The sequence below is a fragment of the Salvelinus namaycush genome, chromosome 16 (genome assembly GCF_016432855.1).
Source record: "Salvelinus namaycush isolate Seneca chromosome 16, SaNama_1.0, whole genome shotgun sequence".
In the NCBI taxonomy this organism is placed as follows: Eukaryota; Metazoa; Chordata; class Actinopteri; order Salmoniformes; family Salmonidae; genus Salvelinus; species Salvelinus namaycush.
The window spans coordinates 26,516,817-26,588,905 of record NC_052322.1 but is presented as its reverse complement, the minus strand read 5'-3'; the positions used below and the strand labels follow the sequence as shown (position 1 = coordinate 26,588,905).

The window sequence follows — 72,089 nt, the reverse complement described above, 5'->3', positions numbered from 1 at the left end:
TACATAGCCATAATATGACTTTTGAAATGTCTATATTCCTTTGGAACTTTTGTGAGGGTAATGTTAACTTTTCTTTTTGTATTGTTTGTTTCACTTTTGTTTATTATCTATTTCACTTGCTTTGGCAATGTAAGCATATGTTCCCCATGTCAATAAATCCCATTGAATTGAAGTGAATTGGGAGGGACAGAGAAAGAGAGAGATCGAGGAGTGAGTTCCCTCGCTCTGGTCATAGTACACTTCTCTCCATTGCTCTCTGAGAGAGAAAAGAGATAGAGAGGGGGAAAGGCAGAGGAGAGAAAAAAGAAATAGAGAAAGAAAGAGAAACAGGCAGGGAAAGAGAGCGAAAGAGCGAGGGGTGTAGCCCACATCTGTCCTCTGCCCTCTGCCACTCAGCGTAACCACATCCAGGTCAATCAGATGGATCGATGCCACACACACACACACACACACACACACACACACATACACACTTGCTGCCTGGGGGACACAAGCTAGACTTATTACTGACAGATACATTTTTCATTACTGCATGGTCCAATACTCAACAGGTCACTTGATGTGGACAAAGTAGAGAGTACAGTATCTTTTCGTGGTCACAGAGGTAGAAACAACTTAGCCCAGGCACGGTGTAGAAAGCAGAAAAGAAAGTACCTCGCTGTCACGCCCTGACCTTAGAGATCCTTTTTATGTCTCTATTTTGGTTTGGTCAGGGGGTGAGTTGGGGTGGGCATTCTATGTTTTGTGTTCTATGTTTTCTATTTCTGTGTGCTTGGCCGGGTGTGTTTCTCAATCAGAGGCAGTTGTCTATCGTTGTCTCTGATTGAGAACCATACTTAGGTAGCCTTTTCCCACCTGTGTTTTGTGGGTAGTTGTTTTCTGTTTTGTGTTGCTGCACCTGACAGGACTGTTTCGTTTTCGTTCATTCCCTTTTGTTATTTTGTTTAGTGTTCTGTTTGAATAAAAATAACATGAACACTTACCACGCTGCGCTTTGATCCACACCTAATTCAACAGACGATCGTGACAGAACTGCCCACCACCAAAAGAGGACCAAGCAGCGTGGTTACCGGGAGAGTTGGACATGGGAGGAAATCCTGGACGGCAAGGGACCTTGGGTACAGATGGGAGAATATCGCCATCCTAAAGAGGAGCTGGAGGCAGCTAAGGCGGAGCGGCGACGCTACGAGAAGTTGGCTCGAGGAGGCGTGCACGAGAGGCAGCCCCAGAATTTTTTTGGGGGGGGGGGGCACACGGGAGATTGGCGGAGTCAGGTCATAGACCTGAGCCAACTCCTCGTGTTTGCCGTGGGGAGAGAGTGACCGGGCAGGCACCGTCTTATGCGGTGACGCGCACGGTGTCCCCAGTGCGCACTCATAGCCCGTGCGCTACATTGCAGCTCCTCGCATCGGCCGGGCTAGAGTGGGCATCGAGCCAGGAGGGATGATGTCGACTCAGCGCATCTGGCCTCCAGTGCGTCTCCTCGGCCCGGGTTATCCTGCGCCAGCCCTACGCACGGTGTCCCCGGTTCGCCAGCACAGCCCAGTGCGGCCTGTTCCAGCTCCCCGCACTTGCCGGGCTACAGGGGGTATCCAGCCAGGACGAGTTGTGCTAGCTCTGCGCTCGAGACCGCCAGTGCGCCTCCACGGCCCAGTGTATCCGGTGCCTCGGCTAAGGAAGAGGCCTCCTGCATGTCTCCCCAGCCTGGTGAGTCCTGTGCCTGTGCTAAGCCCTAACCCTCCTGCATGTCTCCCCAGCCTGGTGAGTCCTGTGCCTGCTCCCAGAGCCAGGCCTCCTGTGTGTCTGCACTCCAGGGATGATCCATGGCACGAAGCCTTCAGTGGTGATCCATGGCACGAAGCCTCCAGTGATGATCCATGGCACAAAGCCTCCAGTGATGATCCATGGCACAAAGCCTCCAGTGATGATCCATGGTAAGAAGCCTCCAGTGATGATCCATGGCACGAAGCCTCCAGTGATGATCCATGGCACGAAGCCTCCAGTGATGATCCATGGCACGAAGCCTCCAGTGATGATCCATGGCAAGAAGCCTCCAGTGATGATCCATGGCAAGAAACCTCCAGGGGTGAGACATGGCACGAAGCCTCCAGTGATGATCCATGGCAAGAAACCTCCAGGGGTGAGACATGGCACGAAGCCTCCAGGGTCTCCCTCCTGTCCGGAGCTGCCAGAGTCTCCCTCCTGTCCGGAGCTGCCAGAGTCTCCCTCCTGTCCGGAGCTGCCAGAGTCTCCCTCCTGTCCGGAGCTGCCAGAGTCGCCCTCCTGTCCGGGGCCCGCTGTGAGGGTCCCCAGTCCGGGGTTGGCGGCGAGGGTCCCCGCTCTAGAGGCGCCACCTAAGTGGGCCAAGCCTGAGGTGGAGCGGGGTCCACGTCCCGCACCAGAGCCGCCACCGCGGATAGATGCCCACCCAGACCTTCTCCTATAGGTTTAGGTTTTGCGGCCGGAGTCCGCACCTTTGGGGGGGGGGGGGGGTACTGTCACGCCCTGACCTTAGAGATCCTTTTTATGTCTCTATTTTGGTTTGGTCAGGGCGTGAGTTGGGGTGGGCATTCTATGTTTTGTGTTCTATGTTTTCTATTTCTGTGTGCTTGGCCGGGTGTGGTTCTCAATCAGAGGCAGCTGTCTATCGTTGTCTCTGATTGAGAACCATACTTAGGTAGCCTTTTCCCACCTGTGTTTTGTGGGTAGTTGTTTTCTGTTTTGTGTTGCTGCACCTGACAGGACTGTTTCGTTTTCGTTCATTCTCTTTTGTTATTTTGTTTAGTGTTTTGTTTGAATAAAAATAACACGAACACTTACCACGCTGCGCTTTGGTCCACACCTAATTCAACAGACGATCGTGACACTCGCCTCATCTGGCGAAGTCTGTTCCACTGAAGAGAATTTTGCCAGCGCTGCCACTGACTCAATCCTGCCTCTGCCTAGTTAGTTAGTAACCAGTGAGCTTTAACTAAAACGAGTGGGCTGCCTTTAATAAAAATCCTGCAGACAGGGAATTTGAATAACTTCAATTAAAAAGATCTCAGAAGGGTGCTTTGACTGTTGCTAGGTGGACCACCTGGAGAATAGGAGGTAGAAGGTTTGGTGTTCACCGGACTGATAAACCATGTGGGGGCTCCAATGTTGGAAGGAGTGGGAAGAAAAATGAATTCAGACTTAAATTGTACTTGTTTTTGGCACTAGGGAGAGAGTCGGTTGGCTTGCTTTCAAAGGCAACCAGATCACACCAGATCAACTTTATTATTCAACATTTGTCCAGGTCCCCAGGACGTCAGGTGATGCCTTCAATACCATCTACTAAGGGCAACGTGAGCAGCTATTACCATCTAGTAGGCTCACGGCTTGCTAGGGCATTGTGAATGGGAATAGAGGAAGGGCTTGAACTCCGGCTCCAAGGATCCCGGGTTCAATACAACTTGGGTGTATGCCTTATGATTAACGAGACGTGGTAACAACATACAGGAACTCAAGTCATTCTGTTCACCTGATCTAGAATTCCTCACAATCAAATGTCGACCGCATTATCTACCAAGGGAATTCTCTTCGATTATAATCACAGCCGTATATATTCCCCCCCAAGCAGACACATCGATGGCCCTGAACGAACTTTATCTGACTCTTTGTAAACTGGAAACCACACACCCTGAGGCTGCATTCATCGTAGCTGGGGATTTTAACAAGGCTAATCTGAAAACAAAACTCCCTAAATTCTATCAGCATATCGATTGTGCTACCAGGGCTGGTAAAACCTTGGATCATTGTTATACTAACTTCCGCGACGCATATAAGGCCCTCCCCCGCCCTCCTTTCGGAAAAGCTGACCACGACTCCATTTTGTTGCTTCCAGCCTACAAACAGAAACTAAAACAACAAGCTCCCTCGCTCAGGTCTGTTCAACGCTGGTCCGACCAATCTGATTCCACGCTTCAAGACTGCTTCGATCACGTGGATTGGGATATGTTCCGCATTGCGTCCAACAACAATATTGACGAATACGCTGATTCGGTGAGCGAGTTCATTAGAAAGTGCATTGACGATGTCGTACCCACAGCAACGATTAAAACATTCCCAAACCAGAAACCGTGGATTGATGGCAGCATTCGCGTGAAACTGAAAGCACGAACCACTGCTTTTAACCAGGGCAAGGTGACCGGAAACATGACCGAATACAAACAGTGTAGCTATTCTCTCCGCAAGGCAATCAAACAAGCTAAGTCCCAGTATAGAGACAAAGTAGAGTCGCAATTCAACAGCTCGGACACAAGAGGTATGTGGCAGGGTCTACAGTCAATCACGGATTACAAAAAGAAAACCAGCCCCTTCGCGGACCAGGATGTCTTGCTCCCAGACAGGCTAAATAACTTTTTTGCTCGCTTTGAGGACAATACAGTGCCACTGACACGGCCCGCTACCAAAACCTGCGGGCTCTCCTTCACTGCAGCCGAGGTGAGTAAAACATTTAAACGTGTTAACCCTCGAAAGGCTGCAGGCCCAGACGGCATTCCCAGCCGCGTCCTCAGAGCATGCGCAGACCAGCTGGCTGGTGTGTTTAAGGACATATTCAATCAATCCTTATCCCAGTCTGCTGTTCCCACATGCTTCAAGAGGGCCACCATTGTTCCTGTTCCCAAGAAAGCTAAGGTAACTGAGCTAAACGACTACCGCCCCGTAGCACTCACTTCCGTCATCATGAAGTGCTTTGAGAGACTAGTCAAGGACCATATCACCTCCACCCTACCTGACACCCTAGACCCACTCCAATTTGCTTACCGACCCAATAGGTCCACAGACGACGCAATCGCAACCACACTGCACACTGCCCTAACCCATCTGGACAAGAGGAATACCTATGTGAGAATGCTGTTCATCGACTACAGCTCAGCATTTAACACCATAGTACCCTCCAAACTCGTCATCAAGCTCGAGACCCTGGGTCTCGACCCCGCCCTGTGCAACTGGGTCCTGGACTTCCTGACGGGCCGCCCCCAGGTGGTGAGGGTAGGTAACAACATCTCCACCCCGCTGATCCTCAACACTGGGGCCCCACAAGGGTGCGTTCTGAGCCCTCTCCTGTACTCCCTGTTCACCCACGACTGCGTGGCCATGCACGCCTCCAACTCAATCATCAAGTTTGCGGACGACACTACAGTGGTAGGCTTGATTACCAACAACGACGAGACGGCCTACAGGGAGGAGGTGAGGGCCCTCGGAGTGTGGTGTCAGGAAAATAACCTCACACTCAACATCAACAAAACAAAGGAGATGATTGTGGACTTCAGGAAACAGCAGAGGGAGCTCCCCCCTATCCACATCAACGGGACAGTAGTGGAGAAGGTGGAAAGTTTTAAGTTCCTCGGTGTACACATCACGGACAAACTGAATTGGTCCACCCACACAGACAGCGTTGTGAAGAAGGCGCAGCAGCGCCTCTTCAACCTCAGGAGGCTGAAGATATTTGGCTTGTCACCAAAAGCACTCACAAACTTCTACAGATGCACAATCGAGAGCATCCTGTCGGGCTGTATCACCGCCTGGTACGGCAACTGCTCCGCCCACAACCGTAAGGCTCTCCAGAGGGTAGTGAGGTCTGCACAACGCATCACCGGGGGCAAACTACCTGCCCTCCAGGACACCTACACCACCCGATGTCACAGGAAGACCATAAAGATCATCAAGGACAACAACCACCCAAGCCACTGCCTGTTCACCCCGCTATCATCCAGAAGGCGAGGTCAGTACAGGTGCATCAAAGCAGGGACCGAGAGACTGAAAAACAGCTTCTATCTCAAGGCCATCAGACTGTTAAACAGCCACCACTAACATTTAGTGGCCGCTGCCAACATACTGACTCAACTCCAGCCACTTTAATAATGGGAATTGATGGAAATTATGTAAAAATGTACCACTAGCCACTTTAAACAATGCCACTTAATATAATGTTTACATACCCTACATTACTCATCTCATATGTATATGTATATACTGTACTCTATATCATCTACTGCATCTTGTCATCTTTATGTAATACATGTATCACTAGCCACTTTAAACTATGCCACTTTATGTTTACATACCCTACATTACTCATCTCATATGTATATACTGTACTCTATACCATCTACTGCATCTTGCCTATGCCGTTCTGTACCATCACTCATTCATATATCTTTATGTACATATTCTTTATCCCTTTACACTTGTGTGTATAAGGTAGTAGTTGTGGAATTTTTAGGTTAGATTACTTGTTGGTTATTACTGCATTGTCGGAACTAGAAGCACAAGCATTTCGCTACACTCGCATTAACATCTGCTAACCATGTGTATGTGACAAATAAAATTAGATTAGATTTGATTTGATTTTTTTATGTTTTAACCCTATCCCAAACCTTAACCCTTACCTTAACCAGATGAAATTAATACCTAAACTTCAGTCGAAAATGTACGTTTATGCCCCCTGGATAGACGCTCCCACAGTTGATTTCTTCAAACCAAGCTGCTTACCTATTGCAGATTCAGTCTTCCCAGCCTGGTGCAGGTCTACAATTTTGTTTCTGGTGTCCTTCGACAGCTCTTTGGTCTTGGCCATAGTGGAGTTTGGAGTGTGACTGTTTGAGGTTGTGGACAGGTGTCTTTTATACTGATAACAAGTTCAAACAGGTGCCATTAATACAGGTAACGAGTGGAGGACAGAGGAGCCTCTTAAAGAAGAAGTTACAGGTCTGTGAGAGCCAGAAATCTTGCTTGTTTGAAGGTGACCAAATACTTATTTCCACCATAATTTGCAAAGAAATTCATTAAAAAACCTACAATGTGATTTTCTGGATTTTTTTTCTAATTTTGTCTGTCATAGTTGAAGTGTACCTATGATGATAATTACAGGCCTCTCTCATCTTTTTAAGTGGGAGAACTTGCACAATTGGTGGCTGACTAAATAGTTTTTTGCCCCACTGTATTTGGGTGATGTTTTTTTATTGCCTGAGTAGCCTCGTTTCACTGCCAAAAATACAATTAAACCATCTAGTTGTCACGACTTCTGCCGAAGTCGTTGCCTCTCCTTGTTCGGGCGGTGTTCGGCGGTCGACGTCACCGGTCTTCTAGCCATCATCGATCCATTTTTCATTTTCCATTGGTTTTGTCTTGTCTTCCCACACACCTGTTTTCAATCCCATCCATTACCTCTTGTGTATTTAACCCTCTGTTTCCCCTCATGTCTTTGTCAGAGATTGTTTTATGTCAAGTGTTGTTTCTGGGTGTATAGGTGCGCGACGGGTCCTCGTACCCATGTTTATTTTATGTATGTACATTTTTGTGTTTGGAGCATGTTAAGTGGACATTTATTAAAAGTCTCCATTTACACTCAGTTTAACTCTCCTGCGCCTGACTTCCCTGCCACCTATACACACGACTCTGACACTAGTGTTCAGCAAAATAACAACACAATGTCAAATACAGGTAGCCTAGTCAAATTATTAACATCCAATCACATTAACCGTTACTCTCTTGCGGGAAACATTCACTCTTGGGCAGACATTTAGAAAGGACATGACAATTTGAAAAATAAGCCACAGGAGTTTTTTGAGCGAGAATTAAGATGACTTTCGAGTAGTAAGACATGTATAAAAGCAACAGATACCATTAATAAGGGGCTAGAAGCGTCTTATGTGGTGAGCTACCGAGTGGCTAGGACAGGCAAGCCCCATACTAGTGTTGAGGACTTAATTCTTCTTGCAGCCGCAGATGTGGCTGGGACAATGCTGGGGAAAAGGGCCAAAAATACTATACAGACAATGCCTTCGTCAAACAACACTGTTTCACAAAGCATTAGTGATATGGCAGGAGATGTTTAGAAACAATTACTGCTTTGCATACAAGCCAGTGAATTCTATGAGTTACAGCTGGATGAGTCAACAGACGTCGTGGGCCTGGCACGGCTCCTGGTATATGTTCGTTACGTTTATGGGGGTCAATTAAGGAAGACCTCTTCTGGAAACCAGGACAACAGGAGAGGATATTTTTTAAAGTGCTGGACAGCTTTGTGACATCAAATGGACTTTGGTGGTCAAGATGTGTTGGTATCTGTAGTGATGGCGCAAAAGCCATGACAGGGAGACATAGTTGAGTGGTTATGCGCGTGCAAGCAGTTGCTCCCGATGCCACTTGGGTACACTGCAGCATCCACCGAGAGGCTCTTGCTGCCACGGGAATGCCCGACAGTTTGAAATACATTTTGGATACTACAGTGAAAATGGTTAACTTTGTAAAATATAAGGCCCCTGAACTATTGTGTATTTTCTGTATTATGCAATGATATGGGCAGCGACCATGTAACACTTTTACAACATACAGAAGTGCGCTGGTCATCAAGGGGCAAAGTATGACACGTTTTTTAAAATTGAGAGACGAGCTTAGAGTTTTCTTTATTGACCATCATTTTCACTTGCCTGATCGCCTATCTGGGTGATGTTTTTTCTCGCCTGAATGACCTGAGTCTAGGATTACAGGGACTCTCCGCAACTATATTCAATGTGCGGAACAAAATTGAGGCTATGATTAAGAAGTTGGAGCTCTTCTGTGTCTGCATTAACAAGGACAACACACAGGTCTTTCCATCATTGTATGATTTTTTGTGTGCAAATAAACTCAAGCTTACGGACAATGTCAAATATTATATAGCGAAGCACCTGAGTGAGCTGGGTGCACAATTCCGCAGGTACTTTCCCGAAATGGACGACACAAACAACTGGATTCGTTATCCCGTTCATGCCCTTCCTCCAGTCCACTTACCGATATCTGAACAAGAGAGCCTCCTCGAAATTGCAACAAGCGGTTCTGTGAAAGTTTTATTTAATCAGAAGCCACTGCCAGATTTCTGGATTGGGCTGCGCTCAGAGTGGGAAATGATTTATGTGCATCCTTTCAAGCACACCCTTCTCATTAACCTGTGGTGAGTAATTCATTTGATGAACAAATAAGGTTTTATATGTAAGATGGCTAAATAAAGAGCAAAATTATTGATTATTATTATATTATTATTTGTGCCCTGGTCCTATAAGAGCTCTTTGTCACTTCCCACGAGTCGGGTTGTGCAACTCACACAAAAACTTACACTCATTCTTATGTTTAATAAATGTATTGTATAGTGTGCAGTGTATAGTGTGTATTGTATAGTGTGACCCTGGTGCTAGAGAGGGTATGCAGCTGGAGGTTGAATGTTTGAAGGGGTACGGCACTATAAAAGGTTTGGGAACCACTGCTCTAGAACAATGTTGGATGAGGCTTATGGCAGAGAATTGAACATTCAATTCTCTGGCAAGAGCTCTGGTGGACATTCCTGTAGTCAGAATGCCAATTGCATGCTCCTTCAAAACTTGAGACATCTATGACATTGTGTTGTGACAACTGCACATTTTCGAGTGGCCTTTTATTGTCCCCCCAGCACAAGGTGCACCTGTGTAATGATCATGCTGTTTAATCAGCTTCTTGATATGCCTCACATGTCAGGTGGATGGATTATCCCAAGTGGCGAAGCAGTCTAAGGCACTGTGTGTCAGTGCTAGAGGTGTCACTACAGACACCATGGTTCAAATCCAGGCTGTATCACAACCAGCTGTGATTGGGAGTCCCATAGGGCGGCGCACAATTGGCCCAGTGTTGTCTGGGTTTGGCTGGTGTAGGCTGTCTTTGTAAATAAGAATTTGTTTAACTGACTCGCCTAGTTAAATAAAAAAATCTTGCAAAGGAGAAATGCTCACTATCAGGGATGTAAAAACATTTGTCCACAACATTTTTGAGAAATAAGGATTTTGTGAGTATGGAACATTTCTGGGATCTTTTATTTCAGCTCATGAAACATGGGACCAACACTTTACATGTCGAGCCCTCATGCTCCAGGGTTAAGCCATGTGAGAGACCAAGATGGTTCTCTGCAATAAAATATTTGACATCATGCCAATTGTTTTTACAATTAGAATATCTTTCTCAAATACAATGATCAAGAATAAGGAGTTGGCTTACCTTGTGAAAGTGAGGACAGTGAGAAGATGTTTTCTGGCGCTTCAGGGCACATTTTGGTGGGGGCTTGGTTGGACCTTAACATCCAGCCTATTTCTACACACATTTGTTATTTAAGTAAGCATTTCACTGTAAGGTCTACACTTGTTGTATTCGGCACATGTGACAAATAGTATTTGATTTGTTGAAGTTTTACTGAAGTGGAAGAAGACTTAAAAAGTCAACCTAAACACATTGCCAAAGTAGTTGACGTGGGATTTGGTCTGTCAAACGGTATTTCACGCCTCGTGATTTATAAGAAGGACATAGCAGGAGGTAATACAATTAGGTAATACAATTATATAACTCTGGGGTCGCCATGATCTGGCTACTTTGATCTGTACGGAGGGCGGGGGGGTCTTTGCTGAGTTTCGGCAATCAAGGCTGAGAGGATGTATCCATTTGAAAGGGCTGTCCTGCTCTTTGACAAGACCAAATGGTCGGACTTAATGTTTGTAACATCAGAAACACAATAGGTTGGTTGTCAGGTCATGGTGCCTAAATGTCTGTGATGAACTGAGGTGTTGGTAAGATTTACTTTCTCCTATTCCAAAATATTTTATTAATTGTAGAGATGTGGATTTAAAATGATCCCAATCATGGTTAATGTATTTATAACCAGAGAATTGGGGTGATTTAAACACCACCAAACATGATTATTTTTTAAGGTAAGGGCCTGACATGAATGGAGCATTTCACATGAGAGACAATAAATCAAATCAAAGTTTATTTGTCACGTGCGCCGAATACAACGGGTGAACAGTGAAATACTTACTTACATGCTCTAACCAATACTGCAAAAAAGGAATTAGGTGAACAATAGGTAGGTAAAGAAATAAAACAACAGTAAAAAGACAGGCTATATACAGTAGCGAGGCTATAAAAGTAGCGAGGCTACATACAGACACCGGTTACTCAGGCTGATTGAGGTAGTATGTACATGTAGATATGGTTCAAGTGACTATGCATATATGATGAACAGAGAGTAGCAGTAGCGTAAAAGAGGGGTTGGCAGGTGGTGGGTGGGACACAATGCAGATAGCCCGGTTAGCCAATGTGCAGGAGCACTGGTTGGTCGGCCCAATTGAGGTAGTATGTACATGAATGTATAGTTAAAGTGACTATGCATGCACATATGATAAACAGAGAGTAGCAGCAGCATAAAAAGAGGGGTTGGGGCCTTGGGGGGGGGAGGCACACAATGCAAATAGTCCGGGTAGCCATTTGATTACCTGTTCAGGAGTCTTATGGCTTGGGGGTGAAAACTGTTGAGAAGCCTTTTTGTCCTAGACTTGGCACTCCGGTACCGCTTGCCATGCGGTAGTAGAGAGAACAGTCTATGACTGGGGTGGCTGGGGTCTTTGACAATTTTTAGGGCCTTCCTCTGACACCGCCTCGTGTAGAGGTCCTGGATGGCAGGAAGCTTGGTCCAGTGATATACTGGGCCGTACGTATTACCCTCTGTAGCGTCTTATGGTCGGATGAAGAGCAGATGCCATACCAGGCAGTGATGCAACCGGTCAGGAGGCTCTCGATGTTGCAGCTGTATAACCTTTTGAGGATTTCAGGACCCATACCAAATCTTTTTAGTTTCCTGAGGGGGAATAGGCTTTGTCGTGCCCTCTTCACGACTGTCTTGGTGTGTTTGGACCATTCTAGTTTGTTGTTGATGTGGACACCAAGGAACTTGAAGCTCTCAACCTGCTCCACTACAGCCCTGTCGATGAGAATGGGGATGTACTCGGTCCTCCTTTTCCTGTAGTCCACAACCATCTCCTTGGTTAAGTTGAGGGATAGGTTGTTATTCTGGCACCACCCGGCCAGATCTCTGACCTCCTCCCTATAGGCTGTCTCGTCGTTGTCGGTGATCAGGCCTACCACTGTTGTGTCGTCTGCAAACTTAATGATGGTGTTGGAGTCGTGCCTGGCCATGCAGTCGTGGGTGAACAAGGAGTACAGGAGGGCACGCACCCCTGGGGAGCTCCAGTGTTGAGGATCAGCGTGGCAGATGTGTTGCTACCTACCCTCACCACCTGGGGGCAGCCCATCTGGAAGTCCAGAATCCAGTTGCAGAGGGAGGTGTTTAGTCCCAGGATCCTTAGCTTAGTGATAAGCTTTAAGGGTACTATGGTGTTGAACGCTGAGCTGTTGTCAATGAATAGCATTCTCACATAAGTGTTCCTTTTGTCCAGGTGGGAAAGGGAAGTGTGGAGTGCAATAGAGATTGCATCATCTGTGGATCTGTTTGGGCGGTATGCAAATTGGAGTGGGTCTAGGGTTTCTGGGATAATGGTGTTGATGTGAGTCATTACCAATCTTTCAAAGCATTTCATGGCTACGGGCGTGAGTGCTACGGGTCTGTAGTCATTTAGGCAGGTTGCCTTTGTGTTCTTGGGCACAGGGACTATGGTGGTCTGCTTGAAACATGTTAGTATTACAGACTCAATCAGGGACATGTTGAAAATGTCAGTAAAGACACCTGCCAGTTGGCCAGCACATGCCCGGAGCACATGTCCTGGTAATCTGTTTGGCCTCGCAGCCTTGTGTATGTTGACCTGTTTAAAGGTCTTACTCACGTCGGCTACGGAAAGCGTGATCACACAGTCGTCATGAAACAGCTAATATTCTCATGCATGCCTCAGTGTTGCTTGCCTCGAAGCAAGCATAGAAGTGATTTAGCTCGTCTGGTAGGCTCGTGTCACTGGGCAGCTCGCGGCTGTGCTTCCCTTTGTAGTCTGTAATAGTTTGCAAGCCCTGCCACATAAGACGTGTGTCGGAGCCGGTGTAGTATGATTCAATCTTAGCCCTGTATTAACGCTTTGCCTGTTTGATGGTTCGTCGCAGGGCATAGCAGGATTTCTTGTAAGCTTCCGGGTTAGAGTCCCGCACCTTGAAAGCGGCAGCTCTACCCTTTAGCTCAGTGCGAATGTTGCCTGTAATCCATAGCTTCTGGTTGTGGTATGTACGTACAGTCACTGTGGGGACGACGTCCTCGATGCACTTATTGATAAAGCCAGTGACTGATGTGGTGTACTCCTCAATGCCATCGGAAGAATCCCGGAACATGTTCCAGTCTGTGATAGCAAAACAGTCCTGTAGTTAAGCATCTGCTTCATCTGACCACTTTTTTTATAGACCTGCCTGTAAGCAGGAATCAGGAGGATAGAGTTGTGGTCGGATTTACCAAATGGAGTGCGAGGGAGAGATTTGTATGCGTCTCTGTTTGTGGAGTACAGGTGATCTAGAATTTTTTTACCTCTGGTTGCACATTTAACATGTTGATGGAAATTTGGTAGAATTGATTTAAGTTTCCCTGCATTAAAGTCTCCGGCCACTAGGACTGCCGCCTCTGGGTGAGTGGTTTCCTGTTTGCTTATTTCCTTATACAGCTGACTGAGTGCCGTCTTAGTGCTCGCATCTGTCTGTGGTGGTAAATAAACAGCCATGAAAAGTATAGCTGAAAACTCTCTAGGCAAGTAGTGTGGCCTGAAATTTATCACAATATACTCTACTTCAGGCGAGCAAAATCTAGAGACTTCCTTAGATTTCGAGCACCAGCTGTTGTTTACAAATATGCACAGACCGCCCCCCCCCCCCGTCTTACCGGAGTGTGCTGTTCTATCTTGCAGGTGCAGCGTATATCCCGCTAGCTGAATATCCATGTCGTCATTCAGCCACGATTCCGTGAAACATAGGATATTACAGTTTTTGATGTCCCGTTGGTAGGATATTCGTGATCGTACCTCGTCTAGTTTATTGTCCAATGATTGCACGTTGGCGAGTAGTATTGATGGTAACGGCAGCTTTCCCACTCGCCTTTTCCGGGTCCTGACCAGGCATCTGGCTCTTTGTCCTCTGTACCTGTGTCGCTTCTTCTTGCAAATAACGGGAATGTTGGCCCTGTCGGGTGTTTGGAGAATGTCCTGTGCGTCTTGCTTGTTGAAGAAAAAATCTTTGTCTAATCCAAGGTGAGTGATCGCTGTCCTGATATCCAGAAGCTCTTTTTTGCCGTAAGATATGGTTGCAGAAACAGTATGTACCAAATAAGTTACAAATAACGCAAAAAAAAAACACATAATAGCACAATTGGTTGGGCACCCGTAAAACTGCTGCCATTTCTTCCGGCGCCATTTTGTCAATACCTTCTGCAAGAAGGAATTAGTTGATGCTGGCTTACTTGACACATTTTTAATGAACAACCCCATTTCTTGTGATGGTTGTTTTGTATAAAACATATATAATAATATATACAGTGCATTCGGAAAGTATTCAGACCCCTTGACTCTTTCCACATTTTGTTTCCCATAATTACAAAGTGAAACAGGTTTTTAGAAATGTTTGCACATTTATAAAAAATAAAAAAGAGCAATACCTTATTTACATAAGTACTCAAACCCTTTGCTATGAGACTCGAAATTGTCCTCAGGTGCATCTTGTTTCTATTGCTCAATCTTGAGATGTTTCTACAATTTGATTGGTGTCCACCTGTGGTAAATTCAATTAATTGGACATGATTTGGAAAGGCACACACCTGTCTATATAAGGTCCCACAGTTGACAGCTACTGTAAATTGGACAGTACAGTTAGATTAACAAGAATGTAAGCTTTTTGCCCATATATGACATGTATATGTCCTGGGAAATGTTCTTGTTACTTACTATGTTATATTAAGGACTATTCACATGTGGAAAATGTATGCAATACAACACATCACCATATGGGGTGGCAGGTAGCCTAATGGTTAGAGCGTTGGGCCAGTAACCAAAAGGTTGCTGGATTGAATCCCTGAGCTACCTACCTAAAAATCTGTTGTTCTGAGCTAGGCAGTTAACCCATTGTTCCCCGGGCGCCGAAGACATGGATGTCGATTAAGGCAGCGCCCCGCACCTTTCTGATTCAGAGGGGTTGCGTTAAATGTGAAAGACACATTTCAGTTGAAGGCATTCAGTTGTACAACTGACTAGGTATCCCCCTTCTCCATAGTATCTAAGGCTGCATATACTGACACAGTATAATATTATATGAGAATTATAAGTACATGTAATGAGTTTACATGTTTTTTTATACAAGTCTCTGGTGAATATTGAGAATTGGTTCATATATCTGTCTCCCAATTTAATCTGTTAATCTGATGGTTAAAAAGCACTTGTGAGTTGTAGACATGTTTTACATTTTATCCAGAGCGACTTACAGTACATACATTTTTTTATACTTTCTCGAACTGGTCCACCATGGGAATCAATCTCACAACTCTAGCATTGCAAGTACCATGCTCTACTAACTGAGCCACACTGGACCCAAATGTATTGAAGTGTTATCTGAATTGTTGGTGCCCCCCCCCCCCCCCCCCCCCCCCCCCCCCCCCCCCCCCATGGGACGGTTGAGCTAACGTGCGCTTATGTGATTAACCCTTTACACTCGTGGGAATTGGCCTATATGGATAGGGCTAAATTGAAATGCTTCTTACTGAATAAATATGAAAAGCATATGCATGGTAGCAATTGAAAGAGAACCGTTTGGAGATTATGGGAAAATTATTAGGCCAAAGTTAAGGACACAACAGTTCACCAGACACAAGACTGAATCCAAACATTACACTGTTGATTTTACATGCATTTTACATGTACTGTACTTTTTGCCAAATTTGTTGATAACAAGATCTGAAAATACCATCAGTAATATGATAGCAATATTCCTGGAAAACTTGGGTTGATGCAACATAAAACAAAAAATGACACGGTTTTGAGTGAGAGGACTAACTGGTGTGTCCAAGTGGCTACACACCTCTTCAGTTCCTAAGTCCTTTCAATGCACTTTGACTCAAAGGTTATAAAATATGATCTTAAAGTGGAAATTCAGAGAAACAGATTGTCATTTTGGTGTGGATAGAAAGGACTGCATTCAGGTGTGTGTTCTGTGGTAAATTGTCTTCACAATAGACAAACATAGGCTCAGAACAACTCAAGGTATGGCGCCATGTCATCTTGTAAATGTGCATCAAACAATGATAGAAAATATTGACACTGTAAATGACATGAGGTTTTGATATGGAAATGTGAAGTGCACATTTGGACTCACGGGTCTTTGGCTTGCTTGTATGACATCAAAGCGATATTTATTATAGTCGAGTTGTGAAAATGCTCCACAGACTTGTAAAAACTGCACCAAACCTGCAACTCCCAAGGCTATGTGAAGTCCAGACAATTGCTTGTTGATTCCCCACTGGGCAAGGTGTGAATGATCTGGAAGGACTAAAGGAGTCCACGTGCTTCCCAGACGAAACATTTCGGAACAGTTTGTGCATATATTATGATGACATTGTGACTTCGGCACAAGCAAGCCGAAGTCGGTAGCCGAAGTCTATGCCCCCTCGTTAGCGATTGGTCAACAGTAGGGATTCTTTGATGAAGTGTCTGTCCTCATTCACATTCTTTCACTTGAGAAATACTGCACCAAACACCCTAGTCTGATGCCCTAAGATCTCCATAGCAAAAACTTCTAAATTAATGACAGATTTCTTGAGTTATTTTAGATTAATTCAGACTGTTTTGAGGCTACGGCAATCCCACTTGTAGGCGATGTCATGGCGACGTTGGCTAGCTAAGCTTGTGCGCAGAAACACATCATTGGGTCTAATGGTCGTCTCATTCCGAACTGCTCATGTACATGTAACGGATGTGAAATGGCTAGTTAGTTACCGTCAAATCAAAGGCCCTCCTTCGATATAAAGTTGTTGGTAGGCCTGATCACCGACAATGATGAGGCAGCCTATAGGGAGGAGGTCAGAGACCTGGCAGTGTGGTGCCAGGACAACAACCTCTCCCTCAATGTGAGCAAGACAAACAAGCTGATCGGGAACTTGAGGAAAAGGAGAGCCGAACATGCCCCATTCACATCGATGGGGCTGTAGTGGAGCGGGTCGAGAGCTTCAAGTTCCTTGGTGTCCACATCACCAACAAACTATCATGGTCCAAACACACCAAGACAGTCGTGAAGAGGGCATGACAATACCTATTCCCCTCAGGAGACTGAAAAGATTTGGCATGGGTCGCCAGATCCTCAAAAACCTCTACAGCTGCACCATCGAGATCCTCCTGACCGGTTGCATCACTGCCTGGTATGGCAACTGCTCTTCATCCGACCATAAGATGCTACAGAGGGTAGTACGTACGGCCCAGTACATCACTGGACCAAGCTTCCTGCCATCCAGGACCTCTGACACCGACTATACTAGGCGGTGTCAGAGGAAGGCCCAAAATAACTCCAGCCACCCTAGTCATAGACTGTTCTCTCTGCTACCGCATGGCAAGCGCTACCGGAGCGCCAAGTCTGGGTCCAAAAGGCTCCTTAACAGCTTCTACCCCCAAGACTGCTGAACAATTAATCAAATTGCTACCTGGACTATTTGCATTGTGTGACCACCCCCCGCTACTCACTGTTTATTATCTATGCATGGTCACTTTACCCCTACCTACATGTACATATTACCTCAATTACCTTGACTAACCTGTACCCCCGCACATTGACTCGGTACTGGTACTCCCTGTATATAGCCTCGTTATTGTTATTTTGTTGTGTTCTTTTTTTTTACTTTAGTAAATAATTTCTTAACTCTTATTTTCTTAAAACTGCATTGTTGTTTAAGGGCTTGTAAGTAAGCAGTTCACGGTAAGGTCTACACCTGTTGTATTTGGCGCATTTGACAAATACAATTTGATTTGATTTACTTGTTCACTTCTCTCATTGACTTCTCAAATCCCTGCCTGGTCTGCTTGGTCTGTTTCGCAAGTGATTATTGATGTCTCACAATGCTGTGCCTCTGGGTTTAGAAACTCTGTGGCAACACTCTATTTTAACTCCTCCTTCACATTTACTGGATTGGTTGAACAGTGCAGAAGAGAACATCCCCCTAACAGAATGTGGGGAATCTAGTTTCAGGGTTTATTTTATGCCTGGGGCATGTTCAGCAGGAAGCAACATTTTGGAAAGTTCAGATAGGCATGTTTGTTCAATATAGAATATTTCTATCTGACATAAGGAATAATGTAGGCTATCTTGATGTAATTTCTATCTGAAAAACCAAGAACGTTTTTCAAATGAATGTGTCCCTGGCTACGTTGGTGAAGTTGTTTACATGCGAATCTGCCCTCTCATTGGCTAGAATATTCCCGCCTGTTCCCGCCTCCTTTGCGGATATTTGTTCTCTTTGTTAGAACATTGAGACTCGTCTCAGTATATAGATAGCCTAGTCTTTGTTGATGATATACTGTCTTCCTTGTGCATCTGACTCATTTGCTACTGTATCAACTGTAGCCTACATTTAGGTTTGAATTAGATAACGTTCTGGAGATACTCTGATAAATGCCAGGTAGTAATGTCCTGTCAAAAAATAAGAAAGTTTAGCCATGCGTTATTGCAGAAAAGTAAGGCAGCTTCGCTTTGCAGGGTTTTAAAAACATCTGTTGCGTCTTATGGTAACGTGGCATCTAGAGGTCCGACCAACCAGATAGGAAAATGCTGCGAAAATGGTCAAAGTTGTGGATCAAATTCAGGTATCCAGGCTACAGGATCCCCAGCCATCCCAACTTCTCCATCACCCGCAAATCACAGACAAGTCGCGGGCAAGAAATTTAAGGAGGTGTCGCCGACGTTTTCTGAAAGGGCATTCACTACGGCACCCAAGATTGACTCCAAGATGTACCTTTGGTCAAGGTATAATGAGATGAAACGACTTGTGCACGGTAAGATGTTTTATGTAATGTTAAAGCTTGCCTAATATATCGAATATTAGCCAGCAGATCTGACCTGCTTGCTTACAGCTGCACTAGGGTTAGACAGCATTACTGTTTATAGCCTATTAAAACACCACAGAGCTGGTGTAAGATAAGGCTCAGAAAATGAGCTTCATTCCAGAGATAAGAAATGTGTTGTACTCCGAATTGTCCCGTTATCCCATTATCCCAACTGTTACACTTCGAAGATTGAACAACTTCTGTTTTGTTCTGAAACCTGTCCTTTTTGTCATAATGCTAGGTAGCAGAAGGCACAGCAGCCATTTTGAAATGGCAGTGTTAGCCCGAACAGCCTGTCAGGGTTGCCAGGTCTAGCAAAAATGTGTAGCCCAATGACTACTCAAAACCCAACCACAAGGCTTGAAAACTAGCCTAAATGTTTTTTTACTGCAGCAAGAGGGGAGTTGCTATATTTAGCCAATAAACACTTTCTCCATAGCGCTATTGAGCGAATTGAGAAGGAATCTCGACTTAACTTCTAAAGACCATAAGAAGCAAAATAAGGTTTTCCATCAAAATAATTAATATTTGGAGCTAATGTGACTAATAAAATAATTTAAATATATTGCAAGAGAAAAGATAATTCACCCTTTTTAAACTTAAAAAAACAAATGTTAGGCTATTTTCTGGCAGTTGTGTCGTTATTATGTGCCAGATGTTAATTAAGACTACAATCCATTATAAATGGCCTATTTGGGAGATTGACTTGTCTTTTCATTAGGCATAGGCTAGGCCTACTGACTAAAACCTGGGTTTATGATTGTAATTCAATTTTGCTATGGTTTGGTTAGCTAGATGCAGGTAGCCTATAGCTCCCGATAGGCTTAATTCTCATTTCAAATAGCCTACACAGTAGCCTAGGCAAGATATAAGATTCATGATTTAACAGCTTGCTTAGTTCAAATTGACAGACTAATTCATTCAACATGAATAGCGAGGAGATTTAGTGGTAAGAAGTGCTTCCATTGCCCAATAGCCTGCTGGAATAGGCTACTGAAGATGGGTTCGTAATTTCAATCACTTAATAAAATATTCATAATATGGATATTAACTGATCTGACTGGCTGTTACCTTCAATCTAATGCATTCTAAAAACAGCTGAACGGCAATTGTGATAGAACTGTGACCATGATCACAATTGATAACTTCCAATTTCATTAACTAAACTGCCCATTAACAATTGCATAATAACACAAGGCTATAACAGCAACAAACTGAAGTTATAGGCAATTTATTAAATGTGTTTGCCAACTCCAGGTAGGCAACACAAGTGGCACAAATTGATTTGCAATGGCTCCAGTGATATCGTCATTTCAGTATATTTATTTTATAAAATGGTAGGCTACAGTAGCCTACATAGGCATAGAAATTGATAGCCAACAGATGCAAATGTATCATTATCCACATTTTATGTCAGTTTCGTTGTGGACTTTTCCCCATAACAGAAGCACGCAAGGGACTTCCATAACTGCCATTTCAAATTTCCACTCGCGCAGTGCTCGAAACCCAAGAACTGAGCATGCATGAAACCCTTTGCTTAATATGGTTTTCCATTAGCAAAGTCAACATTAGAATGCAGTTTAAACCACCTCCAAGCAAATTTATCTAATGCGCTCTAGAGCGTCTAAAGGCATTTCCTGTGCTTTGTCACTGTTATTTATTGATGCGCAATCAGTTATAGTGCGTTAATATGTTTTATGGAAAAAGGGTTGGAAATAGGTGTCACCGTAATGATAATCTAAATAGCCTACCTACAACTGGTAAAACGTTTCAGGATGTGCGCATGTGCTCTTCTATCTCCTCTCACTCACTTGACTCAGCTGTCTGCTGCAGCGCTCAGTCTCAATACATACACACCCCTCAGGCCCTCCCCACTCACTCACTCACTCACTCTTCACTCACTCACTCACTCACTCACTCACTCACTCACTCACTCACTCACTCACTCACTCACTCACTCACTCACTCACTCACTCACTCACTCACTCACTCACTCACTCACTCACTCAGAAACAGACTGCCTGATAGTCTGCAGGAGCAGGTCACAGTGAAATATATATATATTTTTAAATTGCCATGCAATTTAGAGGTAGCCCAAAAACCCGCGACCAATACATTTTCACCCGCGACAAGTAGCCCAATTTTCAGGAAAACCGCAGACATGGCAACCCTGGCTCTTGTTGTTCAACAAGATGTGCCATTCCATAATGGTTGCTGTTGCTACTGCTAGTTAGCATGAGGACAAAAACAGTAGTTTACTTAAACGAGCAGTTGTTCATTCTTTTTGGTCTAACAGTTGGTATAATGGGACAATTCGGAGCACAAGACATTTCTCATCCCTGGATTGAGGTAAATTTTCCCGAGTCATACCTCGCGCCGGCTTTGCGGTGTCTTAATATACAGAGGAATGCTGTCGGACCCTATTGCAGCTGTAAGCAAGAGGGTCGGATCTGGTGGCTAATAAATACATAAAATCAGTGTTGATTGGAACATAATTTGTTCAAAAGACATCACTGTATCTTTGTACTTCCCGAAGAAGGCCATGCTGCCAAACGTGTCATTTAAAAAAAAACATTTGTTACATTGAAAATGTCATACAAATATGAAGTGTCTTGATCCTTCTTGCTTTTTAAAATCCAATTATACCCTTTTACCAAAGATGACCTTCTATTTACAAAGACCTATTGTGTAACCGAGCAGCACTTTCCTTCCTTCTCTTTTCTAGGCTACTTGCCTAAAACATGTATGTTTTTTTGCCAACTGAATGTGTATTGGTGGGTGGGTTGTTTAGCAACAAAACTGATGCGTGTGCAACCTTAGAGCAGAACAGGCGGGGTTTGCGTAGAATCAAAGGATTGTTGCCAACATGTAAACTAGACTGAACAAAAATATAAACACAACATGTAAATCAAAATCAAATCAAATCAAATTTTATTTGTCACATACACATGGTTAGCAGATGTTAATGCGAGTGTAGCGAAATGCTTGTGCTTCTAGTTCCAACAATGCAGTAATAACCAACAAGTAATCTAACCTAACAATTCCACAACTACTACCTTATACACACAAGTGTAAAGGGATAAAGAATATGTACATAAAGATATATGAATGAGTGATGGTACAGAACGGCATAGGCAAGATGCAGTAGATGGTATAGAGTACAGTATATACATATGAGATGAGTAATGTAGGGTATGTAAAGTGTTGATTCCGTGTTTCATGAGCTAAAATAAAAGATCCCAGAAATGTTCCATATGCACAAAAACCTTATTTCTCAAATTTTGTGCACAAATTAGTTTACATCCCTGTTAGTGAGCATTTTTCCTTTGCCAAGATAATTAATCTGCTTGACAGGTGTGGCATATCAAGAAGCCGATTAAACAGCATGATCATTACACAGGTGCATCTTGTGCTGGGGACAATAAACAACCACTCTAAAATGTGTAGTTTTGTCACAACACAATGCCACAGATGTCTCAAGTTTTGAGGGAGTGTGAAATTGGCATGCTGACTGCAGGAATGTCCACCAGAGCTGTTGCCAGAGAATTGAATGTTCATTTCTCTACCATAACCACCTCCAATTGTTTTAGATAATTTGGCATTACTCATTTGTCATTTTGACTAGAAATTAGGGCTGCGTGATAAACATAAAGAAATATATAGCCTAGGCTATGCATTGACGGACCAGTTCAAATTTTTACTTTACCTTCTATAACATTATTTTGTTTGATTTGTTACATTAAAGCTGCAATATGAAAGTTTTTGGGCAACCCGACCAAATGTACATAGAAATTTGAGTTATAGATCTGTCATCCTCATATAACCTTTTTCGGCAAGACAGATCTTCCAAAGTTGGTGGACTGGCAATCTTTACCAAGGAACACCTTCAGTACTCGGTTGTCTCCACCAAGTCTGTCCCCAAACAATTTGATGTGCTGGTTTTGCGCATTAAACTTTCAAATAACTCTTTGTTGACTGTTGCTGGGTGTTATCGGCCACCATCAGCACTGGCCTGTACCTGGCCCCTTACGCTAAGTCTGAATTTGTCCTGCTAGGTGACCTAAACTGGGACATGCTTAAACCACCTGACCAAGTCCTAAAGCAATGGGACTCCCTAAATCTTTCTCAGATTATTAGCAATCCCACAAGGTATGACTTCAAACACCCAGAAAAGGCTACTCTCCTTGATGTTATCCTTACAAATAATCCTGATAGGTATCAGTCTGGTGTTTTCTGTAATGACCTTAGTGATCACTATTTTACAGCCTGTGTTCGTAATGGCTGCTCTGTGAAACGACCTGTCCTGACTTGTCATAGACATGCTCATTAATAAACTCGAATGAGCAATCCTTCCTTCATGATCTGGCCTCTCTCAATTGGTATAGAATCATCTTGATCCCTTCTGTCGAAGACGCTTGGACCTTCTTTTTTATATTTTCAGTGGTATCGTTAACAACTACACGCCCATAAAGAAAATGAGAATTAAAAACAGGTTCTGCCCCTGTGTGTTGTAATGTTGTTATGTCTCTTATTGTGATGCGTGTTTTGTCCTATATTTTAAATGTATTATTAATCCCAGCCCCCGTCCCAGCAGGAGGCCTTTTGCCTTCTGGTAGGCCGTCATTGTAAATAATAATTTGTTCTTAACTGATTTGCCTAGTTAAATAAAGGGTAAAAAAACTATTGAAAGTAAGTCTAAAAAGCTGTAGATCTGTTCTATGTTTGCTATTTCTATGCTTCCCGTTCTTAAGTTTCGTTTTTGCATCTTTAACCTTTGGTTTTGAACACCACCTTCAAACAGCTGAAATACTGTACAATATTTTTGGTTGTTGCAAATATATTTCACAGCGGTTTACATGCTACAATGATTTTCTACACTCTTAAGTGCTTGTTTTCACAAACTGAAATTAGGCTAACTATTAGAATTTCAGCAACCAGGGAATGGCAGAGCGATTTTTCCATATTGCACCTTTTAAATTATTCATAATTCAGGAATGACCAAATCTAGATTTAACCTAACATGCTGACCATACCACTCGTGTCGCGTGCTTTGCAAAATAATTGTAGACATACATGTTATTCAATCATTGCACCCACACTGCTCGCGCGTGCCAACGAGTGTCTGCGTTGCCAAGTGCTAAAATATAAGTCAGTTCTATTTGTGACGCTGAACGCAGTGCAAGTCCTGCCTCTCCCATTGGTGTATAGAAGCAGATACCCACATGCCATCTCCTCATTGGTTATAACCACATGGGTGATTGCAATTTTTTTTAACCTTTATTTAACCAGGCAAGTCAGTTAAGAACAAATTCTTATTTTCAATGACAGCCTAGGAACAGTGGGTTAGGTTAACTGCCTTGTTCAGGGGCAGAACGACAGCTTTTTACCTTGTCAGCTCGGGATTTAATCTTGCAACCTTTCGGTTACTAGTCCAACTCTCTAACCACTAGACTACCTGCCATAACAAGCTAGCTTGCTACCTAACAAGACTACCGAGCTAACTAGCTAGCTCACAAGACTAGCTCACAAGACTAGCCAAACTAGCTGTTTTGTTCCTTGCATGCGATTGGCTATCAAGACCGGCACGCAGCCTGGGAGACAGACCTCAGAAAATAAATTGTACACCTCCACAAGTCTGGTTCATCCTTGGGAGCAATTTCCAAACGCCTGAAGGTACCACGTTCACCTGTACAAGCAATAGTACGCAAATATAAACACCATGGGACAACGCAGCCGTCATACCGCTCAGGAAGGAGACGCGTTCTGTCTCCTAGAGATGAACGTACTTTGGTGCGAAAAGTGCAAATCAATCCCAGAACAACAGCAAAGGACCTTGTGAAGATGCTGGAGGAAACAGGTACAAAAGTATCTATATCCACAGTAAAACGAGTCCTATATCGACATAACCTGAAAGGACACTCAGCAAGGAAGAAGCCACTGCTCCAAAACCGCCATAAAAAAGCCGTCTGGCTTTTATGTTCGTAGTTTTTGGAGAAATGTCCTCTGGTCTGATGAATCAAAAATAGAACTGTTTGGCCACAATGACCATTGTTATGTTTGGAGGAAAAAGGGTGAGGCTTGCAAGCCGAAGAACACCATCCCAACCTTGAAGCACGGGGGTGGCAGCATCATGTTGTGGGGGTGCTTTGCTGCAGGAGGGACTGGTGCACTTTACAAAATAGATGGCATCATGTGGAATGAAAATTAGGTGTATATATTGAAGCAACATCTCAAGACATCAGTCAGGAAGTTAAAGCTTGGTCACAAATGGGTCTTCCAAATGGACAATGACCCCAAGCATACTTCCAAAGTTGTGGGAAAATGGCTTAAGGACAACAAAGTCAAGGTATTGGAGTGGCCATAACAAAGCCCTGACCTCAATCCTATAGAAAATTTGTGGGCAGAACTGAAAAAGTGTGTGTGAGCAAGGAGGCCTACAAACCTGACTCAGTTACACCAGCTCTGTCTAGAGGAATGGGCCAAAATGTACCCAACTTATTGTGGGAAGCTTGTGGAAGACTACCTAAAACGTTTGACTCAAATTAAACAATTTAAAGGCAATGCTACCAAATACTAATTGAGTGTGTGTAAACTTCTGACCCACTGGGAATGTGATGAAAGAAATAAAAGCTGAAATAAGTCATTCTCGCTACTATTATTCTGACATTTCACATTCTTAAAATAAAGTGGTGATCCTAACTGTCCTAATATAGGGAATCTTTACTAGGATTAAATGTCAGGAATTGTGAAAAACTGAGTTTAAATGTATTTGGCTAAGGTGTGTGTAAACTTCCAACTTCAACTGTACATCTTTGGTCATTTTGAACAATAGACCACTTACTGCCCAAAATTGTAAGCCCAGGCTCTTTAGATTATCCACACAATGCATTGAAGAAAAATCATGAAGCTGGATCATGTTAGATTTTTTATTTTTGTGTAATGTCTCCCCTTCCTTTTCTGCAGATTTGATTCCTCCAGGTGTATGTAACTTACTGAACCCCTCCACCATCTATGCCAACAATGAGGTTGACTTGGACAAAGTGGAAATCTATGGCTTTGATTATGACTACACGCTCGCTTTGTACTCCAACACTCTTGATACAATGATCTACAATACAGCTCGAGACTTCCTTGTCAAACACTACAAGGTTAGTTTGATGGAAATGTGATGCTGTTTGCCTCATATCCTCATACAAATGGTCATTGTGCACGTTGTTTATTGTTTGATTGAATTTAAATTGTTACTTTTAATTCCCCTAACAGTATCCAGAGGGCATTAGCAAGTATGACTATATTCCCAACTTCGCTGCTCGTGGTCTCCACTATGACATTCAGAAGGTAAGTGTTTTTATGGGTGTATAAAAGCTTATAAACATTCAAAGTTTGAGAGTGAAATTAGAGGAAATGGTAGTTCAGGCAATAAAATTATAATTTTTCATGCAGGGACTGTTGATGAAAATTGATGCCTTCCATTACATTCAGCTGGGGACTGTATACAGGTGAGACACTTGCTGGGGGAATATATGGGAAACTAAAGGCCTAAACTCACCAAATCAAATTTTATTAGTTACATGCGCCAACTACAACAGGTGTAGTAGACCTTACCGTGAAATGCTTACTTATGAGCCCTTAACCAACAATGCAGAGTTTTTAAAAAGTAAGTAAGAAAAAATTGCTGAATAAACTTAAGGAAAAATAGTAACACAATGAAATAAGAATAACTTTAGGCGTGCGTGCAATTTATTTTAGAATGCTTTGTTTTGAATGATAATGACCCAACTGATGCCGGGCGGGCAGTGAACGCTCTGTCCTCTTTGACACTCCGCTCAATTACAACGTGTCTATTTTTGCTTTTTTGGCTGGTGCTGTAGTCACACAAAACATTTTGTCCTTATTAAAACATTTTCGAGCTCATTTGAATATGAAGAGTTAGCTAAGGGTTGAGGCTTTACCATACATGCTAAATTAGACCAATTTATCCACTTCTGGAAACATCGTTATTAGCAAAGATGATTGGAGGTATGGACCATCCTGATAGCATACAGTCAATGCAAAAGCCAGAACTGTCATTGGAGGTGTATTTGCCGATGTTGAAAGAGAGGGAGATGAGAATTTACATTTTTTTTCAAGGTAAGCTGTTGAAAAGTATAACTTTTTGGAGGGTGCTCAAAAGTGTATATTTATTATTCTTGAAGTTACTAGCAACAGTAGCTTGCTACTGATGGTATTAACTATGCAGATACTAAACATAACTGACTGAGACTCATTCATTTGAAGTATCAGAGTCCTATCAAATCTTGCTAGCTACCGAGTGCACCACCAGCCAAACTAGAATCAGGACGATGTTCACACTGTCTATTGATTTTACCGCTCTGCTCGTCCTGTCCTCTCCACCCTCCCGCTTCTGTTGAGTTTTGTGCACAACGTTTTTTCTAATAACAATACTCTTTGCTATTGGTATGTCATGTATTCAATTATGTAATAGAGAGACCATAATGAGAGATGTTGATTCCCACAGGGGTCTGAATCCTGTCCCAGATGAGGAGGTTTTGGAGCTCTACGGTGGAACTAACCATGTCCCTCTTGAGGAAGTCAGTGGCTTCTATGGAAAGGTCATTACTTACATTCTTCTACCTTAACCTTTTCACACATAACAACAAATGAGTGTGATCATTCTACAGTGGCCCCTGGAGCGTATACTCAAACCAGTGTGATTAGAATGCTTATTTTTAACGTCCAGTTTCGAATGACGCAACAATCAGCATTTGAGCTGGCCACACTGTTTTTCACAGAAACATTTTGCACAAACACAGTCCTTACAAAGTTATTTCCAGAATGTGAGCAGTTTATTTTTGGATGCAATGTTCAGACATTCACAGAAGTAGCTACAGCATAACACAATCATCCAAACCAGAAAATGTAGGCTGCATTTTTCTAGCGCTAAGTGAGGAAAGATCGACGTAACACAAGGGGTCATATTTTTATAACTCTCGGCTGACAGAAACTACAATATGAATTAGCTAATAGCAATTATTATTTATAATTAATCACATCACGGGTGAGGTCACCATTGATCAAAATAATTGTGTGAAACACTTTCTGGAAATCAAAAGTAATCCGACGATGGGTAGTTTGTGCTCACCGGCATGTTTGATTATTCACGTCAACCAAAGATAATACAAGGAGACAAGATGAGTTTGGTCTGTTTATAGTATGCATGTTGAAGGGGGGGTGTTGTCTACGATCATTCACTTCCCTTCATTCACTTCCAGAAGATTACCTGAAAGATGAGTGAACCATTCCTTCGCCTCATTATAACATCTTTGGTCTGACAGACGTTTAGGTGACACCCAGAATGCATTGTATAATGTCAACAAACATGGCGCCACACATAGCTGGCAAATAGCTTAGCATTAGCTCATTATAAACAGTACAACCTTCAAAAAAGTATTTTACACACATCATAGGTGTCCATTACAATCTATGCAATAATCGGAATACATTATTTGTCACCGGTACTGTGAATAAAACTGTAAGTACATTATACCCCATACATAGATACATACATACATATTGTATGCGCCTACAGTAGAAACGACAACACAATATAGAGAAAATAAGGAACTTACTTTGATAGGAACGCATGTCCAAAGTTATTATTTGTAAGGAAAACCAAAATGTTCCAATTTGTGCAAGACTGCGCAAATGTCTGCATACTTGATCTGCGCAAACATTGGTGAAGTGCGTGGGCTCTCGAAGAGAGAAGTTTGTCCGGCTCAGTAAAGCCTCATACATAAATTGTCCGCAACGTTGAAATGAGCTACTTCTATGTGAATTAATGAGGAGGCGGAACACAGCTCAATTCAAACTGTTGTTAGAAAATACAACTTGTTAGAAAATAATTTGAAATTGACAAGTTGAAACATAATTAGCAGGAAGCGCGTGTTAACTGTCCTGTTGCGTTATAATCACATTTTGGAACAGTGAGTGCATTCTGACATCACGTGCATAAAACAACTCACACTGGGGCGACCGTTAGAGATATTTGGAACTCGTATGAAAAGGTTAACTGAAAAATAAGGACCGGAGACACTAAAATAGAATATAAAGTGTATTCAGAAAGTATTCAGACCCCTTCACATTTTCCAAATTTTATTACATTACAGCCTTATTATAAAATGGATTAAATTGTTTTTTCCCCCTCATCAATTTAACCACAATAGCACATAATGACAAAGAAAAAACAGGTATTTAAACATTTTTGCCAATGTATTAAAAATGGAAATATCAAATGTACATAAGTATTCAGACCATTTACTCAGTACTTTGTTTAAGCACCTTTGGCAGCGATTACAGCCTTGAGTCTTCTTGGGTAGGACGCTACAAGCTTGGCACACCTGTATTTGGGGAGTTTCTCCCATTCTTCTTTGCAGATCCTCTCAAGCTCTGTCAGGTTGGATGGGGAGTGTCGGTGCACAGCTATTTCCAGGTCTCTCTAGAGATGTTTGATTGGGTTTAAGTCTGGGCTCTGGCTGAGCCACTCAAGGACATTCAGAGACTTGTCCCGAAGCCACTCCTGCGTTGTCTTGGCTGTGTGCTTAGGGTCGGTGTCCTGTTAGAAGGTGAATCTTTGCCCCAGTCTGAGGTCCTGAGCACTCTGGAGCAGGTTTTCATCAAGGATCTCTCTGTACTTTGCTCCGTTCATCTTTCCCTCGATCCTGACTAGTCTCCCAGTCCCTGCCGCTGAAAAACATCCCCACAGCATGATGCAGCCACCATCATGCTTCCACCATCATGCTTCAGGGATGGTGCCAGGTTTTCTCCAGGCGTGTGGCTTGGCATTCAGGTCAAAGAGTTCAATCTTGGTTTCATCAGACCAGAGAATCTTGTTCCTCATGGTCTGAGAGTCTTAAGGTGCCTTTTGGTAAACTAGAAGCGGGCTGTCATGTGCCTTTTACTGAGGAGTGGCTTCCGTCTTGCCACTCTACCATAAAGGCCTGATTGGTGGAGTGCTGCAGAGATGGTTGTCCTTCTGGAAGGTTCTCCCATCTCCACAGAGGAACTCTTGAGCTCTGTCAGAGTGACCATCGAGTTCTTGATCACCTTCCTGACCAAGGCTCTTCTCCCCTGATTGCTCAGTTTGGCAGAGCGGCCATCACTTAAGAATGATGGAGGCCAATGTGTTCTTGGGGACCTTCAATGCTGCAGAAATGTTTTGATACCCTTCCCCAGATCTGTGCCTCAACACAATCCTGTCTCGGAGCTCTACGGACCTCATGGCTTGGTTTTTGAACTGACGTGCACTGTCAACTGTGGGACTTAATATAGACAGGTGTTTGCCTTTCCAAATCATGTCCAATCAATTGAATTTACCACAATCAAGTTGTAGAAACATCTCAAGGATGATCAATGGAAACAGGATGCACCTGAGCTCAATGTCAAGTCTCATAGCAAAGGGTCTAAATACTTATGTAAATAAGGTATTTTTGTTGTTCATTTTGCAAACATTTATATAAAGCAGTTTTGCTTTGTCATTATGGGGTATTGTGTGTAGATTGAAGAGGGACAACGTCAATTTGATACATTTTAGAATATGGTTGTGATTTAACAAAATGTGGAAAAAAGTCAAAGGGTCTGAATACTTTCTGAACGCACGATATGTTTGAAAATCCATGGATTTTTCTGCAATTGTTGCCAAATTTGCAGTCTTTAAAGATAAAATAATGGTTAAAAGCCTGCGTAAAAGACTTGCATTAATGATCAGTTCCCGAAGGAAATTGCAGAACGGCGTAAAGTTCTGTACCCACTCTTAAAAGGGAAACGTGTAGCTCTCGTAGTCGATAAATTGTATATTGATAACCAAATGTTCCGAGACACCAAGACTACTCTATGGCTATTCTAAATATAACAAAGTTTCCATAGAGGAGTCGAATAATGAAACACCCAATACTATCCATGGTAGGGATTGTGGGAAGAAAAGAAGAAAAAGATGAAGACAAATCTTCAAATATAAGGAACTGGAACACAGAAGTATTCAGAATCAACATGGTAGGGATAAAAACACAGCAAACACAGGACATAGAAGGCACAGTATTCTGGGTAAGTCCTGGTGTATTGTGATTGAAGGCGTTATGTGTGTTTTTGTGTTTGGAAAAAGTGTTGAATTAGGTGATTGAAAAATGAAAATGGTTGCGAATATCAGGGCGCTATGTGTGTCTGCGAGCAGGGGTTGTGAAAGGGAGCTTTCATTTTTTTGCAGATATTGGATATACATTTTAGAATAAATTATAAATATAGTTTAGTTATTTATTGTCCTATCATGATGGAACGGTCCCCAACCCTTGACACCCACCTGAGTGACCCATACATTAAGGAGAAGTCCTTATCTGTTTTATGGGTCTACTGTATATTTTTTATTTATTTAACTAGGCAAGTCAGTTAAGAACAAATTCTTATTTACAATGACGGCCTAACCCGGATGACGCTGGACCAATTGTGCACCGCCCTATAGGACTTTCAATTTTGGATAATGTCTTATAAAATGGGTTAAAGTTATGTATAGTAACCCTAGGTATAAAATAGCAAATAATGGTTACTTCTCAGAAACTATTAAACTGTCAAGAAGATTAAAACAAGGTTGTCCACTATTGGCATATCTATTTATGGCCATCGAAATGTTAGCTATTAAAATCAGATCCAACAATAATATCAAGGGGTTAGAAATCAGGGGCTTAAAAACAAAGGTGTCATTGTATGCTGATGATTCTTGCTTTCTTTTAAATCCACAATTTTGATCCCTCCACAGCCTCAAAACCGCTATGGATTGCAACCAAATTATGATATGTTTTTTTATATATTACGTATTGGATCATTAAAAAAGTAAACTTTAATATTATCATGTAGTTTACTAATAAAATGGTCTGATGGTGATGTGGACATACTCGGTATACAGTCGTGGCCAAAAGTTTTGAGAATGACACAAATATTAATTTTCACAAAGTCTGCTGCCTCAGTTTGTATGATGGCAATTTGCATATACTCCAGAATGTTATGAAGAGTGATCAGATGAATTGCAATTAATTGCAAAGTCCCTCTTTGCCATGCAAATGAACTGAATTCCCCCCAAAAACATTTCCACTGCATTTCAGCCCTGCCACAAAAGGAACAGCTGACATCATGTCAGTGATTCTCTCGTTAACACAGGTGTGAGTGTTGACGAGGACAAGGCTGGAGATCACTCTGTCATGCTGATTGAGTTCAAATAACAGACTGGAAACTTCAAATGGAGGGTGGTGCTTGGAATCATTGTTCTTCCTCTGTCAACCATGGTTACCTGCAAGGAAACACGTGCCGTCATCATTGCTTTGCACAAAAAGGGCTTCACAGGCAAGGATATTGCTGCCAGTAAGATTGCACCTGAATCAACAATTTATCAGATCATCAAGAACTTCAAGGAGAGCGGTTCAATTGTTGTGAAGAAGTCTTCAGGGCGCCCAAGAAAGTCCAGCAAGCGCCAGGACCGTCTCCTAAAGTTGATTCAGCTACGGGATCGGGGCACCACCAGTACAGAGCTTGCTCAGGAATGGCAGCAGGCAGGTGTGAGTGCATCTGCACGCACAGTGAGGCGAAGACTTTTGGAAGATGGCCTGGTGTCAAGAAGGGCAGCAAAGAAGCCACTTCTCTCCAGGAAAAACATCAGGGACAGACTGATATTCTGCAAAAGGTACAGGGATTGGACTGCTGAGGACTGGGGTAAAGTCATTTTCTCTGATGAACCCCCTTTCCGATTGTTTGGGGCATCTGGAAAAAAGTTTGTCCAGAGAAGACAAGGTGAGCGCTACCATCAGTCCTGTGTCATGCCAACAGTAAAGCATCCTGAGACCATTCATGTGTGGGGTTGCTTCTCAGCCAAGGGAGTGGGCTCACTCACAATTTTGCCTAAGAACACAGCCATGAATAAAGAATGGTACCAACACATCCTCCGAGAGCAACTTCTCCCAACCATCCAGGAACAGTTTGGTGACGGACAATGCATTTTCCAGCATGATGGAGCACCTTGCATAAGGCAAAAGTGATAACTAAGTGGCTCGGGGAACAAAACATCGATATTTTGGGTCCATGGCCAGGAAACTCCCTAGACCTTAATCCCATTGAGAACTTGTGGTCAATCCTCAAGAGGCGGGTGGACAAACAAAACCCCACAGATTCTGGCAAACTCCAAGCATTGATTATGCAAGAATGGGCTGCCATCAGTCAGGATGTGGCCCAGAAGTTAATTGACAGCATGCCAGGGCAGATTGCAGAGGTCTTGAAAAAGAAGGGTCAACACTGCAAATATTGACTCTTTGCATCAATTTCATGTAATTGTCAATAAAAGCCTTTGACACTTATGAAATGCTTGTAATTATACTTCAGTATTCCATAGTAACATCTGACAAAAATATCTAAAGACACTGAGGCAGCAGACTTTGAAAATTAATATTTGTGTCATTCTCAACTTTTGGCCACGACTGTACATATCCCGAAAGAAAGAAATTGTCTTACTACAATAAATATAAAGTATAAAGTTACCAAAAAAAAAACAAAAAAAAAAACATATTAGGCCGAACACAGAAACAGACAAACTAGACACACAACAGAATGCCCACCCAGTTCACGTCCTGACCAACACTAAAACAAGCAAAACACATAAGCACTATGGTCAGGACGTGACAGTACCCCCCTCCTGAGGTGCGGACTCCGAACGCACCCCTAAAACTCAAGGGGAGGGTCTGGGTGGGCATCTGTCCGCGGTGGCGGCTCCGGCGCAGGACGAGGCCACCACTCCACCATTGTCTTTGTCCCCCTCCTTAGCGTCCTTTGAGTGGCAACCCTCGCCCCCGACCTTGGCCTAGGAATCCTCACCAAGGTCCCCACTAAATTGAGGAGACAGCTCAGGACAGAGAGGTAGCTCAGGACAGAGAGGTAGCTCAGGACAGAGAGGTAGCTCAGGACAGAGAGGTAGCTCCGGACTGAAGGGCAGCTCATGACTGGAGGGCGGCTCATGACTGGAGGGCGGCTCATGACTGGAGGGCGGCTCCTGACTGGCTGGCGGCTCTGGCGGCTCCTGACTGGCTGGCGGCTCCTGACTGGCTGGCGGCTCCTGACTGACGGACGGCTCTAGCGGCTCGGGACAGACGGGCGGCTCTGACGGCTCGGGACAGACGGGCGGCTCTGACGGCGCTGGGCAGACGGATGGCTCAGACGGCGCTGGGCAGACGGATGGCTCAGACGGTGCTGGGCAGGCAGGCAGCTCAGACGGCGCTGGGCAGGCAGGCAGCTCAGACGGCGCTGGGCAGGCAGGCAGCTCAGACGGCGCTGGGCAGGCAGGCAGCTCAGACGGCGCTGGGCAGGCAGGCAGCTCAGACGTCGCTGGGCAGGCAGGCAGCTCAGGCGGCGCTGGACAGACGGCCGACTCTGACCTGCTGAGGCGCACAGTAGGCGTGGTGCCGGAATTGGTGGTACCGGACTGGAGACACGCACCTCGGGGCGAATGCTGGGAGAAGGAACAGTGCGTACAGGGCTCTGGAGACGCACAGGAGGCTTGGTGCGTGGTGCCGGAACTGGAGGTACTGGGCTGGAGACACGCACCACAGGGAGAGTGCGTGGAGGAGGAACAGGGCTCTGGAGACGCACTGGAAGCCTGGTGCATGGTGTAGGCACTGGTGGTACTGGGCTGGGGCGGGAAGGTGGCGCCGGATATACCGGACCGTGAAGGCGTACTGGCTCCCTTGAGCAACGAGCCTGCCCAACCTTACCTGGTTGAATGCTCCCCGTAGCCCGACCAGTGCGGGGAGGTGGAATAACCCGCACTGGGCTGTATTGGCGAACCGGGGACACCATGCGTAAGGCTGGTGCCATGTATGCCGGCCCGAGGAGACGCACTGGAGACCAGACGCGTTGAGCCGGCTTCATGGCACCTGGCTCAATGCCCACTCTAGCCCGGCCGATACGTGGAGCTGGAATGTACCGCACCGGGCTAAGCACACGTACAGGAGACACCGTGCGCTCTTCCGCATAACACGGTGTCTGCCCGTACTCCCGCTCTCCACGGTAAGCATGGGAAGTGGGCGCAGGTTTCCTACCTGACTTCGCCACACTACCCTTTAGCCCCCCCCCCCCCCAAGAAATGTTTTGGGTTTCTTCTCAGGCTTCCAGCCACGCTTCCGTGCTGCCTCCTCATACCACCGCTCCTGGGCTTTAGCTGCCTCCATCTCTTCACGAGAGCGGCGATATTCTCCAATGTGAGCCCAGTGTCCTTTTCCCTCCAAAATTTCCTCCCATGTCCAGGAGTCCTGTGTAGTGGGCCGCTGCTGCTGCTGCTGCCCGTAGCCACGCTGCTTGGTCTGAGATTGGTGGGTGGTTCTGTAACGGCAGCCTTCCCCCTCTTCACGAGAAGAGAGAGTGTAGCAGGGATCGGACCAAGACGCAGCGTATTCCGTGTTCAACATATTTAATGACAGACGAAAACGTGAACACTTACAAACTACAAAATAACAAACGTGGCTTACCGATACAGTCCTTTCTGATGCAGACAAAACACAGAGACAGGAAACAACCACCCACAAAATCCCAACACAAAACAAGCCACCTATATATGATTCTCAATCAGGGACAACGATTGACAGCTGCCTCTGATTGAGAACCATATTAGGCCGAACACAGAAACAGACAAACTAGACACACAACATAGAATGCCCACCCAGCTCACGTCCTGACCAACACTAAAACAAGCAAAACACATAAGCACTATGGTCAGGACGTGACAGTCAGTCATACAAAAGTTATATTTAAATCCAAACTGGTTCTCTAGCAGATTAGTAAGAATGCCTCACCCCATGCTCAAGAACGGCCTTTTTCCCTTTATTCAGATTACAGTCTCTCACTTTCGGTTATTTGAAAATAAGAATATCGCTATTCTCCAAAAATCGCTATTTTTAAAACAAGCCATAGAAAGTTGATTGTAATTTCAGTTTAATCCACCAGAAAAGACAGAACAAATAATACAGCAAATATTGTGGTTAAAAAAAACATACTTAAAAAAAAAATCTTTGTCAATTATATCATAAATAGGACTGGTGGAGATATGTCACACATGCAGCTAACAAAAATATATGGAAATGTCTGCTCTACCCAAAATTATAACCAACTAATTGCAGAATTACCGCAAAAATGGAAGAGACAAGCGGAAGGGGGGGGAAAGTAAGGAACTTGTCTGTTGGCCCTGCATTAAAGACCAAAATTGGATAAAGAACATTGTGATAAATGAAAGAGTTTCATTTTAGGCCCAAATAATTGACAGCTGTGCCATATAGATTGAAAAATAATTGGGAAGATATTTTTGATGTACCGATTCCATGGCACATGGACTCAATTTCGAGTCTCATAGCAAAGGGTCTGAATGCTTATGTAAATAAGGTATTTGTGGTTTTTATTTTTAATAAATGTCCAAACATATCTATAAACCTGTTTACCCTTTGTCATTGCGGGGTATTGTGTGTAGCTTGATGAGGAATATTTTTTATTCAATCCATTTTAGAATAAGGCTGTAACGTAACAAACTGTGGAAAAAGTGAAGGGGTCTGAATACTTTCCGAATGCACTGTAAATATCAAGCTTTACCGTGTCAAGCATGTCCATGACCTGCTCTTCGCCACATTTTATTTTAATCAGTCCTATGGAGACCTAAGGCCAGCTACTGTAGAAACATATATGGTCCCACTCCATTATTGCTCTGTAAATCTTGTTACCTCCGAGCTTTGGGTGAAGTTGAGTTTATTTGCCCACTTCATAAAATTGCCTACTAACCTAATGGTCAGTGTTCGGCTCCTACTGTATTACGGGAATAAAAAGCAATTAACTGACTGGAGTGCATGAATATGTCTAACTTGGTTTAGAATAAGATGGTATTTGTGTTAGATTGTCATCCCACTAATTTCACACAAGGATTAGATCTGTATTAAGATCTGTTATAGGCTAAATAATTTGTAATCATTTTTAATCATCAGATTTGTTGTTTGTTTTCTTGCTGAGGCTCAGCTTTGTCTTCTATCCCGTTGAGCTAACGTTATCTTACAGGGTCCTGTGATGAAGCAGTTCATGGATGTTTTCTCCATCCCAGAGATGACTCTCCTGGCTGCTGCCAATGACTACTTCAACTCCAATGACATTGAATATGACCCTGGTCATCTCTACAAAGACGTTTCAGTGAGTACATTCGGCAACAAAACACCCACATTCTGACAAACTTGATTCCAAAGAAAGTACTGTATTTTAATTGAGACATTCAAACTGAAACCAGCTTTGAAAATGTGGGCAAATAACTGGTTCTGGAAATAGAGCCTTTTAACAAAAAATGCTTTTTGACTTAAATAATGTAACTAACTTAGTTGATTGCTGCATCCTAGCTCATAAGTAGTTGCACCAAAATCAATATCTGTGAATGGTCCTTTTGTCTACCAGTGTGCAAGGCAGTTGGGAATGTGATTTTAACATTTAACATTGCTGTGCCGGTCGGTCAGTGAACCAAAAGCTCTTTCATTCCCCCTTAATGAAAAAGATGCATACTATTTAATCTTCTCATTCCGTTTAACGGGCAGCTGAACTCAAAAACCAACTTCTCTGGTTGAAAACGGCCAATGTTGCATCAATATTAGTCTAGTCTATATAGCAACATTTTGGTCATTAAGTCACTATCTTCTAAAACTGACATTTGAGAAATTTAGGGAAGCTGTTACGGCACCGAAGCACTTTGCCACTCGCCAGTGACTTGAAAAGATGATTTGGGCCGGAAGGTAGCCTAGTGGTTAAGAGCATTGGGCCAGTAAACAAAATGTCGCTGGTTTGAATCCCAGAGCCGATTAGGTAATCTGTCTGTGCCCTTGAGCAAGGGCCCCACAAGGGTGCGTGCTCAGCCCCCTCCTATACTCCCTGTTCAGCCATGACTGCGTGGCCATGCATGCCTCCAACTCAATCATCAAGTTTGCAGACGACACAACAGTAGTGGGCTTGATTACCAACAACGACGAGACAGCCTACAGGGAGGAGGTGAGGGCACTCGGGAGTGTGGTGTCAGGAAAACAACCTCTCACTCAACGTCAACAAAACAAAGGAGATGATCATGGACTTCAGGAAACAGCAGAGGGAGCTCCCCCCTATCCACATCGACAGTGGAGAAGATGGAAAGTTTTAAGTTCCTCAGTGTACAAATCACGAACAAACTGAAATGGTCCACCCACACAGACAGTGTGGTGAAGAAGGCGCAACAGCGTCTCTTCAACCTCAGGAGGCTGAAGAAATGTGGCTTGTCACCTAAAACCCACACAAACTTTTACAGATGCACAATTGAGAGCATCCTGTCGGAATTACCGAGGGCAAACTACCTGCCCTCCAGGACACCTACAGCACCCAATGTCACAGGAAGGCCAAAAAGATAATCAAGGACAACAATCACCCGAGCCACTGCTTGTTCACCCCGCTACCATCCAGAAGGCAAGGTCAGTACAGGTGCATCAAAGCTGGGACCGAGAGATTGAAAAACAGCTTCTATCTCAAGGCCATCAGACTACTAAACAGCAATCACTAACTCAGAGAGGCTGCTGCCTACATTGAGACCCAATCACTGGCCACTTTAATAAATGGATCCCTAATCACTTTAAACAATGCCACTTTAATAATGTTTACATATCTTACATAACTCATATCACATGTATATCCTGTATTTTATACCATCGTTTGCATCTTGGCCTATGCCGCTCGGTCATCACTCATCCATATATTTCTATGTATATATTCTTATTCCATCCCTGTACTTAGATTTGTGTGTGTTAGGTAGTTGTTGTGGAATTATTAGATTACTTGTTAGATATTACTGCACTGTCGGAGCTAGAAGCACAAGCATTTCGCTACACTCGTAATAACATCTGCTGACCATGTGTATGTGACCAATATAATTTGATTTGATTTGAGGCACTTAACCCTAATTGCTCCTGTAAGTTGCTCTGGATAAGAGCGTCTGCTAAATGACAAAACTGTAAATTTGCATTTAGCCCCGTAGCACTCACTTCTGTCATTATGAATAGCTTTGAGAGGCTAGTAAAGGATCATATCACCTCCACTTTACCTGACACCCTAGATCCACTTCAATTTGCATACCGCCCCAATAGATCCACAGACGATGCAATCGCCATCGCACTGCACACTGCCCTATCCCATCTGGACAAGTGGAATAACTATGTAAGGATGCTGCTCATTGAGTACAGCTCAGCCTTCAACACCATAATACCTCCAAGCTCAGCATTAAGCTCAGGGCCCTGGGTCTGAACATTGCCCTGTACAACTGGGTCCTGGACTTCCTGATGGGCCGCCCCCAGGGGGTGAAGGTAGGAAACAACACCTCCACTACGCTGATCCTCAACACGGGCCCCACGTGGGTGCGTGCTCAGCCCGTTCCTGTACTCCCTGTTCACCCATGACTGCGTGGCCATGCACGCCTCCAATTCAATCATCAAGTTTGCAGACGACAGGCCTGATTACCAACAATGATGAGACAGCCTACAGAGAGAAGGTGAGGGCCCTGGCGGAGTGGTGCCATGAAAATAACCTCTCCCTAAATGTCAACAAAACGAAGGAGCTGATCGTGGACTTCAGGAAACAGCAGAGGGAGCACACCCCTATCCACATCGACAGGACCGCAGTGGAGAAGATGAAAAGCTTCAAGTTCCTCGGCGTACACATCACTGACAAACTGAAATGGTCCACCCTCAGAGACAGTGGCTCAAGAAAATCGGCTTGGCCCCTCACAAACTTTTACAGATGCACTATTGAGAGCATCCTGTCGGGCTGTATCACCGCCTGGTACGGCAACTGCATTGCACGCAACAGCGGGGCTCTCCAGAGGGTGGTGCGGTCTGCCCAACGCATCACCGGGGGCACAGAACCTGCTCTCTAGGACACCAACAGCACCCGATGTCACAGGAAGGTCAAAACGATCATCAAGGATGACAATCATCTGAGCTATAGGCTGTTCACCCCACTGAAGGCGAGGTCAGTACATGTGCATCAAAGATGGGACCAATAATCTGTTTTTCAGTCTCTATCTCACGGCCATCAGACTATTAAATAGCCACTCTTCTGCCCTATATACATAGACATGGGATCACTGGTCACTTTAATAATGGAACACTGGACACTTGAATAATGTTTACATACTGTATTTTACTGTATTCTAGTCAATGCCACTCTGACATTGCTCATCTTAATATTTAGATATTTCTTAATTCCATTCCTTTACTTTGAGATTTGTATGTATTGTTGTGAATTGTTAGATAATACTGCACTGTTGGAGCTAGGAACACATCCATTTCGTTACACCAGCAATAACATCTGCTAAATATATGTATGTGACCAATAAAATGTGATTTGATTTGATTTAGCTAACGTAGCATGCCTGCTCAATGTGCCTGCTAGCTACTAGCTAGCTTTATTGACAAACACAGAGATTACATTTTGCTAGCTACTGGGTTTTGGCACTGATAAACAGAATGAAGCTTGTGCTTTATTTACAGTAGTTTGGCAGCTTGCTAATAAATAAGTTGTAGACAAGTTCTCAAATCAGTCCAGAGGGCAACAGCAGCTGACTCGATGCAGTCTGCAGTGCACTAATAGTTTTCATGCAAATTATTTTACTTAAAATACTGCACCAAACATAGCTAGATGTAAAATTGTGCGATTTAAGACTGTACAAAAACATACAAATTAATGACTGTCACGTGTGCTCCCTCTTCGGCCTCTAGGTCACTAGGCTGCTCATTATGGCGCACACCTGTCACCATCGTTACGCGCATTATGACACTCACCTGGACTCCATCACCTCTTTGATTACCTGCCTTATATATGTCACTCCCTTTGGTTCCTTCCCCAGGGGTGATTGTTTCTGTTCCTGTGTCATGCCTTCATTGTTCTTGTTTTGTATTATGGTGCGTTTATTTATTAAAACACTCACTCCCTGAACTTGCTTCCCGACTCTCAGCGCACATCGTTACAGAATAACGCCTCACCTACGGGAAGCATCAGGGGGTGTTTTTCTTTTTTGTGTCAGGTGGAATGACGTTGGATCCGGGAGCCGCTACAGGCTTTCATGCCTCAGCCAGATCGCCAGGCTTCCTTGCCTCAACCGGATCGCCAGGCTCTCACGCCTCAACCGGATCGCCAGGCTCTCACGCCTCAACCGGATCGCCAGGCTCTCACGCCTCAACCGGATCGCCAGGCTCTCACGCCTCAGCCGGTTCGTCAGGTTTCTGTGCCTTGGCGGAGGTGACCAGTCCGCTCCTGATCCACGGGATTGTCCCTGTGGTTGGCGTCCTGCGGCTGGAGCTGAACGCAACAGGGAGGGGGTACTGTCAAGTATGCTCGCTCTCCGGCGTCTAGGTCACCAGGCTGCTCGTTATGGCGCACACCTGTCACCATCATTACGAGCATTATGACACTCACCTGGACTCCATCACCTCCTTGATTACTTGCCCTATATATGTCACTCCCTTTGGTTCCTTTTTTGTGGTATGGTTGAGAAGGCTAATACATGCCTTGTTTTGTAAAATTGCTGATTCAGAATGTCTATGATTGGTTCTGAACAAACTGTACTTCCCAGTTACAGAAGTACAGTATGTGAGTGGCAAGATTCCAGGGATGCTAGCTGTTTATAGCACACTATGCAACATTCAATGAATGTTCTCTCCCAAGAGAGAGAAGAGAACCATGTTGAAAAAACGGGTCTGGTTAAATTTCCTTTTACATAGGCGTAGAACGCCATCAAAAGTGTAAATGCAGAAGTCGAGTCAAGAATGTATTTAAACCTTGAGCAAGATGACTGTATATAAGCATACTCGGTGAAAGAAAGCAGTCAGCTCAACTGCTTATCCACTGTGTTTATTTTCCTAAGGATGCCATTGGAATGGTGCATATCAAAGGCTACATGTACAAGTGGATAATGCAAGACTTGGGTGAGATATACTATTATGTTTTTAAAATATTTGCTTCTAGACATAAATCTCAAATATGTTTGTATCGGATGCTTCCTATGTCACCCACACCCAGTTTGCAGGTTCTCAAACTGAATAGTGCGAAAATCCCCTATATAAAAAGCATTATGGTCTTGATTCACCCTGCAGATAATAGTTTTCGGGTTATGATTAGGTAAAAAAGCATATTTTTTAAGCCAGAAAACCATGGCCAAGTGGAAGTCAAGATAATTGATAAAATGTTACTAACATACTTTAAAGTGCAAAAATATTACCATACTTTTAAGTGAATATAAAAATGATAGTACACTTAACAATTTATAATCTTAAACCCTAGTTTTTGTTTAAATATGTGTTTACGGAGTTCAGGTTTGGCAGGAATTGAGAGAAGAACATTTTAGGACATATCTATCTCTTTATACTCTGCTCTCTCACAGTCTCAAGAAAATTACTTTAAATGCCTTCATCTTTTGCTTAAATGCTACAGGACTGTTTCCAAATGGGAAAATCTGCCGGTTTCTTCCAAGGAACAATACATTCTGATGGAAGTGGAATATTTACACACTTTCGAAATGCTCTAGGGATGCTCAGTCTGCTTGAAGTCAGGGGATATTCCAGTCGGAATTGACCCCCCCCTCTTCTCATCTCCCTCCCACAGAGAAATATATCCTCAGAGGCGACGAGACATATGCAGTTCTACACCGTCTGGCAAGCCATGGCAAGAAGCTCTTCCTTATAACCAACAGCCCATTTAGCTTTGTGTGAGTGCCACCATCAACCAAACTAACTGAGTTAATCAGAGATATACATGCAGGTTATTGATTTGTTCTCTGGGCACTTTCAGCTCTGCACATTATCTGTACCTTTCGTGGTTGTTGACTAACCAGCTTTTTTTCTTCATTATTTAGAGACAAAGGGATGAAATACATGGTAGGAAAGGACTGGAGGGACTTATTTGACATTGTCATTGTTCAAGCTGACAAACCACACTTCTTCAACAGCTGTGGCAAGTAAGTCTGGTACTCTGCATATCTTTATATTCCCAATCAAGAAGTGTCCAAATTCCGAAACTTTGGTCTTCACATAAATTCACAGAAAATGCATACCGTTCAGGTCATTCTGTGACCATATTTGCCACTTGCAGACCTTTCAGACGTTTGGATAGCAACGGGGACCTTCAGTGGGACAAGATCAAGAGCTTGGATAAGGGCCAGGTCTACAAACAGGTAGAAGCATAGACATTACCCAGCAGTATTCCTGTATACAGTATATGGAACTAAAGTGGCACGTTGGCTGGTACTGTCTTTTCCAACTTGGAAAATATATGACTAACTCAAAGTGACTAACTCAGTTGCAGGATTTGCCAGCATTGACTACTTGTGTAACAGATTGTGAATCTCACAAATTACCACAATGTCAAAACTGTGTTTGTTCCTTTTATTGTGGGAAGTGAATGACGCATGATTGGACTGGCATGTTAAGTTAACTCTTTAATCAACCTGAATCAAATGTCCAAAGTCTGAGTTAGGCTGGTGTTACAAAGTTGGCCTTTGAAGCCTATGTAAAGATGTTAGTCTTGTCCTTGAATTTAGGTCAGAATAGAATAGACTAAAACTGTATTGTCCATCCAGGATGGACGTCACCTTCCATTAAAAGGATCACATACATTCTCACACCATACACACTTAAACCAGTCAGTCGATCATACTAAAAACATAGGACATTGATACGTTCACTCACAACTGACTGCTGTCCCAACTGCACTGGATAGATAAGTACATATACGGATCAAATTTACGTTGCATTTAGTAGTCCAACAGCACAGTGAATGAATGTTTGAACACATTCTTCTTGGCCATGGGCATTCTGAAGCGGCGGCCAGAGAGAAGCCTCTCCAACTGAGGGTGGGAGGAATTGCCAACGACAGCCAGTGCCTTCTTTATGGTTGACTGCTCAAATGTGCCTGTGGTCGACCAATTACTTTGCTGGCTGTGTTTACTATTCTGGTCAGTTTGCTTTTGCTCCTCACGCTCAGATTACCATACCAGACTGTCATATTGAACGTGAAGATGCTCTCCACCAAGCTGCTGTACACCCTCTCCAGAGCATCTTGGCTGACCCCAACCCCCTTCAATTTCCTGATTAAAAACAGGCGCTGGCTTGCTTTAAACAAATAGTCTGCTGCCACGAACTTCAAAATGAGCGGACCAAGGCGCAGCGGATGTTGAGTTCCACATATTTATTTCAAAGTGAAACTTAAACAAAAACAATAAATCAATAAACGAACAACGAAACGTGACTACGTGGTGCTACATGCACAATACACAAAACAATATCCCACAAACACAGGTGGGATAAATAGCTACTTAAATATGATCCCCAATTAGAGACAACGATTACCAGCTGCCTCTAATTGGGAACCATACTTAACACCAATATAGAAAATATAAACTAAAACACAACATATAAATTTTAAACTAGAATACCCCCTAGTCACGCCCTGACCTACTACACCATAGAGAAACAAGGGCTCTCTATGGTCAGGGCGTGACAGTACACCCCCAAAGGTGCGGACTCTGGCCGCAAAACCTGAAACCAATTGGGGAGGGTAGGGGGGTGATTAGTGTCGGTGGCGGCAACAAGGGCTCTCTATGGTAAGGACGTGACATCTGCATTCTCTGTAAAACTCAGCTTGTTATCAATTTGCGTCCCTAGGTATTTGAAACACTCAACCACCTCCACTGGTTATTCAGAGAGAGTGGTTGGAACATTAGCAAGTTGTTGCCATTGATGATCAGGTCATTTTGTCTTTTCCACATTGATGTGGAGGGCACTTGACCAGCACCATTCTTGAAGGTTGTTGGTCTGTTTAAAATAGTTGTACCCATCTGACGTAGCATCTTTAAAAAAGAGTCCAACTAGAGCCATGTCATCCGCATACTTGAAAAGGCTCACATTGGCTCACATTGTTTCGTTGGATCTTCATTTCATTAGTGTAGATAGAGAACAACAACAGTGAAAGGACACACCCCTGGGGCGCCCCTGTGTTCAGGGTCAGTTCCTCAGAGAGGGCCCCATTCATGATGACCCTCTGTGGGCGGTCAGTTTAAGTCCTTGATCCAACCTGCGAGGCCTCCGTTGACATTCAGGTCCAGTAGTCGTTTCAGCAGTATGTGTATTTGCATTGTATTGAAAGCTGAACTAAAATAAAAAAATAACGTGTGTGTATGATTTATCATGTTGAAGGTGACTAACTAGCCACCATGTTCACCAAGGTCAGGGTAGCATCCTCAGTCCCCCTCTGTGACTAATAGGCAAACTGTATCAGGTTCAGATGATCTGCTATGGACAGGGTAAGGTGCTTACTAACAACCCTTTCCATGCATTGGGCCAGAAGGGGCGTGAGGGCCACAGGCGAAAGTCATTTGTGATTTGGCCTCTGACTTCTTAGGCACCGGTACAATGGTCGACACCTTCCAGGAGTTTTGCACTGTACAGGTGCTCAGAAGGAGTTTAAACAGTCGTGTGAAGACTTCCTTGAGTTGGTCGGCGCAGACCTTCAGTACTTTTCCCCGTAGTCCATCTGGTGCTGGTGCTTTCTGTGGCTTAATATGTTACAAGCATGAGGCCACCTCGTTCTCTGTTATCTAGACAGGATTTGCGGACAATCGATCAGGCTTGGTAATAAATGGATACTATTTTGATGAAATGACATGTATTGTTGCCTCACAATTGGACATGTTAACCATGGAGTACTTTTCCTCTAAGAACACTGCCAACATCATTGCCAGACTGACCCTCAAGGCCAATAATTATCTGTTGCTAAGGCCTCAGCAGAATTTGATGGAAGACCACATCCATGACCACATAATTACTGTCATTAGTCATGTTATAGTTTTGCCAATCCACGGTCCTTTGTTTGCCATATTTCCTCCTCTGTTAACTTCAACCATTGCCTGATTTAACTTAATAATAATTCCTTGTGACATTCATTACGCTGTCTCCTTGTTGTAGGGCAACCTGTTTGACTTTCTCAGGCTCACAGGATGGAGAGGATCCAAGGTGCTGTACTTTGGAGATCATCTGTACAGTGACTTGGCAGTGAGTCTACTATATTTACAGTACCAGTCACAAGTTTGGACACATCTACTCATTCCAGGGTTTTTCTTTATTTTTGCTGTTTTCTACATTGTAGAATAATATTGAAGACATCAAAACTATGAAATAACACATAGAATCATGTATTAACCAAAAAAAGTTTTAAACAAATTCTAATATGTTAGTATATTAATAATAAGTAGCCACCCTTTGTCTTTATGACAGCTTTGCACACTCTTGGCATTCTCTCAACCAGCTTCATGAGGTAGTCACCTGGTGTGCTTTGTTAAAAGTTAGTTTGTGGAATTTCTTTCCTTAATGCCTTTGAGCCAATCAGTTGTGTTTTTACAAGGTAGGGGTGGTATACAGAAGATGGCCCTATTTGGTAAAAGACCAAGTCCATATTATGGGAAGGACAGCTCAAATAAGCAAAGAGAAACGACAGTCCATTACTTTAAGACATGAAGGTCAGTCAATCCAGAACATTTCAAGAACTTGTAAAGTTTCTTCAAGTGCAGTCGAATAACCATCAAGCGCTATAATGAAACTGGCTCTCATGAGGACTGCCACAGGAAAGGAAGACCCAGAGTTACCTCTGCTGTAGAGGACAAGTTCATTAGAGTTAACAGCCTCAGAAATGTCAGCCCAAATAAATACTTCACAGAGTTCAAGTAACAGACAAATCTCAACATCAACTGTTAATAGGAGACTACGTGAATCAGGCCTTCATGGTCGAATTGCTGCAAAGAAACAACTACTAAAGGACACCAATAATAAGAAGAGACTTGCTTGGGCCAAGAAACACGAGCAATGGACATGAGACCGGTGGAAATCTGTCCTCTGGTCTGATGAGTCCAAATTTGAGATTTTTGGTTCCAACCGCTGTGTCTTTGTGAGATGCAGAGTAGATTAACGGATGATCTCTGCATGTGTGGTTCCCACCGTCAAGCATGGAGGTGTGGTGGTGCTATGCTGGTGACACTGTCTGTGATTTATTTAGAATTCAAGGCACACAATCAGCATGGCTACCACAGCATTCTGCAGCGATACTTCATCCCATCTGGTTTGGGCCTATCATTTGTTTTTCAACAGGACAATGACCCAACACACCTCCAGGCTGTGTAAGGGCTATTTGACCAAGAAGGAGAGTGATGGAGTGCTGCATCAGATGACCTGGCCTCCACAATCCTCTTACCTCAACCCAATTGAGATGGTTTGGGATGAGTTGGACTGCAGAGTGAAGGAAAACCAGCCAACAAGTGCTCAGCATATGTGGGAACTCCTTCAAGACTGTTGGAAAAGCATTCCAGGTGATTGAAAGAATGCCAAGAGATTTCAAAGCTGTCATCAAGGCAAAGGGTGGCTGCTTTGAAGAATCTGAAATAGCAAAATGTAACACTTTTTTTGGTTACTACATGATTCCATATGTGTTATTTCATAGTTTTGATGTCTTCACTATTCTTCAATTTAGAAAATTATATAAAATTAAGAAAAAACTCTTGAATGAGTAGGTGTGTCCAAACTTTTGACTGGTACTGTATGTCTGAATATTTTGGTGACTGATGCAGGCAGTGTGGATGTGATTTCTCAACACAGGAAATTGCAAACAGAAATTGACTTTGTTTTAAGGTCTATGTCCCACATTGTGCTTACTGTAATAACCTGTGTCATATTGTGGTTAGTCATTGTACTGGGCTGACTACTCATGCTCTTCTGCAGGACCTGATGCTGCGTCACGGCTGGCGGACGGGAGCCATAGTACCGGAGCTGGAGGTGGAGACCAGGGTTGTGAACACGGAGCAGTATGCCCAGGGCCTCACCTGGCTGCAGGCACTCACTGGTCTGCTGGAGCGCATGCAGGTACACTTATAGAGCTATAGGGTGTTCTACAACATTGAAATCGGCAAACTGTGAGGTCAAAGCAATGTTGCATTTACCATGATGGGTCTCTTGCCTATATGGGATGTAGTTCCAATCTGTCACGCCCTGACCATAGAGAGCTTTTTATTCTCTGTTGGTTAGGTCGGGGTGTGTCTAGGGTGGGTTATCTAGGTGAATATATATATATATCTATGTTGGCCTGGTATGGTTACCAATCAGAGGAATGGTATGGTTACCAATTTATCGTTGTCTCTGATTGGGGATCATATTTAGGCAGCCATTTCCCCATTGTGCTTTGTGGGATCTTGTCTATGTATAGTTGCCTGCGGGCACTATATTAGCTTCACGTTTCGGTTTGCGCTTGATTGTTTTCTTTGAGTTTCACTTCCAAATAAAGAGGTTGGAACCATACCACGCTGCATCTTGGTCCACTCACTCTAAATAGGTCAGGAGCCAGACAGGGAGCCTAAGAAGGAACTAAAATGAATTATTTAGGCTGTATTATTTCAAAGCTATAGGCTATGAAGGAATACATTGTGAAGCATTTGCGAGTGTGACAGAATAGGCTGGTAGGGACATAAAGCGCTCAGCATTTAAACAACATTTCGTTGTATCATTATAGTCTATAAATTGAGCATATAGGCTGTGACTTAGAATTAAATACAAATTAAATGTAAAATGCCTTATTAGGCTCAGTCTACTGTGCCTTTTGAATTCATTTTTAGAAACACGAGTTTGGCCAGAGTCTGGCTTCAGGCTCATGCGATGATGCCTGGAGAGCAGGCCAGCAGTGGAGAATATCCTCTCTGAGCTTGCGGAGCCACTGGGGATGCTAAACACCCTTTTGGCCTCTCTGGTCAGGCTGGTCAGAGATGCAGAGGTGTTTTTATTTTTCGATAGTTAGGATAGGTAGGCCTAAAGGTTTTTAGGCAAAATAACCGGAAAGCTCCTTAAAAGTGGGAATATGCCAGGCCTATTGGCCAAAATCAATTATGGCCTATTGTATAGATAATAGAACACAAATGAACTAAACTTTTAAGAGGTCTGATTTAAAAAAAACTTTTTTTATAAATATTTTTGCTACAATGACACACTTAGTTATCTATCCACCTCGTTCCTTTCTTTTAGCATGTACACGAAGTACACCATCATGCTTTCTGGATACGCGTCTTTTCAGATTCCACAATGATTCTTTAGTTGTGGACACTACATCACCGCACTCCCTCTCTTGCTCTTGGTCCTCATCTTTGTAAGTCATTTTTATTTTGCAACTGTGTTTTATCAGTTTCTTTATTAAAATATTTTGTGAACTCCATGACAGTAGCTAAAGCAAGGGGCTATAGTAGCACACAAGTAGACTACAAATGCATGCTGGGCCAGGCATGCCCTGAGCTTGTGAAGTGAGCGCTACTGGAGTGAAATTGGAGCAGGCTCCAGCCTTTGGGAATCTCGCTCAGCGCTCCAGTCAAATTGGTCATGCTCCGCTCAAGCTCCGCTGCACATACTCTTGTCCCAATCAATTGTACCCCCACAATAAGCACTACTACTACAAACTAATATTATGATTTTTTATACCCATCAGCCATGCCATGTTTTTTATGTTCGATGAATGTGTTCAAGTAAAAACATTTTTATTGAACTTGTTGCAGATGCATCGAGATCCAGAGTCAAAGAAAGTTCTGCAGGATTGGTTGAAGGAGAGAGAAGAGCTTCGGTAAGTCTAGTGTTAGTAGATATTATACACTAAATAAACAAAAGTATGTGGACACCCCTTGAAATGTAGTGCTTTCGGCTATTTCAGCCACACCTGTTGCTGACAGGTGTATTAAAATTGAGCACACAGCCATGCAAACTCCATAGACAGTGGCAGTAGAATGGTCTTACTGAAGATCTCAGTGACTTTCAATGTGGCACCATCACAGGATGCCACCTTTCAACAAGTCAGTTCATAAAATTTCTGCCCTGCTAGAGCTGCCCTGGTCAACTGTAAGTGCTGTTATTGTGAAGTGGAAACATCTAGGAGCAACAACGACTCAGCTGTGAAGTGGTAGGCCACACAAGCTCACAGAACGGGAACCCCGAGTGCTGTAGCGTGCAAGAAAATTGTCTGTCCTCGGTTGCAACACTCACTACTGAGTTCCAAACTGCCTCTGGAAGCAATATCAGCACAAGAACTGTTCATCGGGAGCTTCATGAATTGGGCTCCATGGCCGAGCAGCCGCACACACGCCTAAGATCACCATGCGCAATGCCAAGCGTCAGCTGGAGTGGTGTAAAACTCGCCACCATTGTTATAGCAACAAAGGGGGACCAACTCCATATTAATGCCCATGATTTTGTAATGAGATATTCGACGAGCAGGTGTCCACATATTTTTGGTCATGTAGTGTATGTCATAATATTCAAAATAAATATTTAATTTATCAAGACCGTCGGACAGCAAGTCAGACCTAAAGGATTCAGTGTAATTTTGACTTAACAAGCTTCGTACAGACCTATGAACTTCCTTCGACCCTTTCTTTCATTTTCCCCCCTCACAGAGCTGTGACCAAGAACCTGTTCAACCCTCACTTTGGTAGCATTTTCCGCACCTGCCACAACCCCACCTACTTCTCCCGTCGCCTGTGCCGCTTCTCTGATGTCTACATGGCATCCATCAGCTGTCTGCTGAACTACGACCTCTCCTACACCTTCTACCCTCGTCGCACCCCCCTGCAGCACGAGGCGCCCCTGTGGATGGACCAGCTTTGCACTGGCTGCATGAAGACTCCCTTTCTGGAGGAGATGGCTCACATCCGCTGAGAGGGGCAATCCAAGATCTCACAAACCGCAAACTGAATATGAAGATGCAGGAACTGAGGCTAAGCTGAGAGTAAGGAGGCATGGTGGACAACACAGAACAGGTTAAAGGTCTGCACGGATCATGAGTGCCACCTGCTGGGTTATTGTATGCCAGTAGGCCTACAGTAGTAGCATATCTGCCTATTCAAGTCACCCAATATCACTTGGTTGGCCAGGACATTTGATGGGTTTAGCCATTAGTTTGACTTTTTAGGTTAGTTAAGGTTGTAACTTGTTATCCACACCATGTACAAACGTATGTTTTTGATATCGGTCACATGATGGCTTTTTTAATCTCATTTTAACCATGTAGCCTGTAACGGACTGATGTCATATAATGACATACAGTATCTTATGACCGCGTCAGTTTGAGTTTTGAGTAATGGATCTTGATTATTATAATTTTTTACAAGTATGTTTTAAGTCATTGGTGTTACCGCCTTGAAAATCACTCATTACAAAGAACCTTGAGCATTCTCTTCAGTGGCAAACTGTTATTGGGGAGGGGCCTATATTAAAGGAAAGGATCAGTTAATCAAACCCTTTTAGTATGTCATAAATGTGAGGATTGAGAATTGTGTTTAAATAAAGTGTCATTGGTGTTGCATTGTGAGAAATTATTAATCATATCACTTTTGTAAATTATTTTTAAAGGGTTATTGACCATAGATTTGCGTTTCTGTGGCCTCCATTTAATGAAAATCCTCAATTACCTAAAAGTTGGCATTGGTGTTACTGCTCCTACTGGTGGCACAATGTTATCATAATAGTCCAAATGTATTAAGCTGCCATATTAGTTTGTTTATAATGGGAAGATGTACCCAAATACATATAAATGAAATACAAATCTACAAAAATTAAGTTAATTTGTTACAAAATGAAATACTTAAATGCCACCCCAAATCAGACTGACCTTTTTAACAAAATGTGTTGTTTTTGGAGTAACTGAGCTTTCATGTCAGTTTCTGAACAGTACACTCCACCAAGGGAGGGAAGTATGGTAGGAAGGTGAATTCAAGAATTGGAAAATCCTCTTGAAAAAAAAATGGCACTTTTTAATTCTTGAATGAGATTTTTATTTTGCTTACTAAATTTTGCTCACTAACTGTGACCATATAATAATGATTATTTGAGGATTCCAGCTATATATCATATACGTTGTACACTGAACAAAAATATAAACTCAACATGTAATTTGTTGGGCCCATGTTTCATGAGCTGAAATAAAAGATACCAGAAATATTCTATATGCACAAAAAGCTTATTTCTCAATAATGTTGTGCACACATTTGTTTACATCACTGTTAGTGAGCATTTCCAGGATAATCCATCCACTTGACAGGTGTGGCGTATCAAGAAGCTGATTAAACAGCATGATCATTACACAGGAGCGCCTTGTGCTGGGGACAATAAAGGCCACTCTAAAATGTGCAGTTTTATTACACAACAATGCCACAGACATCTTACGTTTTGAGGGAGCGTGCAGTTGGCATGCTGACTGCAGGAATTTCCACCAGAGCTGTTGCCAGAGAATTGAATGTTAATTTCTCGTTTTAGAGAATTTGGCAGTATGTCCAACCGGCCTCACAACCGCAGACCACATGTAACCACGCCAGCCCAGGACCTCCACATCGTGCTTCTTCACCTGCGGAATCATCTGAGACCAGCCACCCGGACAGCTGACGAAGCTGGGTTTGCACAACCAAAGAATTTCTGCACAAATTGTCAGAAACCGTCTCAGGGAAGCTCATCTGCGTGCTCGTCGTCCTCACCAGGGTCTTGAGCTGACTACAAGTTTGGCATCGTAACTGACTTCTGTGGGTAAATGCTCACCTTCGATGGCCACTGGCATGCTGGAGAAGTGTGCTCTTCACAGATTAATCCCAGTTTCAACTGTACCGGGCAAATGACGTCGTGTGGGCGAGTGGTTTGCTGAACATAGTGCCCCATGGTGGCGGTGGCGTTATGGTACGGCCAGGTATAAGCTACGAACATTTTGCAATTTGAATGCACAGAGCTACTGTGACGAGATTCTGAATCCCATTGTTGTGCCATTCATCTGCCGCCATCACCTCATGTTTCAGCATGATAATTCCTGTAAAATGAAAATGTCCCAGTTCTTCCATTGCCTGCATACTCACCAGACATGTCACCAATTGAGCATGTTTGGGATGCTCTGGATCGACATGTAGGACAGCGTGTTCCAGTTCCAGCCAATATGCTGCAACTTTGCACAGCCATAGAAGAGGAGTGGGACAACATTCCACAGGGTAAAATCAACAGCCTGATCAACTCTATACGAAGGAGATGTGTTGCGCTGCATGAGGCAAATGGTGGTCACACCAGATACTGACTGGTTTTCTGATCCACGCCCCTACCTTTTTTTTAAGGTATCTGTGACCAACAGATGCATATCTGTATTCCTAGTCATCCATAGATTAGGGCTTAATTTATTTATTTCAATTGACGGATTTACTTATATGAACTGTAACTCAGTAAAATCTATGAAATTGTCTATATTTTTGTTCAGTGTAAAATACCTGGGATATGGTTTTCCTCTGCATGCAAGAAGAGGGATTGATGGTGCATTCATGACAAGTCAGAAACTCGGAACTTCCAAGTCAAAATTAACATAAACAAAGATTGTAAACTGACAAGATAGTGGAGTGACCGCTGTAAAAATGGGAATGAATGTCCACAAAAGCAGAAGGCGAGATCAGGTGAGAACATTCTAGCCAATGAGAGGGCAGATACACATGTAAACAAAAACAACAGGCACAACTCCAATACAAAATAGTTTTTCTCAAAGTTGCCGGAATGCCACGCCATTTTATTTTTATTTATTTTATTTCCCCTTTATTTAACCAGGTAGGCCAGTTGAGAACAAGTTCTCATTTACAACTGCGACCTGGTCAAGATAAAGCAAGCAGTGCGACAAAAACAACAACACAGTTACACATGGGATAAACAAACATACAGTCAATAACACAATATAAAAATGTACAGTGTGTGCAAATGTAGTAAGCTTAGGGAGGTAAGGCAATAAATAGGCCATAGAGATGAAATAATTATATGGTGGTCCCGTGTGGCTCAGTTGGTAGAGCATGGCGCTTGCAACGCCAGGGTTGTGGGTTCATTCCCCACGGGGGGACCAGGATGAATATGTATGAACTTTCCAATTTGTAAGTCGCTCTGGATAAGAGCGTCTGCTAAATGACTTAAATGTAAAATTACAATTTAGCATTCACACTGGAGTGATAGATGTGCAGATGATGATGTGCAAGTAGAGATACTGGGGTGCAAAAGAGCAAGAAGATAAATAACAATATGGGGATGAAGTAGGTAGTTGCTTGGACGGGCTATTTACAGATGGGCTGTGTACAGCTGCAGCGATCGGTAAGCTGCTCTTACAGCTGACGCTTAAAGCTAGTGAGGGAGATATGTCTCCAACTTCAGTGATTTTTGCAATTCGTTCCAGTCATTGGCAGCAGAGAACTGGAAGGAAAGGCGGCCAGACCAGTGAAATATAACTGCTGGAGCGAGTGCTACGGGTGGGTGTTGCTATGTTGACCAGTGAGCTGAGATAAGGCGGAGCATTACCTAGCAAAGACTTATAGATGACCTGGAGCCAGTGGGTTTGGCGACGAATATGTAGTGAGGACCAGCCAACGAGAGCATACAGGTCGCAGTGATGGGTAGTATATGGGGCTTTGGTGACAAAACGGATGGCACTGTGATAAACTGCATCCAATTTGCTGAGTAGAGTGTTGGAGGCAATTTTGTAAATGACATCGCCGAAGTCAAGGATCGGTAGGATAGTCATTTTTACGAGGGTAAGTTTGGCAGCATGAGTGAAGGAGGCTTTGTTGCGAAATAGGAAGCCGATTCTAGATTTAACTTTGGATTGGAGATGCTTAATGTGAGTCTGGAAGGAGAGTTTACAGTCTAGCCCCCAAAAAGTCCACACTTTCCAGATGGGAAACTAGGGCGTCATCTTTCTACGAAGAGTTTCCATGTTGGAAATTACCGAGTTCCGAGTGTCCTTAAACGTACCATCAGCAGCACTAAATGATGTAATGTATACGTGCGTCATATCCTGTGTTCCAGGCGTGAAAGCTGAAACTTCAATATTTTTTGGAGATATTAAAAGTCCTCATTTGTTAGCAAGAAAGGCATTTTGGGTATTTTTCAAATTTTGAGCTAGAATATTAACATCGGATTATACTCAAATTCTGTAGTAAATTATATTTTCTGTTTCTTGTTACTCTGAACATAATCACGGAAATAACCTTTGACAAATTAGCTTCAGTGAAGTACTGCAAATGTGTGAATAAGCTTTTATTTTTAAACAAATTTCCGTCAAACAGGAAGCAGATTTCTCTTATTGTCGCAGATGTACAGGTCTGAACAAAGCGGCGACTGAAAAACATGAGTCGCCGCAACCGTTCTCTTCCAATTTGACAAATGCCTATGTAAGAAAAATCTAATTGAATACAACCTTCGTGGGTCCAGTGGACTCCTCATCAACATGGCAACTGATGAGGAGAGGGGCGTTGTGCGTGTCAAAGTCAAGGTGAGGAATATGTGAACGTTGGAATAGCTGCAGCTAGCTTGGGGTACCCTTTGACATGTATCACATTTCCAGGTAGCTAGCTTTATTGTTATCACTGTGGCTGACGTATTTTGGCCATTTCTCGTTACATTTTGGTGACTTTTGCGTTAGCTTGTAGCAGTTTGAACTGCTATCCTTTTCTTCTACCCAGAACAGTGCTTTGTTTGTTTTTTTAGCATTGATCCTGCTAACATCTAATGAGTAATAGTGGACAGTTATTCTGAACGTAACCCTCTTGGATCTTCTGACTACAAAAAGTAAAACATGTATCAATGAAAAATAACGGATTAGGAAGATTCGATTATTGACAATAGGTCTAACTAGCTACCTGCTGCTGGTGTTGATATGTGATCGTGCACCGGGGAAACAATTTTAAAGAAATATTGAGTCAACTAAAACCCGCGAATCTTGACAGCTAGTCAGATTGGTTTATTGTGTTATACCAAATAAGGAACTCAGTTATTCACAGACAGAACTCCACAGTGACGTGGCTGGTTATTATAACCTTGTTTTGATGCTTTAGTAATAGTAGTGAGTCATTTAGTTAACATCGCCGTCATCACCAGAACAGCTCTGAGCTCTTGACTGAGAACTGGTGACACGTAATTTAGTGATATAAAAGTAAGCATTTCTGCTCTCTTGTGACAAATATAGCCTACACCATTTTTGATCTACGACCCAATCGTTACAAAAAAAGGTTAGTCATTGTAGAAGGTCAGTCTGCTATTTATGACATTCACCTTTGTTGTTTGCTTTTGGTAGCCTGGGTTAACTGAATTTCAAAACTTAATTCTGGAACCCAGGCTAGCCTTTTTATTGGAACTAAAGAATGACATTCATTCAGTCACACGAATTACAGTGATGATATGAAATAGGCCTACAATGTACCTCAATGAATGTTTACATTATTGTTTCTCGCCTTCCTCAGAAGTGTGAGGGGATGCTGCCAGTGGAGTTTCGCTCATTTGCTGTGGATCCTCAGATAACATCACTTGAGGTGCTACAGCACATCCTCATCCGAGCCTTTGAGTTAAATGGGTGAGGAGGAGCATCAACATAATGTCTACAGTGCTGTTGATTGACATGGCAAGCAGAATTGTGGAGGTGCATAAAAATGGCAGCCTCCATGCACTTTACTAAGTTTGACTTTTGTACTGGTCTTCGTTACTCTTTTTTGTATTGGCATTAGCACAGTGTACATGATCCTCATTTTAGCTCCAAGATGGCTGCAGTTTGAAAAAGTAGATTGTGCTGATTTGTTGGCGCATTTAACCATGTCGTGCGCCATAGTTTAAAAACTCCATGGATAGTGCTAAACATTGACAGCATATCTGAATTCCACCATTATTTTGCACTTTCACCATTCTGCAGACATTATTAGAAAGTATTGTTTTGGGAGAAAGCTTTGCCTACAATAAAGTTAGAAAAGGTTATGGAGATGGATATGGAATGACTTGGATTGCCATGCTTTCTAGAATTGATATCAGCCTTTTAAATATTGCTATCAGCTATTTTCTTGTTTCCTAATTAGCAAACGCAACTTTGGAATAAGTTACCTATCCCGGGACCGTGGAGGTTTGGAAGTGTATCTTTCGCTCCTGTCTGACTGGGATTTAGATGCTGCATTTGTCAGTGCAGCTAAACCTTATCTACAGCTCAAGATGGACATTAAGCCTGCCGAAGACAGTAAGCAGACCTGTCAAACGTTCTGTTGATGTGTTCCTATGGGTCACCACCTGAAGAACTTGTGTGTGTGTGCACGCTTTCATTCAGTATATGTTTTTGGGATATGTGTTAAATTAGTTTGTCAAGTATCTCTTTCCTATTGAAGCTTTTTTTTTTGCAATGTATTTGTTGGCCTCTCCTTCATACAGTCCCATTTTATTGACCATCTCGTTTTTCCACTTTCTTCCTTTTAGGTCCCGTTATGGAAGACTGGGACATAATAAGCCCCAAAGAAGTGATTTGTTCTGACCAGCTTCCCGGGGATAGGAGGTCCTTGGCGGCTGCGGCCCTCCCCTTCACCCAGTCCCTACTGTCCCAGGTTACTGACAACGCTCTCGCTCTTCACCCTGTCAGCCATCTTTTTTACCAGCCAGTCACTGCTGCCTTGAGTCAGGTCCTTCTGCTAATGCTAAATATCTCCAGTTCTTAGGTTAGTGTTGCTCCCAATGACCCACCTGCGGTTTAATCTCTTGCTGTCTGTCTCTGTTCAGATGATGGGTCGAACACTGTCCAGAGTACAACAGGCCTTGAGCTGGTCTTACGGGGAGGAGGTGAAGCCTTTCAAGCCCCCTTTGAGCGATGCGGAGTTCCACAGTTACCTCAACGGCCAGGGCCAGCTTTCCCGACCAGAGGAACTGAGGCTACGCATTTATCATGGTGGGGTAGAGCCTTCACTACGCAAGGTAACAGCGCATTCACTGAGAGATTCCAACAACAAGTGTGCTAACAGACAGCTCTTTTAACCCTCGATACCAAAGCATTTCACAAATATAATTGAAAGTACTAGAATATCATATAAAATCCCATAGGGCCGAATCTTAACTTGAGTGTGTTTAACTTAGACTTTCTCGTAACCATGCATTGGTGTCAATGAGATTTATGCAGACATTTGAGTTTGAGAAGGGCCCATGGTCTCCAAAACATTGACGGGAATTGTATAATTATGGTCTTTGGATATTAATAATTTCCCGAAGTGTGAATTAGATGTGGGACTAAAGCATTTGGGTGTATCCATGTTTCACTTCGGAGTGTAAACAGAGTATCTATGTAGGTCATTCAATGTGGAACATGAATGTATGATAAAAATGAGCACAAAGAAATGCCATTTGGATGTAGAAGAGCTATATTGTTAAATTACTATACACTCACTGTATTGTATGAACATAGATATTTTAGATAGTGATGCTAAAACATTTAATTTGGCTCTGAGGTGGCAGTACAGAATTTCACCTTTTATTTTATGGTATTTTCACACATATCTGTTTTACCATTTAGAAATGAAAGCACTTTATGTATCTTGTCCCCCCCATTTGAAGGTATCATAAGTATTTGGACAAATTCACTTATGTGTATTAAAGTAGTCAAAAGTTTAGTATTTGGTCCCATATTTCTAGCATGCCAAGACTACAACAACCTTGCAACATTTGTTTTGGTTGTTTTTCAGATGATGTTGTGTCTAATAGAAGGGAATGGTAAATAATGTATTGTCATTGTAAATAAGAATAGAATATGTTTTTGAACACTTTACATTAATGTGGATGCTACCATGATTACGGATAATCATGAATGAATTGTGGATAATGATGAAAAAAATGCTACCCTCCACTGTTATTGGTAATGGTGATAGGTTAGCATCTCTTGGGGGTATGATCTTTGTGCCTTTAACTTTCTCACTCATCATTATTCACAATTCCTTCAAGATTATCTGTAATCGTGGTAGCATCCACATCAATGTAGAAGTGTTCTTTACTGTCGCCTCATATGAAACATTTGATCTAAAATTCAAAATACTGGAGTATAGAGCCTACAAAATGCTGGTGTATATCCTACATGTCAAACCCCTTCTCCAATGGACATTTTGTGGTAGAAAGAATTTCAGATCTGTCATTTCCTCTGTGTCCAGGTTGTGTGGCGTTACCTCCTGAACGTGTACCCCGATGGGCTGACCGGTCAGGAGAGGATGGACTACATGAAGAGAAAGACTAGGGAGTACGACCAGCTAAAGGGGGAGTGGTCAGCTAGGGTCAGTCCAGAGGACCTGGAGTTCATCAGGGGCAACGTACTGAAGGACGTCCTGAGGACCGACCGGGCCCATCCCTATTACGCCGGCTCCGAGGACAGCCCCCACCTCACCGCTCTCACCGACCTGCTTACCACCTTTGCCATTACACATCCACAGGTGTTGGGATCAATTATTTCTCTGTCCTCTTTGGTAGCCTGCTGGTGGCGTTATACGGACATGTTTGCATTCCTTTTACATTCCTTGACATGCTAAGGGGTGTGGTGTTATTAGCTCAGTGAGAACAAATATATGCTCAACGCTGGTGTTTGGCATCTTCAATTCTGTCTATTTGCTTTTGAGTTATGATTAGTAAACTCTGTCTGCTTGCAGTGATACAGTATATAGACAAACGTATGTGGACACCCCTTCAAATTAGTGGATTTCTCTATTTCAGCCACACCCATTGCTGACAGGTGTGCAAAATGGAGCACACAGCCATGTAATCTCCATAGACAAACATTGGCAGTAGAATGGCCTTACTGAAGAACTCAGGGACTTTCAATGTGGCACCGTCATAGGTTGCCACCTTTCCAACAAGTCAGTTTCTCAAATTTCTGCCCTGCTAGAGCTGCCCCGGTCAACTGTAAGTTCTGTTATTGTGAAGTGGAAACATCTAGGAGCAACAATGGCTCAGCCACGAAGTGGTAGGTCACACAAGCTCACAGAACGGGATAGCCGAGTGCTGAAGCGCACAGCTCATAAAATAATTGTCTGTCTTCGGTTGCAACACTCACTACCGAGTTCCAAACTGCCTCTGGAAGCAACATCAGCACAATAACAGTTTGCCGCAAGCTTTATGAAATGGTTTCCATGGCTGAGCAGCCACACACAACCCTAAGATTGCAATGCCAAGCGTTGGCTGGAGTGGTGTAAAGCTCGCTGCCATTGGACTCTGGAGTAGTGGAAAAACGTTCTCTGGAGGGATGAATCATGCTTTACCATCTGGCAGTCCGACGGACGATTTTGGGTTTGGCAGATGCCAGGAGAACGCTACCTTCCCAAATGCATAGTGCCAACTGTAAAGTTTGGTGGATGAGGAATAATGGTCTGGGGCTGTTTCTCATGTTTCGGGCTAGGGAAATCTTAACGTTACAGTTAATAATGACATTCTAGACGATTAAGTGCTTCCAACTTTGTGGCAACAGTTTGAGGAAAGACCCTTTCCTGTTTCAGTATGACAATGCCCCTGTGCACACAGCGGGTTCCATACAGAAATGGTTTGTCGAGATCGGTGTGGAAGAACTTCACTGGCCTGCACAGAGGCCTGACCTCAACCCCATCGAACAACTTTGAGAATAATTGAAACACCGACTGCGAGCCAGGCCTAAACGCCCAACATCAGTGCCCGACCTCACTAATGCTCTTGTGGCTGAATGGAACCAATTCCATATTAATGCCCAATATTTTGGAATGAAATGTTTGACAAGCAGGTGTCCACATACTTTTGTTCATGTAGTGTATGTAATCCTAGTTTTTGCTGTGTTTTAATTCATTTCAACTCTGTTTCGTAGGTGTCGTACTGCCAAGGCATGAGTGACATCGCTTCTCCGATACTTGCCGTTATGGACAATGAGGCACATGCATTCATCTGTTTCTGTGGCATCATGAAACGCCTAGAGGGCAATTTCCGCCCGGATGGCCAACTCATGTCCGTCAAGTTCCAGCATCTGAAGCTGCTACTGCAGTACTCAGACCCCGAGTTCTACTGTTATTTGGTGTCCCGCGGAGCTGATGACCTGTTCTTCTGTTACCGCTGGCTGCTCTTGGAACTCAAACGGGAGTTTGCCTTCGACGATGCCCTGAGGATGCTGGAGGTCACCTGGAGCTCCCTGCCTCCTGATCCTCCCGAAACGGAAGTGGAGCTTTTTGGGCCGCCCCTAGAGACAGACCAGACCAGAATGACATCTGAGAGTGGTGTTGAAAAGAGGCCTGCTTTCGCAGGTGAAGAAGAAGGGGAGCAGAAAGAGAAGCAGCGGCGACGACACATGTTGAGGCCTTCAAGAGAGGAGGCAGACGGCGGGAGAAAGATCGACATGGAGGAAGGAGAGCGGGAGGACAGAGGAGCCAGAAGAGAGGGTGAGGGGAACTTCGACATGCCTTACGTAGGAAAGGAGAAGGCGCACAACAATGCACCTGTTCCTCCCTTTGAGAAGCAGACCAGTTTTGGTGAGTTCAAATACTACAATGCACGGAACAAGGACAGCTTTGATTTCGTGGAGAGAGACCCACCAGAGGGTCCTGTTGAGATGGAAGCCTCCTTGCACCCTGTATCAAGTCCACCGGCCCGGCAGGGCACCGAGGACAGCGAGGAGGATCCAGGGGAGAGAGCACCTCTTATAACGGATGATGACAAGTCCTCCAGCCCAGAGACGGAGGAGAGGAGCTCCCCTAATGGACAAACAGCCTCTCCGGTCTCCCCATTTCCTCATGGTCTGCCAAGCTGGAAGAATGGTTCCTCTCTGTCTCCAGGCTCCACTCCCTCCCCCTCAAGTTGGAGAGGTGCCTCCCCAGACACCCCGTCACCAAAGTACACCTCCCCCATTTTACCCAACGGAAGGGTTGAGTCGCCAGAGAAAGCCACAAGAGGATTTGCCTCGGTGCCGAACGGAACCGGAGCTAACTCTCCCGCTACCCCAACAGGGAGGTCCTTGGTTTCCTCTCCCCTACTGACTAGATCATTGCTCTCCTCCCCTATTTTGTCCTTCGGGAGAGCTCTTCCTTCGCTGCCGGTCAGCACAGTCAACAAGTCCTTTCCCAGTAACCTCCCTTATCCTTGCAGCAGAGCCTCCAGCACCGCACCCAACACTCCAAATTCAACCAAACCAGAGAATACCACCATCAAACCTTGTTCCCTGCCACCGCCTCAAGAGTTTGGTAAAGGGAATCCTTTCATGTTGTTCCTGTGCCTGTCAATCCTGTTGGAGCATCGAGACCACATTATAAAGAACAGCTTTGATTACAACGAGCTGGCTATGCACTTTGACCGCCTTGTTCGGCGACACAATCTGGGCAGGGTGCTGCAGCGCGCCAAGGCCTTGTTTGCGGACTACCTGCAGAGTGAGGTGTGGGATTCAGAGGAAGGGGATGAGGTCAGCTCGGACTCGCCCACCACAGTCACTGCTGCTTTCCACTCCCCGCCCCCCTCTGCCACCAGGCCTCTTTTTACCCCTTTGTCATCCTCTCCAAACTCCACCTATAATCTGGCTGATACCATACCTTCCCCTTCTTCACCTGTCTCCCTCTCTCCCTCCTCTTGACTTCTGTCACTATATCCCCATGCCCAACACATTTACAGTACAATGACTAATGGTTGCCTAGTCCAGCTGTTTGTCCCTTTATCGTTGCTCATCTTATTTAGCTCTACACCCATACCAGACTTGACTAGAAGGTTACTACTGTACGTTTTTCATGTCTATGCTGTCAGTATTGCTCTTCACTCCATTTCCTCTAATCGACAAGTCCTCATGCTTACTCTTGCCTTGCTATGCACTCATCCATTGAGTTTTTACTGTTTCAAACTTTTAGTTAAAGGGATAATAATAATGTTTCAAATACCTTTTACCTTTATATGGTTAACATAGATAAGAACCTCATTGGATAAGCCACAACTGTGTCTTTTTGACCAAAGAGCGCTAGTTGTGTGATCACACTGCTAAGAACCAACACTGGCACATTGCTAGTCTGGACTCTTTAGCATAACGGCAGTGTGTATGGTTACTGGTTCAAGCTCTGCCCCCTCTGTTCCCTGACTTGGCTACAGTTGGAGTGAGCAGTGGGCGCTGGCCATTGGAACTATGGAGAAATATGAACAGTATGAATGAGTCATGCGATTCCCCTTAAAAATGCCCTGTTGAGAATATATAAAATATGCCTGTATTTGACTGCACACGTGCCAGCATAGTGATTATGAGGAAACTAACAACAGCAACTGAGCTTTGTAAAGGTTATATTCGTGAGTCAGTAATTGCATTGTGTATCATTACATTTTCTATCAAAATAATTTCAATACTGTATAATTTTGTTGTTGTAAGGTCACATTTTAAATATCAAGGTGAGATGAAGTTATTTTCTTTAGAAATACTATGAAGCATGGTGTGCCCCATAGGAATCTGAATGGCAAAGAGAAGTTACAGTATATTGGGAGAGGCCTTATAAGAAATGAATGGGTTTCAGTACTGCAGTTTCATGGCCAGTTTCTGCATTTGCGCTCACAATTGACTATTGTTTGCTTTTGAATCACACATAACCACTATGATCTGAACAATATACTGTATTAAATGGGAATGTTTTGCTATTCAGGGGTTCAATGGATCATTCAATCGATAACAAAAAATGGATGCACAAATTTTGCATTTGCCCTAGATCATGTATGGCCCTAGGTGTGTACATTGCACAATGTGCACATAGTTACTATATGGTGCTAAAAGATTTCATAAAGTATAGGATTCATCATGGCTTTATGAGAATGGTTATAAATGTGTATATTAATGTTATATTGCACAGTTCTGGCCATATATGGTCACCCCTGAACTTTTCTTAAATAATTCCCTATTTCTTCTCTAATAAGTTTAATCAAAAATTTACTTTTGGTCACCACATCTTATTGGATTTTCAACCAACGGACAAATTAAGCATTCGAAGAAAATAACACCCTCTCCACAATAAAACATGGGGGAGGTTTGCTACCACTGGTACAGGGCTTGAATGTGTACAATACATTCAGATTAACTCAGCAGATTATCAAGGTGGTTTGGAGTGCAATGTTCAACCCAGTGTACAAAAACTGTCTATGTTAAATGTCGTGGGTCTTCCAGCAGGTCAACAATCCCGAACACACATCAGAAGCACGCTGGAATGGTTCAAGAAGAAACTCTGGACTGGCCAGCAAAGAGTCCAGATCTGAATCACATCTATAACCAATGGCGAGAGCTGAAAACAGCAGTTGGTGGAGGGCACCCCTCAAATATTGAAGAATTAGAGCAGTTTGCTGCTGAAGAGTGGGACAAATTGACAGTAGAAAGGAGCAGCAAGTTCATTGATGGCTACAAGAAGCATTTGTTGGCAGTTACAGTGCATTTTTAAAATATTCAGACCCCTTCACTTTTTCCACATTTTATTTTATGTTACAGCCTTATTCTAAAACAGATTAACTTATTCTACACACAGAGCGAAAACTTTAAAATGTAAAACACAAATACCTTATTTACATAACTATTCAGACCCTTTGCTATGAGACTCAAAATTGAGCTCAGGTGCATCCTGTTTCCATTGATTGTCCTTGAGACGTTTCTAAAACTTGATTGGAGTCCACCTGTGGTAAAATTCAATTGATTGGACATGATTTGGAAAGGCACACACCTGTCTACACAAGGTCCAAGGGTTCACAGTGCATGTCATAGCAAAAACCAAGCCATGGAATTGGAAGGAATTGTCCGCAGAGCTCCAAGACAGGATTGTGTCGTCACAGATCTGCGGAAGGGTACCAAAGCATTTCTGCTTTCATTGAAGGTCCTCATTGAAGGTCCCCAAAAACACAGTGGCCTCCATCATTCTTAAAGGGAACAAGTTTGGAACCACCAAGACTCTTCCTAGAGCTGTACACCAGGCCAAACTGAGCAATCGGGGGAGAAGGGCCTTGGTCAGAGAGGTGACCAAGAACCCGATGGTCACTCTGACAGAGCTCCAGTGTTCCTCTGTGGAGATGGTTGTCCTTCTGTAAGGTTCTCCCATCTCTGCAGCACTCCACCAATCAGGTGGAAGCCACTCCTCAGTAAAAGGCACATGACAGCCCGCTTGGAGTTTACCAGAAGGAACCTAAAGGGCTCTCAGACCATGAGAAACAACATTCTCTGATCTGATGAAACCAAGATTGAACTTTTTGGCCTGAATGCTAAGCATCACATCTGGAGGAAACCTGGCACCCTCCCTACGATGAAGCATGGTGGTGGCAGCATCATGCTGTGGGGATGTTTTTCAGCGGCAGGGACTGAGAGACTAGTCAGTCGAGGGAAAGATGAACGGCGCAAAGTACAGAGAGATCCTTGATGAAAACCTGCTCCAGAGCGCTCAGGACCTCAGACTGGGGCAAAGATTCACCTTCTAACAGGACACCGACCCTAAGCACACAGCAAAAACAATGCAGGAGTGGCTTCGGGACAAGTCTGTGAATGTCCTTGAGTGGCCCAGCCAGAGCCCGGACTTGAACCCAATCGAATAACTCTGGAGAGACCTGAAAATAGCTGTGCAACAACGCTCCCCATCCAATCTGACAGAGCTTAAGAGGATCTGCAGAGAGGAATGGGAGAAACTCCCCAAATACAGGTGTGCCAAGCTTGTAGTGTCATACCCAAAAAGACTTGAGGCTGTAATCGCTGCCAAAGGTGCTTCAACAAAGTACTGAATAAAGAGTCTGAATACTTATGTAATATACACTGCTCAAAAAAATAAAGGGAACACTTAAACAACACAATGTAACTCCAAGTCAATCACACTTCTGTGAAATCAAACTGTCCACTTAGGAAGCAACACTGATTGACAATAAATTTCACATGCTGTTGTGCAAATGGAATAGACAACAGGTGGAAATTATAGGCAATTAGCAAGACACCCCCAATAAAGGAGTGGTTCTGCAGGTGGTGACCACAGACCACTTCTCAGTTCCTATGCTTCCTGGCTGATGCTTTGGTCACTTTTGAATGCTGGCGGTGCTTTCACTCTAGTGGTAGCATGAGACGGAGTCTACAACCCACACAAGTGGCTCAGGTACTGCAGCTCATCCAGGATAGCACATCAATGCGAGCTGTGGCAAGAAGGTTTGCTGTGTCTGTCAGCATAGTGTCCAGAGCATGGAGGCGCTACCAGGAGACAGGCCAGTACATCAGGAGACGTGGAGGAGGGCGTAGGAGGGCAACAACCCAGCAGCAGGACCGCTACCTCCGCCTTTGAGCAGGAGGAGCACTGCCAGAGCCCTGCAAAATGACCTCAAGCAGGCCACAAATGTGCATGTGTCTGCTCAAACGGTCAGAAACAGACTCCATGAGGGTGGTATGAGGGCCCGACGTCCACAGGTGGGGGTTGTGCTTACAGCCCAACACCGTGCAGGAAGTTTGGCATTTGCCAGAGAACACCAAGATTGGCAAATTCGCCACTGGCGCCCTGTGCTCTTCACAGATGAAAGCAGGTTCACACTGAGCACATGTGACAGACGTGACAGAGTCTGGAGACGCCGTGGAGAACCTTCTGCTGCCTGCAACATCCTCCAGCATGACCGGTTTGGCGGTGGGTCAGTCATGGTGTGGGGTGGCATTTCTTTGGGGGGCCGCACAGCCCTCCATGTGCTCGCCAGAGGTAGCCTGACTGCCATTAGGTACCGAGATGAGATCCTCAGACCCCTTGTGAGACCATATGCTGGTGCGGTTGGCCCTGGGTTCCTCCTAATGCAAGACAATGCTAGACCTCATGTGGCTGGAGTGTGTCAGCAGTTCCTGCAAGAGGAAGGCATTGATGCTATGGACTGGCCCGCCCGTTCCCCAGACCTGAATCCAATTGAGCACATCTGGGACATCATGTCTCGCTCCATCCACCAACGCCACGTTGCACCACAGACCCTCCAGGAGTTGGCGGATGCTTTAGTCCAGGTCTGGGAGGAGATGCCTCAGGAGACCATCCGCCACCTCATCAAGTGCATGCCCAGGCGTTGTAGGGAGGTCATACAGGCACGTGGAGGCCACACACACTACTGAGCCTCATTTTGACTTGTTCTAAGGACATTACATCAAAGTTGGATCAGCCTGTAGTGTGGTTTTCCACTTTAACTTTGAGTGTGACTCCAAATCCAGACCTCCATGGGTTGATAAATTTGATTTCCATTGATAATGTTTGTGTGATTTTGTTGTCAGCACATTCAACTATGTAAAGAAAAAAGTATTTAATAAGAATATTTCATTCATTCAGATCTAGGATGTGTTATTTTAGTGTTCCCTTTATTTTTTTGAGCAGTATATATATATATATATATATTTTTTATAGATTTGTGAAAATGTTGGAACCTGTTTTTGCTTAGTCATTATGGGGTATTGTGTGTAGATTTGAGGAGGGGGGGGGACAATTTAATCAATTTTAGAATAACAAAATTTGGAAACGTCAAGGGGTCTGAATACTTTCCAAAGGCACTGTGTCTTGCAAAAGTCTGTGCAACCAAGTACTATAGCTCTGGGGTGCCAATAATGTTGTCCATGCCATTTGTCTTAAGTTTACAATTTTAGTTTAGAAAACAAAGTTTACATAAATCAATTGGTTCTGCAATGTTGGCAATCCAATGACCAGGTGTGGAGACATAAAGCTTTTTTTCAATTTCAACTTATTTTAGAAGAAATAGGAATTTTAAGAAAAGTGCACGAGTGCCAATATATTTGTCTGGAACTGTATGTCTGGAGAATTCTCTTTTCCTGTAAGATATTCGATTGATTGGTCAAGGTTTTACTCTGAAGCTAAACATTCCACTGTGAATTATGTGGGCCACTTTCAGCAGGACAGAATGTTGTGTAACATCCAGGTAGAAATATACTCAACAAAAATATAAACGCAACATGTAAAGTGTTGGTCACATGTTTCATGAGCTGAAATAAAAGATTTCAGAAATTGTGTGTATGCACAAAAAGCTTATTTCTCTCAAATGTTGTGCACAAATTTGTTTACATCCCTGTTAATGAGCATTTCAACTTTGCAAAGATAATCCATCCACCTGACAGGTGTGGCATATCAAGAAGCTGATTAAACAGCATGATCATTACAAAGGTACACCTTGTGCTGGGGACAATAAAATGCCACTCAAAAATGTGCCCTTTTGTTACAACATAATGCCACAGATGTCTCAAGTTTTGAAGGGAGCCTCCAATTGGCATGCTGACTGCAGGAATGTCCACCAGAGCTGTTGCCAGATAATTTAATTTAAATTTCTCTACCATTTCTCCAACATTGTTTTAGAGAATTTGGCTGTATGTCCAACTGGCCTAACAACCTCAGACGTATGGTGTCGTGTGGGTCATCGTTGTGAACAGAGTGCCCCATGGTGGTATTAGGGTTATGGTATGGACAGGCATAAGCAATTTGAATGCACAGAGATACCGTGGTGAGATCTTGAGACCCATTGTGCCATCCCCTCATGTTTCAGCATGATAATGCATGTCGCAAGGATCTGTACACAATTTCTGGAAGCTGAAAATGTCCCAGTTCTCCCATGGCCTGCATACTCACCAGACATGTCACCCATTGAGCATGTTTGGGATGCTCTGGATCAATGTGTATGACATCGTGTTCCAGGTCCCGCCACTTCGCACAGCCATTGAACAGGAGTGGGACAACATTCCACAGGCCACAATCAACAGCTTGAGCAACTCTATGCGAAGAAGATGTACTGCATGAGGAAAATGGTGGTCACACCAGATACTGACTGGTTTACTGATCCACGCCCCTACCTTTTTTTAAAGGTATTTGTGACCAACAGATGCATATCTGTATTCCCAGTCATGTGAAATCCATAGATTAGGGCCTAATGCATTCATTTCAAATTACTGATTTCCTTATATGAACTGTAACTCAGTAAAATCTTTGAAATTGTTGCATGTTGCATTCATATTTTTGTTCAGTGTATATTATGTAGAACAAACCTGCTTCTGACATGTAAAATAACGTACGCATCATTGAAAATCCTTGTCTCCAAAAAGTACACTTCAGGAATTTATTTTTATTTTTGGAGATCTCTTTCCAATTCTTGGGAGTCATGTCAACTCTTTTCATGACATTTCTATCTGCAATGTTCCGCAACGTTTGCCTACTGAACGTTGGTATCATGGTATCATGTGCAGTAGCATTGGAAATGTGGTCCTGATACACCATGTAACAAGAAGAGGCAATTACTTCATTATGTTGTATAGAGTAAGCCTAAATGGAACCTCTTTGCAGTGAAGTGCCTCATCACCAGAAGTAATTGTGTACATGTAGCCTTGATTTATGTTAGTTTTTTTGTGAGCTTGATACTCATCTTTATTTACTCCACCAACAAGGCTTATCTTCATATTGAACAGCTTGTGTGTAGCCATTAAGGTTGATGGATTTCTTTGTGGGACCTACCAAAACCACAAAGTCCTTGTGAAACATTTTTTAAAGGTACTGTAAGTGCTTTGGACAAGGGCAATGAGAATGTGGGTTAAAATCTTTTGAAATGCCAATACCTAGCACAAAATGCCTTCATCATGTGAAGTAGTACATTTAGCTGTAGGTGTATGGAAGACAGGCTAGAGAATGGGTTGAATTGATGTGTACAAGTATTGTCTATTAGTCATTTCAGTGAGTGTGAAATCCTGCAGGCATGCTGGACACATTTTGAAATAGATCATCTCATAATATACTAGAAACATTTTCATAGATTCTAAGTGATCATATTGACTGTATTTTTTATTTTAAATCTTATTAATACCAAGTGTAGATGGTGTCATGGACAATAATAAATACTGCATATTTTAACGAACCAGACAACAAAATCCTGATACAGTGCCTTCAGAAAGTATTCATACCCTTTGACTTATTCCAGATTTTGTTGTGTTACATCGTGAATTCAATAGATTTTTTTTCTCACCTATCTTCTCACTACTATTGCACACAGTGAGTCCATGCTATTTATTATGTGACTTGTTAAGCACATTTTTACTCCTGAACTTATTTAGCCTTGCTATAACAAAGGGTTTGAATACTGATTGACTCAAGACATTTCAGCTTTTCATTTTTTATTAATTTGTAAACATTTTAAAAAAGATAATTCCACATTGATATTATAGGGTATTGTGTGTGGGCCAGTGTCAAAATAAAATCTACATTTAGTTCATTTTAAATTCAAGCTGTAACAAAAAAAAATGTGGAAGAAGTCAAGGGGTGTGAATTCATTCGAAAGGCACTGTATCTATCTAGATTAGTCCCATGGAAGAAAACATCTTATTTTATGATGAAAATGTACACTGAACAAAAATATAAACACAACATGTAAAGTGTTTTTCCCATGTTTCATGAGCTGAAATAAAAGATCCCGGAAATGTTCCATACGCACAAAAGCTTATTTCTCAACTTTTGTAAACTAATTTGTTTACATCCCTGTTAGTGAGCATTTCTCCTTTGCTAAGATAATCAATCCACCTGACAGGTGTGGCATATCAAGAAGCTGATTAAACAGCACGATAATAACACAGGTGCACCTTGTGCTGGGGATAATAAAAGGCCACTAAAATATGCCGTTTTGTCACACAACACAATGCCACAGATGTCTCAAGTTTTGATGGCGCGTGCAATTGGCATGCTGACTTCAGGAATGTCCACCAGAGCGGTTGCGAGAGAAGCTAATGTTAATTTCTCTATCATAAAACCTCTCCACCATCATTTTAGAGAATTTGTCAGTATGTCCAACCGGCTTCAGAACCACAGACAACGTGTATGGCATTGTGTGGGTGAACGGTTTGATGTCAAATTTGTGAGTGCCCCATGGTGGCGGTGGGGTTATGGTATGGGCAGGCATAAGCTATGGACAATGAACACAATTGCATTTTATCGATGGCAATTTGAATGCAAAAAGATACCGTGACGAGATCCTGAGGCCCATTGTCGTGCCATTCCTCCACCGCCATCACCTCATGTTTAAGCATGATAATCCACAGCCCCATGTCGCAAGGATCTGTACACAATTCCTTGAAGCTGATATTATCCCAGTTCTTCCATGGCCTACATACTCACCAGACATGTCACCCATAGAGCATGTTTGGGATGCTCTGGATTGATGTGTACGACAGTGCGTTCCAGTTCCAGCTAATATCCCGCAACTTCGCACAGCCATTGAAGAGGAGTGGGACAACATTCCACAGGCCACAATCAACAGCTTGATCAACTTTATGCGAAAAAGATGTGTCGCGCTGCATGAGGCAAATGGTGGTCACACTAGATACTGACTGGTTTTCTGATCCACGCCCCTACCTTTTTTTTTTAAGGTACAGTATCAACAGATGCATATCTGTATTCCCAGTCATGTGAAATCCATAGATTAGGGCATAAGGATTTTATTTCAATTGACTGATTTCCTTATATGAACTGTAACTCAGTAAAATCTTTGAAATTGCTGCATGTTGTGTTTATATTTTTGTTCAGTATAATTGCTTTGCAATTTCACTCAACTGCTTTTGAGTCTTCCTTCTGAATGCAATATTGGTTGCAATTTGCAGAACTTCTGCATTTGTAGGTCATATTTTCTTTCACCTGGTTGATTTTGTCTGAGGTTGTAAAATAACGTGAAAATCATGAGTTTAACTGGACAGGGCCTTTAACAAGGTTTATAAGTTATTGTCCTGATTTGGAAGTGTACTTGTGATTTTGAGTGATATTTGGAAATAACTTATAATGATGATTATTTGTTTTCTTTGTATGTGTCACGATCGTCGTAACGTGGAAGAGAGGAGGACCAAGGCGCAGCGTGATAATACATCTTCTCTTTTATTTAAGATGAAGACTAAACGAAACGAAGAACACTTTACAAACTAAACAAAAACGTGAAGCTATATAAACAATAAGTGCAGACACAGGCAACTTACACATAGACAATCACCCATGAACTACCTAATGAATATGGCTGCCTAAATATGGTTCCCAATCAGAGACAACGATAGACAGCTGTCTCTAATTGAGAACCAATCTAGGCAACCATAGACATACATACACCTAGACTGAACACTGCCCCATAAACATACAAAAACCCATAGACAATACAAAACACATACATGTCACACCCTGACCTAACTAAAATAATAAAGAAAACAAAGATAACTAAGGCCAGGGTGTGACAGTACCCCCCCAAAGGTGCGGACTCCGGCCGCAAAACCTGACACAGAAGGTAGGGTCCGGGTGGGCCTTCTCAC

At 43.3% G+C, this 72,089-nt stretch overlaps 2 protein-coding genes across 4 annotated transcripts; both read left to right on the top strand.

The window, feature by feature from the left end:
* Positions 1-18,281: 18,281 nt before the first annotated feature.
* On the top strand, positions 18,282-51,347 carry nt5dc2 (5'-nucleotidase domain containing 2). 2 transcript variants are annotated; one of them, XM_039010917.1, is made up of 14 exons: positions 18,282-18,812; positions 25,827-26,011; positions 26,127-26,201; positions 26,307-26,362; positions 27,382-27,475; positions 36,981-37,109; positions 41,842-41,902; positions 42,579-42,681; positions 42,829-42,930; positions 43,065-43,146; positions 45,935-45,982; positions 47,738-47,878; positions 49,549-49,613; positions 50,440-51,347. In XM_039010917.1, the coding sequence occupies exons 1-14, from the start codon at positions 18,446-18,448 to the stop codon at positions 50,699-50,701; spliced, it is 1,770 nt and encodes a 589-aa protein (XP_038866845.1). In that variant the 5' UTR covers positions 18,282-18,445; the 3' UTR covers positions 50,702-51,347. The 2 variants fall into 2 exon arrangements, with proteins under 2 accessions (XP_038866845.1, XP_038866844.1); XM_039010916.1 differs by having other exon boundaries at positions 45,935-46,021.
* Positions 51,348-55,144: 3,797 nt separating this feature from the next.
* On the top strand, positions 55,145-64,403 carry tbc1d25 (TBC1 domain family, member 25). Of its 2 annotated transcripts, none has more exons than XM_039010915.1 (7): positions 55,145-55,313; positions 56,281-56,390; positions 56,884-57,038; positions 57,272-57,396; positions 57,569-57,760; positions 58,981-59,256; positions 60,651-64,403. In XM_039010915.1, exons 1-7 carry the CDS (start codon positions 55,269-55,271, stop codon positions 62,394-62,396), a joined length of 2,649 nt encoding a protein of 882 aa, XP_038866843.1. In that variant the 5' UTR covers positions 55,145-55,268; the 3' UTR covers positions 62,397-64,403. The 2 variants fall into 2 exon arrangements, with proteins under 2 accessions (XP_038866843.1, XP_038866842.1); XM_039010914.1 differs by having other exon boundaries at positions 57,272-57,471.
* Positions 64,404-72,089: the final 7,686 nt, after the last annotated feature.

Bases quoted from the DNA above. Each gene is read 5' to 3' on its own strand.
- nt5dc2 (XM_039010916.1), top strand. From the start codon at position 18,446: ATGTCCTGTCAAAAAATAAGAAAGTTTAGCCATGCGTTATTGCAGAAA. The intron at 26,363-27,381 runs GTGAGACACTTG...TGATTCCCACAG, and splicing joins CAGCTGGGGACTGTATACAG to GGGTCTGAATCCTGTCCCAG. The intron at 43,147-45,934 runs GTAGAAGCATAG...TCCTTGTTGTAG, and splicing joins AGGGCCAGGTCTACAAACAG to GGCAACCTGTTTGACTTTCT.
- tbc1d25 (XM_039010914.1), top strand. From the start codon at position 55,269: ATGGCAACTGATGAGGAGAGGGGCGTTGTGCGTGTCAAAGTCAAG. The intron at 57,472-57,568 runs GTCCTTCTGCTA...GTCTCTGTTCAG, and splicing joins TCACTGCTGCCTTGAGTCAG to ATGATGGGTCGAACACTGTC. The intron at 57,761-58,980 runs GTAACAGCGCAT...CTCTGTGTCCAG, and splicing joins TAGAGCCTTCACTACGCAAG to GTTGTGTGGCGTTACCTCCT.